Genomic DNA, 72,089 nt, shown 5'->3' on the forward strand with positions numbered 1-72,089 from the left:
ATGCATTTTAGAATAAAGATTCTATCTCCCTATTCCATTCATAGAGGATAAAAATCTCTTGGACTGATGACAGGGAATCTTTATTTAAAATATTAACAAATGATTTGAATGTCACTATCCTGACTTTTCTCCTTGGTTCTTGTCCTCAGACTGACATTTAGGATCACTCTTTAGAACGTTCTATTGCCCATGTTAGACACTGTTCAAAACTCTGATTTCTTGTATCCTACTTTTGATATGTGTAGAAACCACTACTACTTACCCTACTTTTAGTTCCCAAGAGTTTTCATTTTGACTAGGCTCACCAATGCCCATATTTAGCAACTCAAGGAGCTCCATTTCCAGTCTGGTAACCAGAGAGTGCTTATGAATCATATCTGCAATATGTGAAGAATTAGTTCTTCACCCTGTTCAGTATCACAAATACACAAAATGGCACACCTGAAACAAGTTTCATAATATCTTTGATAGTGAGCTCAGGAAAACGCTTGTTCTCCCATAATGAAACCTCAGTAGATGGAATTTAAATCCTACATACTGAAATTCCAGAAGCTGTTTCTTGAGACTGTACTGCTCCCCAACATAATGCAGTCAGCATGGTCAGGGTAGGGAACCCAAACGTCAAGCATTTTGAGGGGATTCCCCTTCCTCACCTGCTTGGGACATAGTGTGGGATGTTTACCCTGTATTGTTATTCCTAAAGTATATGCATCTAATAACTCATACACAATAGCATGATTAGAAAAAGAAAGAATATGTTCCATAGTATTTCATAATTACTATATGACCAGACAGTGAGAATTATCATAATGGGTCATTGTCATGTTTGGTCTTCAAGCATACTATTTTCTAAAACCTTTTGAAGAAGTCTGAAATTCTTAGCTTCTGTCAATAAATATAGAACTCAGAGCTTCACATCAGCTATTTTGAAGAGAAAAAATAATTCCAGCCCTATAACAAAATTTTAGTGAAAAATCGGTATACTTATTGCATTAAAAGAAAAACAAAATTAATTCATTTAAAAAGTCCAGATGTAAGACATCAAGATGTTTGTGATCAATATAGAAAACAAGTGTATTTTTGAACTAAAACTTTCAAGAAACGTGAAGAACTACCACAATATTATTTGGAAGTAAGAGCAATAGCATACAATTTGAGAAGTATATCAAGAATGGGATTCGGGAAGATTAGAAATTGTAGGATACTATGCAGCAAGAGACTGAACAGAGATACATACTGCTTCCTCTTTGTTTTTTTGTTTGTTTGTTTTGTTTTTCTTTTTCAGATAAAATCTCCTCAGTGACTTAGAAACACAATTTCTTGCCCTGGAAACTGTTTTGAATAAATCGTTCTTTATGTTACAAAACTGTAGTTAGTATCCCATCACTTGAATAAATACATGAAAATGTAAGAATGTTATTAGACTATACCTCATGACCTATAAACTACTTTCTTTATTACTATCAAGCACTAAATAAGATGCTGTCACATAACCACATGGAAAGAACTGTTAAAAAGGCTGAATATGGGGTTTTAAATTAGAAATATACATTTTATAAAGCACAAGTAGAGAATACTGGATGAAAGTGTATAAATTCATTTTAGATAGCTAATTGAAACTTTGAAAGAAATATTTGGTAGAATAATTAAACTTCATTCACATGCACTCCAAAATCACAGAGGGTAGATGCTTGTCACATTCACCAATAGTTCAATTCCTGTGATTGGCAGATGCCCTCATGCACATCAACCCAGAGACTCAAGCTCCTCTACCACATAATCCTCCTCCTCTAGGTCCTTGAAGTTCATTTGCTCAGCCGACAAATACATAAAGATCATTTTAAAGGTAAGCTCAATGGGCTACTCTATCAGCTGAACATATAATATTTGTCCAAATTTCATGGAAGCACATAACTTATGGTAGCAGGGAAAAATGTTCTAGCTCTGTGATCAGGAGAAAGAAAAAAAAATTTGATACAAATATATCCAATTAGCCATATAGTAAGAGAGTGAAATTAAAATTTTTTTGTATGGATCTTCATTATATAAATAATTTTATGAGTTAATTTAAAAGTGATATATTGGAAATCATATATACCAAAGATGAATTATCTCATATGCACATGTAATTTAGTTCTGACATATCATTTCCATACCCTAGAATAATCGTTTGTCTAGACCAATAGTTTGCAAACAATATTATTTTCTTCCTTGAATATTTCATTGCTAATAATTCTTACTCTTCATGTGCACGGAAGGTTAACAAATAGAATTCCACTATGTCAATTAAGTTATAGTGCTTTGTGACTTGCCAGAGTGCTCTGATGAATGTTGGGATTAAGGCAAAGGATTTATCTTTCTAATAGTTATTAGAATTACTTTTAAGTAAGAAATATGTTTATACAATATGATGTGACTGAGGACCATGCTATAATGAGAATATTTAACTTAGATTTCATAAGCAGTTTATCCTAACATTCAATTCTCTTCAGCTGGTTAAAGAAGAACACTTATCTTATTATAGTTTGATATAGTAGACAATTGGTTGTCATGGCATAATTCAGAGGGAATCATTTTGGAAAATATTTTTAAAATCCTAGCTCTTGAGTTTTTCTTTTTTGTAATCCAAACAGATAAAAGGGTGAAGTATGGTGAAATGTTTTACTTCACTTTATTTAAAGAATGGATAATTAGGTTATTATTTCCTGAAAGTTTTAATATTTGAAAGGTCCCCAATAAGCACAAAAGCACAAGTCATAAAATACCAGAAATGTGAGTGAAATAAAAAATAAGACAAGATTTAATAGTTAATGTAATTTTGCTCTTACGAGCATGCTTTATTGCTTTATTCTGGTTGTCAGTAAAAATGTTTTTGTTACTATCAATAGTATCCTGTGTGACATTGAAGAAGAATAAAACTATGTGCAGGCTCTGAGAGTTACAGACCCAAGTATGAATCCTTGCTCAGGGTTAGTGAGTTGGAAAGTGACCTTCTTTCTCCAAGCCTCATTTTCTTCATTTATAACACATTAGATGTAGCATTAAGTTCAGAGGGATGCTGAGAGGGTTAATTTGAAAACACATAAATGGATGAGCAAGTGCTTGGAATCAAGTAAATGAAAATCACAGGGGTGAAACAAGTCGGTACTACTTCATGAGATAAGTCTGTGTAACTTTCATGATTTTGCAAATGTATGAAATAGTCTTTGCTCTATTTATCTTACATGTGCAAAATGAAATAATGGTCATAGAAGAATTTTATGGAGGTAAAAGTGCTACCGACTGTCAGATGTTATCAATTGAAAAATCTCAGTTTTTCCTCCAGTGAAACCCAAGATGCCTCATGTCTAGGTCTCCACATGAGTCTTGCTGCTCTTCATGATATCTGTGAACCTTAGTAGAATTCCTGTGCCACACTGAGTCCTACTTGAAATGCTTTCTAATCATCTGGCTCAGCAGAGGGTTAACCAAATTCCAATCCCTGCTTATTTCACGGAATAAAGGAAGGCTTTTTTAAAATGTATTTTTTATAGAGATCAGATGAGTTTTAGCTAGAGTAAGTACAGCAGCAAAGCAATGAATGCTGTTGCTTGGGAAATAAAGAAAAGCGAGAAGTAATCAATTTCTTCCAATCTTTATTTTGCTCACCCACTTGATTTGAAACCACATATTGCTTCTCCCAAAATTAACAGTTAGGCATCTCATTGCAACTCAACAAGCATTACAATGTATGCTCAATTTTGAGTATATTGAAAACCCCATCATACAAGATCTTCTGAGACATCTATATTTAAAATAACAGCATTTTCTAGTTAAGCTAGCAAATTTAAACACATAGAGACAAAGAAGTTTCTTATGAATTAGCTGTATGGTATAAAGCTATGGTTAACTATGTGCATATTTATTCATTTATTTTACACAGTCTGCTCATTTGTTTCAAAAGCAGACAGTCCAGTTTTGGTGTTCATTGTAAGCTCAATTTGATTTTACTTCCATACTATGTTTTCTTGGCATCTGTTTTTATGGAAATATAGCTGGTCATTAACACAGCTTTGCATCCCTTATAACTGTGTTGTTTTTCATGCAAAATAGACATTTGTTAAATAATTACAGATGGGAAATTACGCCCCATGGAATTTTTTCTTCATTACAAAATTATCCTTTTCCGATCATTTTAAATCCACTTCATTATACAGGGAGAACACAGGGAAAATAAAAAATTTATTATGCTAGCAATCTTCAGAGTGCTTGTTCTTACAAAGTGAGGAGTGATGGGTTATATATAAAAGGAATTATTAGAGAAAAATTTTACTTAAGTAAATTATTTCTGATTCCCCTCCTTCACACCACCTTCTCCATTCTATAAAAATAGCCTCTTTCAGTCACATATGAGGCTTCTGTTAAAGCTTCCAGATGTTATAGTCACGGTGGACTTGGCAGCAAATATTCAAAAGAAGAGGACTTGTCAGAAAATATTGTTTATCCATCATTGTAGGCAGTGTTCCCTTCTGTCATTCAGTAGGAGAGCCCTGGGCTGGATGTTCTATGTATGTCACTCCAGAGCTCTTCTTTACCCTTCTCCACTTGGCTCTCTGCCCCAGAAAACTATATAAACTGGATTCCCTTACTTTCTAATTCCCTCTGAGGTTAAGGCATGGGAAGCATTAGCATAAAATTTCAGATCAGGAAAGAAGAGGTCAATGAGGTATCCCCACCATCTCCATCACCCCTCATCTTCAGTGGGCAATGTCTGCAGCCTAATACTGGACCCACCAGCTCCTGCTGGGCAACCTCTCCTGCAGTTTTCCATTTATTGCAGGTGCTGGCAACAGCTCCTTCTCTTTACCTTAGCCTCCACCCTCACTCAAGCCTACAGGTGGTAATGGCTTCAAATTGGAGCTAACTCCAGAGTACATCCTCATCCTTTCTTGGTTTGCTTTGTTCACGTGTTTGAACAAAGTCCCTGCAGGTGGTTTCGCCATGTTTTGGCAGAATACCATTTACTTCCTGATCAATAAAATCTTCTACCCAGGATTAGATTCTATAGAAATGCATATACAGAAGGACTGAGATTTCTTGAGTTACAGAATGATGTACTAGTAGAACTAGAAATAATATTCAGATCCAAAATCATGAAGAAAATGATATCCATAAATATGAAGTATTCTGTCCAGGTCACACAACAAATTAGTCAAGGCAATGATACCATTTTCAAAGAAATCTTTCAACTTCCTGTCAAAGGCCTTTTTGTTTTAACTTTCACAACATCTCTATTTGATCATTCAGATCTAACCACTGAGATAAGTCAACCATACTATGTTTGCTTTTACCGTTTATTTTGTTTTTTATTATATTTTTGGAGGAAGTTTCATGAGAACAGTAGAAATAAGAGAGATACATACAGTATGGATGGAAGAATGACTACAATAGATAAGGAATGTACAGCAGGGATGGTGACACTTGAATGTAGTTTTACTTTGATAATGGGAAATATTTACTCCAGCATCTCCAGTTTATCACCTCAGTTTTTGCTGAGAATAAATATACTCTACACCCAGAGTAAATTCTGTGTCTAAAACACTTAACACACAGCTGCTGATTTCACATTAAAAAGGTGAATCATTTGATGACCTGGGATCAGGTGAAGCTTTAAATCTATACGTCAGTGCTACTAATTTTTATTAGTTTATTAACCTTCCCAGTATGGACACCAACCAAACTAAAACTAACACAAACATAAAAATTTCACTTTTCCTATACATAATCTATCATTGTATGTCTTACAGAAGTCTATACAAATTCCAATCAGAAAAATCTTAAAAGAAACTTTAGACCTTTCCTTTTCCCCTCATATTAAGCTGTTTTAAAGTGGTATATAAAAAGATGTCACCTCACTTCAGTCTGAATGGCTACTATTGAAGAAAAAAACAGGTATTTTCATGGATGTAGAAAAAGTGGAACCCTTGTACATTGTTGATGGGATTGTTAAATGATGTGGCCACTATGAAAAACAATATGCAAATTCCTCAAAATATTAAAAATGGAATTGCCATGTGAACCAGCAATTCTACTTCCAAGTATGCCTGAGAAATTGAAATGGATACTGAAGAAATATCTGAATTTTCTTATTCCTTTCAGTCGTTTTCACAATGGTCAATATATTCAAACAACCAAAAATGTCCATTTCCATTCCTTCCTTTCTTTCTTTTTTCTTCTCTCTTGCTCTTTTCACATCTTTTTACTAAAACATAAACTGTATTAAAGGAAATATTCTTCATTTGGTTGACTTCTATATGCCAAGCACTTCAGGAGAGTGCCTAGCCATGGGTGGTGCTCAATGAATCCTCACCAGATAATGACCAAACAACTCAGTAAGTGAAAAAAATAAAAGAATTCATTTAAAATGGGTCTTAGTTTGTTCATCTCTCATTTGGTAATCTTGCTGCTTTACTTGTAAAGTAGTAAATAGTTATATAATGAATTTATGGAAATATTTATACAAATCAGTAGAAAATAGAATATATTGTCATTCATGCTGAAGGATCATGAAAATAAAAGATATATAAGTAGTATAGCTATATTCAGAAAGTCAGTGAAAATCTCGAAAATGTACTCATAGGCAGATTTTTTTTTTAATTTAAGATATACTTCACTCAGAAGAATATTGGAGATGGCCAAAGTTATTAACCTTGATTTAGAAATTTAATCTCTAGTATACAAAAGGAAAGCTGGAAAATTACTTTGCCTTACTAAGTACCTAGAGTGAATTCAAAACTGTGTTAAGATTTTCACTTAGTATGTATCATGGAGGTAGTATTGTTATTTAAATATATAAATAAACTATTCAACCCGGAGACATTAGCTGTGTATGTTTCCAAATCAAATGCATTTAATGTACATCACCTTTACCTCAACGGTCATGACAGATTTATTTAATATCATGTTTTTGGAAGCCAGTTCTGCCTATACCCTTTACAGAGAAATTCCATTTCCTGACCCTACTGAGAATCAGGTCACATGACCCCTTGTCACCTTAACTGACCTCCTGAGTGTACACATCTGACCCAAGAGGAAACTTGGTTAGTATGGGCTATTTAAAAAAAAAAAAAATGGTGAGTTGGCTAAATTGATTTCATGGGTATTTTGAAGTAAGAAACGACAGGTAAGGGTCACTTATTCTGGAGGTTTTGAAACAGTTAATTCATGAGGAAGATTGTGCAGTCCCTCAAAGGTGAGAAGAGAACCTTTGATTTCCTATTTTTTACTTTCGGACCCTGTAAGACTATGTCTCCAATCTTTGGATAACTATACAATTAACTATTGTATCTTCATTAAAAAAATACACTTCCCCTTTCTTTTTGCTAGCTAGACTGTTCTTGAAACTAAAATAAGCATAACTGAAGCAGATTATATCATCCCCAAAACACATTCTCTTGTGTTGTGTGTGTTTAGAGTAGGTCTGTTTTCACCTCAAGGTATGAGTGTCTGTTTAATTCACACAGTTTTCTCTGCCACCACAGTTGGGGAAAGGAGAATAAGCTTTTTGTGTGTGTGATCTTACTTTTATGAAAGGAAACTTTTCAAAAATAAAATAAAAAATAAGAGGAATCATTCTTATTTGTTGCATCCTTTCAATCTCATTTTTGTAGCCTGAAACCAAAGCTTTACCTAACAAAAATTATGTCCATTCATAGCTAGAACAAGTATTAAAGAAGTTTAGTTTTGTAGGAACAAGAAATTACTAAAAATTAACAGCAAATTAGCATCTCCTAAATATATCTTAAAAGTATATTTCACACCATATCAATTAATACAACTTTTTTGCAACTATTAGTATTTGGCTGATTTAAGCTAGTGTTTTAATTCAAAATGAAAGCTTTCCTGTTGTACATTTGTAACTTATAGTTTTGATAGCTCAACTGAAGTTTGGGCAGAAAATATCTTCATGCAATTGAAAATAATATAAAACTAATATAAACTAACATGAGCTATTGACATTAAATAGAGGACCTAATTACATGCTATGACTCTAAAGGAAAAGGATAAATGTAACTTTAATAAACCCATTTCATTACTTTATAGTCACACCACTATAACTTCAGTTCAAATTGTAAATTGCTGTTACACTAGTGAATAAAAAAATAAGTTTTTTTAAGGGTATGAAGATCTTTAGACGTAAATGTAGAGATGGTAGTAGGGTTTATGAATATGCACAGAGGAAAGCAAATATGTAAAATAGGTTTAAATGTTTAAACATGAAGAGAAAAAAATATAAAATATTAACTCAATCCCCATATAGCCTTAGTGTCACCTAAACAGATGGTTCTTAGAAACAAGTCATCAGTAGTCACCATTTGCCAACTAGATAACCTCATTTCCCTTGTTCAGACTCTCTGTAACTACAAAAAATGGGTTGTGTTCCCAAAGACTCCTCACTCCTGCAGTTCTCCTGTGGTCCCTGACTTTGCTTACTTCTGCTCCATAAATTTCTTCATGAACTTTGATAATACTCTGCCAGTAATTGCCCAGAGGGCACTGCCAATGCAGATGCTAATCCCACCTAAAATTCACACTTTGGGGTTGGAATAGCCTGGAAGCATATGCAGAAGCATGTAGCCCTGTTTTCTCTGCTGCCCCTGCAAAGATCTATTTGCCTCAAATCTTCTTTTTTGAGCCCTTCTCTGTGCCATGGACTGGATCAGCATTATTAGTCCCAGATCTGCTCAGTTAATGGAGACATTGCTGACTTTCTCCCTGGGGCCCACTCAAAGACTAGCACATCCTAATACCAACACTTATATGAACATTCTCCTAAGAGGTCCATTGTTTCTTCTGTCACTTTGACTTTTTCAGGAACCCCTCAATCTCTTAAATTCCAGGGCTTATAATGATGTTCTTGCCATGGGTAGGTTCTATGTCTTTTCTCAAAGGACTAACTGATTCCATACAAATAATAGGACTTATTGAAAGTATACTCTCAAGAATATCATGACTATAACCTGACTATAGGAATGAAAGATATGTGGAAGGGAGGTGAGTTTTATGAAATGGGTGTTGCAAATTTCATGCCTTCTGTATCAAGTTTTCATGTAGGTGAGAGATTGGAATATATGTAAAAAAATGTAGATATAAAACACATTGGTAACTTCCTATCTCTGAGTACGATATTGCCAGTTCTTTTCCTCTGGGATTGATTAAGGGTGAATTTGAATACTTGGAACTTCAAAGTCAAAAACATTTTGGAAACTGATTTATTAAGAATTAAACATGAGATATTTCTTCTTAATTACTTAATTTTTGTTTTCCTCCACTGACACCCTTTGCAAAATCTGTATTTATGATGATGAGATTATTTTGACTCTGATAGAGGACCAGGATTTGCTATGGTAGGTAATTACAATGAGAAATGTATGCAAAAAATAATATTTTTTTTTTCAGGACTTGGATGTTGACATTAAGTAATTTGTGTGTGCCTGTGTAAATATCATTAGAAATATTTTATAGCATTAATAAAATTTAGAAATGAAATAATCTCTCCTAGTGTAAAACACATGAAGAGACAAATGGATTAAATATTTAACTCTAGATTCTTGAATTAGTCGTTTAATGTGTATTTTTAGTATGTTCTTATAATACTGCCTTTCACAGAAGACTTTTTAAAACTGCATCCATTTCCTTCTCTCCCCAGTCTCCCCCATCTCAAGAGTTCCTATTCATCCTTCCTACCATGAGCATCACCAACCTACTTCACATATTCATGTTATATTTGATTGTTCTTTCTTCATATTCACTATGGCTCAAAACTACCTTTAAAATCCACTTTAAAATGCCTTACCCACCCCTGTCTTCATTATCCGTGCTTCCATTTTAATTTTGTCTTATCATTTCCAACTTAGCATGACTAGGACCTGAATATGGGTCCACTATACCACAAGGTGCCACCACCAGCCACACATTATACAATACTTTACCTTCTTTAAAGGACTCATTTCATTTCCATTTTCTTTCTCTCTTCCTCTTTTCCTCCAAATTTAGATTCTCTATATATTATTTCCAGACACTTTTTATTTGTTTGCATTATATTTCTTAAGCAACATTTGGTAGCTTCCCAGAGCCTGTGGAAGTAAATTTAGATTTGTCTGCCAAATCTCCCAGTATTAACAAATGCAGGACCTACCATGCTGGTTGAAACTTATTTTTCACAGCTTCAAAGCATAGACCGTGCCTGAGCCAAGCCAAATTTGACACAGTCTTTTCAACCTGGCATACTTATGCCAGGCTCCATTTTTCTTTATTGTCAAACGTGTTGACCTCTTTGACTTTATCATTCAAGATAACTTCATTTTTCCAAATGCCTGGAATAACACTTCAAATTTTGTTCTATTAGGCACACTTAGTTGTTTTCTACTGTGCCAAAGTTTTGTTTTTTGTTTTTGTTTTGTTTTGTTTTTTCCCAGAAAAATATGAAATGTCCGAATAGTGAGGATTAGGCTGTTAGGCAGACCCTCAGAGCTGGAAACTATACTAGGAGTTGACTAGGTCAACCCCTTCATTTGAAAATAGATAAATCTGAGACTTAGGGTAAATAACTGATTTTCAAAAGACCATTGAGCCCTTAGCAACACTGTTGAGAATAGCATTCAGTTTTATTCTCAGTATATAACATAGGGTGCTTTCCATCACTTAATTAATTCTGGATTTATATTTAGTTAATTCTCAGTGGATAGGAAATCATTTTTATTTTCACATTGTAGTAGTTTTCAAAGACAGATTATTTCAAAATATCCTGTTGTGACAGAAAAATGAAAACAAAATATATTTATTAAGGGAAATTTTTTTTTTTTTTTTACCAATTGCAGCTATTTTCTGAGAATAGAAACTCCAATATCTTTTGTTTACTGAGTAGGATGACATATATGGAATATCAGACTTGAAAACTGGGAGAAATTTATGGAAACAAGAGTTAAACAGAAAGAAAAGATAACTGGAAATTTTGGCGGGAGAAAGGATTTCGGGATTGAGGAGCTATGTGTTAAAATGCCCTTCCTTTCCCCAATCACTCCAGAAAATCTTGCATAAGTTAATTGCACAACATTGAATTTTGAAAGTGTTGATGCACTAGTTTAAGATAGGTAAAAAAGGAGAGAAGAACCAGAGGGTTGCCCAGAACTTCTGTATTACTTGGCAATCACACAATGATCAGCAGCATTTTAAATTCTATAAAGTATTGTCTTTGTTATTGGAAACAAAAAAGCCTAGTTTGATTAAAGTAATATAACTTAAGAAAATTAAATATTTTAGATGATTCATGGAATGTCTTATACAAGAAACATGCTTCAATGATTCAAGAAAATTTCTGATCAAGCTGCAAAAATTGGAATACAAATGACATTTTTTGAATAAATGAAACTGGAAATTTTAAAAATAAAACCTTTGATTTTAGCACAGTGTTTTCACAGATTTTTGTCAATCATCAGATGGCACTGTAGTTGATGAGCACAATTTAGATGTAGTTGAAACATTGGAAAATTTTAATTATGGATGAAAATCTTTAGTTCTGTTAGTTGCAATATATTCCTCACCTAGTAGGTACAAAATGTAAAAGCACCCTGTTATGGTTTGGATGTGGGGTGTGCCCCAGAAGCTCAGGTATGAGACAATGCAAGAAGGTTCAGAGAATAAATGTATGGATTACAAGAGCCTTAACCCAATCAGCAAATTAATCACCTGATGGGATTATTGAGTGGTAAATGAAAGCAAGTGGGATATGACTTGAGGTGGTGGGGCCCTGGGGGTGTGACTTTGAGGTATGTATTTGTATCTGGTGAGTGGAGTCTTTCTCTGCTTCCTGATCTTCCACCACCTCACCCTCAATGGAGCCTGCTGTCTATGGATTGAGACCTCTGAAACCTTGAGCCCCTAAATAAACCTTTCCTCCTCTACAGTTGTTCCGGTTGGGACCTTTCATTACTATGGCAAAAAAGCTGATTCCACATATGCATTGATTCAAAGTTTTTGCTTGATTAGTGATTAATAGAGTTTGTGTAGTTATGCATATTCGGGACTAAAGGGGAATCCCTTTGAAAGATTCAGAAATCTCCCCACGTACCAGAAATGTTTGTAGTGATGTTTTCTCAGGAATAATGTCATTGGTGTTCATCATTTAAGTTTTCATTAATGTTTGCGATCCCAGATAAATTAATGCCATAAAATGTTCTCTTCTGTGAATAGTCCTACCTCCAATTCAGTTGTTTATTTGGAAAAATTAAACTCTTAGAAGTTTGAGTCTTGCTTAAAGTTAGTATTATTTTAGTAAGTATATAAACTAAAGTATATTAGTTCCCTACTGCTGGCTTTAACCAATTACCACAAATATAGTGGTTTAAAACAACTCAAATTTGTTATCTTACAACTTTGGAGATCTGAAATTCAGATTGGGCCTTGCAAGGATAACACTAAAATGTCAGAAGGGCTGAAAACTTGGGAGACTTTTGGGCAGAATCATTTCCCTGTCATTTTCAACTTCTGGAGAATACTGTAATTAACTTGTGGCCCCTTCCACCTTTGCAAAACCAATCTTTTTTCTTCTCCCTTCTCCACTTATAAAGTGACTGTTAACATTGAGAACACTGAACTAATTCAGGATAAAATCAGTTGATTAGCAAACTTAGGTCCTTCTGAAACCTGAATTTCCTTGTTCTGTGTATTCTAACATCATCACAGACTTCAAGGATGAAGACATGGGCATGTTTGGGGTAAAATCTGTAGTCATTAAGTAGCTTGAAATGGTTTCATTTTTTAATCTCTAACTCTCTGATTATCAAGCACTCATAGATTATTTCTAGGCTGTTATCTCACAAGAAACTTCTATACCTAGAGGCATACAGGACAAATTTTCTGTTTGAATATAATTGATTAGTTTTTGGTCAAAAATTCTCCAGTATCTGTCAAAATTCTAGGAAATACTGTATGAAATCCCATATCTTGGATTTGTATGTATTGCTCAGTTTGTGCAGAGTACAAGTGAAAAACTTATTAAACAATCCCACAGCCCTTCAATGCCCAGTAGGGAGACATTCTTCCTACACCCCCAACATCCTGTTAGCTATATAAATTATGTTGTAAATGTCAGAATCTGCTTTCTACAATTCATTTTTTAAAGTTTCCTTTCCATGGTACTGAAATTTAACAACCAGTGAGTCAAACAATAAACCTAAACCTTATAGGGAAAAGTAGCTTTCAAAATAATGGAATTTTGGTATTGACATAATAAAACAGCACTATATTGTATGAAGTTTTTTATGATATCTTTGTAATATGTATTTCATATTTGACATTTACAGCTTATAACTAGAGGAGCAAATTTATTTTAAGTTTCAGCCCACATTGAATTTATATAGTTCAATTATGCCTAAAATCGGACATTACTCTCTAAGCACAACTGACAAAATAACTTTTACAATCATTTATAAAATCTAGAAGGAATACTTTGTAATGAATATTTTATATGCTAATATCCTGAATGTTTCAAGAATGGCTATTTGTGAACAATTGAGATTCAAAATATTTTTTTGAATACTGATTTACCTAAGGGCATATTGATTCTAAGAAGACCAAGAAGGAATATCCTGAGGTCTTCTGATTAATGTACTCCTACAGTAATATGTCAATTATTTGATGTACTTTAAATTTTGAAGTTCTTTCTAGTAGATGAAGGTAACTGAATTGGAGGACACTATAAATATAATAAAAGCTGTTAGTAATTTCTTGCACTTTATAGAACTGGAAAAAATTATGGATGTAGATTCCCAGATCTGCCATTGGTTATATGTGTCACTTTATAACCTAGTTTTCTCATCTGTAACTAATGACCTGTTCAGAGTCATTGAGAATTGACTATAAGTTAAATATGTGTGCTTAGCATTTGCATATGCATTTTTCTTGATTTAATTAACAGTTGCAATTTATGACATTAAAATTTTTACCCCTAAATACTGTTGTTCAGTGGACAGCTGGTAGTCAGTGGTAATGAGTATGAGAAAGACCACATCTGGACTTTCTTATTTTTTTTTATGATACTAAGCTAATCCAGGACTAGTCTGGCCACATGAACAAACAAAACAAGGCAAAAAGAATCTTAAAATTTCATAGAATGTATTTATCTTGTTGGTTTATTTTTAACAATATTTGAAAAATATAGATAAGTTTAACATAAACAAATGGAAAGTAGAGACCCATCCCCTATGCAGAATAATTCTTAATATTGTTAATGTTCTACCTATGAAGTGGTGAAACACAATTTCTGATGCCTTGGGTATGGGCTGCACATAATTACTTCTTTCTACAGAGCATAGTATGGGAAAGGGGGGGATAAATTACAGTGAACAAAAATGACAAACACCACATCCAGTCAGTAATCAAGTTGAAAATCAATTGAGATAAGTCAGGTACTCTTGAAATTGTGTGATGAGAATGGTACTTCATCTCTGAAGGTCATCCTCCCCAAATCCAAACCACTGTGCAATCATGAAAAAATCAGACAAATCTAAATTGAGGGGCAAACAAAAAGTCCTTGACCAATAAGCCTCAAAACTATCAAAGTCATAGAAACAATCATAGCCAAATAACACTTCAGGAGACATAGCTGAACAGGGTAGGTAGGATCCTGGAAGAGAAAAAAATTAATTGAAGAAAAACTAAGAAATTCTGAATAATGTGTGGACTTTATTTTAAAATAATGTATCAACGTAGGCTCACTAATTATAACAAATACAACATACTATGTGAGATCTTGCAATTGTGGAAACTGGGTGTGGAGAATTTAGGAATTCTCTCTATTACCTTCTCAATTCTTCTGCACATCTAAAAGTGTTATAAAATAAAGTTAACTTTAAAAACCTTATATCAGCTTATTTGTAAAACTAATATTTTGTCTTTGAAAATATAATTTGTTATTAATTGTGATTTTAACATTAAATATCCATCTAATTCAAAGTACACAATTGACTTAATGCTTTATCCTTTTTAAGTATGTGATTGATATGACTACATTCAAATGTTATTAAAAATGAATTTTAATTAATTGTATTAAATGTTCCTCACCTGCCTATTCAACAATAATACATATCTCTGTGAACCATGTATTGGGACAAAAAGAGAAGCAAGGGAATTAATGTTTGGCATTACTGGGAAACAATGCTTTATTATGCATGAATCTATTACAGTCATGATAACAGAGAAGAAACATTTGACAAGTTAATATTTCCCTTATGCAAATGCTTGCTCTGCTCACATCCTCCTCATGCTCCAAAGCAGCTATAATGCACAAACTTGTGCAGCATTTAGGTTCATTCACAGTCCCCCTTCCCAGAACTTGAGTCCATAGGTGAGATGAAGCCCTAGTTTCCCTGGAAAATGAGTGATATTTATCATGAATGGAAATTAAAGAGTTATGAATAGCAACATGCCTGTGTTGAGTGCCAGACTGGATACAGAGGTGTCAGTGTGACCTTTAATAAAATTGCCTTAACTTTTTTGTTTTTAATATCTTTAGCTCTCTTAAGTAATGCTACTCAAAATAACTTCTGCACCTCAATGTTGATATATGAACTCTTGGTGACCACACATATAAAAGTGGAGGAATTGAGAATAAGCATCTAAAAATTTTATTGCTTTGAAATTGTCATAATATTGTCATTACACTTTATGAATACATTTATCTACAAAAGTCAAAAGTACAAGTTTAATATGTGATCACAAATATCTTGGGCAACACTGATTTAGAACACAAGGTCTGGGGTAGAAGAACCCCTTACCCTAATATAAAAGTGGCATTGATCATGAGGGGAAAGAAAAATAGCCCCTTGATCTTTTCCATGCTTGTGATGGCATCTGTCTTTAGCTCCTTTAGGGGAGACATTGTTTAGATTCTTCTTTATTTTCCTATGAGCCTTTAATTATTAGTCTTGTGATCACATTCATAAAATTACCACAATTAACTTGAGAAGCATACAGGGTAAGAAACACATTTCATCCTGTGAATGTTGAGGAATGGGAAAAACACTGAAAAAAATAAGAAAGGGCAAGGTGTAATTGTCCCATTCCAAGATCAACCATTCTTCTTTTCCATGGATTGATTTTAGATTATTATATAGGTAAGTGGTGATAACTGAAGAAATGTACTTATGTCTTCATATATAGTGAGAATTAGAACTACAAAAGAAAAATATTATTTCAGACTCCTGTGTATTAGGAATTTAATTATGACATTTTCTTTGGACAATTTGTCTAACTCAGCTATTTGACACCACAGTTGAACTCCTACTATTTTTCTGTACAAGTATGTGTTTAATCTTACTTTTGAAATATGTACCAGGACATGTGGTTGTTATCTTTTTTCTTCTCTCATAGCAAGTTTTCTATTTCCTAATACAAATTGCTAATCAAATATGTATTACATTTATACACACAATTCCATTCCATTGTGATGCTATAGTACTGCCTTGCAAATGGAAAATAGCCATCCGCCTGCTGCTGTGGTTGGGTTATGGTTTTAGTACCACCCAAAGGTTCATGTGTTGAAATTTAATCCCCATAATGAAATATTAAAGGAGAAGAAAATCTAGTTATGCTGTTTAGAAGTAGGGACTCTGGGAAGTGATCAGGATTAGATAGGTCATTATAGTGGAGAGACCTGATGAACACACGTACACATGCACTTCCCTTGTCTTTTACCACGTGATGTTCTGTACCGCTTCAGAACTCTGGCAGCAAGAAGGTCATCACCAGATGCAGCCTTTCAACCTTTCACATTAGAATCATGAGACAATATACAACTTTGTGAGATGGAATCTTAGGGTGGTTTTGATTTGCATTTCTCTTATTACTAGAGATGTTGAGCATTTTTCCATATGTTTGTTGATTGCTTGTAGATCTTCTTCTGTGAAGTGTCTATTCATTTCCTTAGCCCATTTGTTGACTGGATTATTTGAATTCTTGGAGTAGAGTTTTTTGAGTTCTTTATAGATTCTGGAGATTAGTGCTCTATCTGAAGTATGATTGGCAAAGATATTCTCCCACTCTGTAGGCTCTTTCTTCGCATTGCTGATAGTTTCCTTTGCTGAGAGAAAGCTTTTTAGTTTGAATCTATCCCAGTGGTTGATTCTAGCTTTTATTTCTTGTGCTATGGGAGTCCTGTTAAGGAAGTCTGGTCCTAGACCAACAAGGTGAAGATCTGGACCTACTTTTTCTTCTATAATCTGCAGGGTCTCGGGTCTGATTCCGAGGTCCTTAATCCATTTTGAGTTTAGTTTCGTGCATGGTGAGAGATATGGGTTTAGTTTCATTCTGTTGCATATGGATTTCCAATTCTCCCAGCACCATTTGTTGAAGAGGCTATCTTTTCTTCATTGGCTATTTTTGGCACCTTTGTCTAGTATGAGAAAATTGTATTTATTTGGGTTTGTGTCCTTGTCCTCTATTCTGTACCATTGATCTACCTTTCTATTTTGGTACCAATACCATGCCGTTTTTGTTACTATTGCTTTGTAGTAGAATTGAAGATCTGGTATTGCAATACCCCCTGTTTCACTCTTCCTGCTAAGGATTGCTTTAGCTATTCTGGGTTTCTTATTCTTCCAGATGAATTTCATAATTGCTTGCTCTATTTCTGTAAGGTACGTCATTGGGATTTTAATTGGAATTGCATTGAATTTGTATAGCACTTTAGGTAGTATGGCCATTTTGACAATATTAATTCTTCCTATCCAAGAACATGGAAGATCCTTCCATTTTCTAAGGTGTTCTTTAATTTCTTTCTTTAGTGTTGTATAGTTCTCATTGTAGAGGTCTTTCACCTCTTTTGTGAGATTGATTCCCAAGTATTTTATTTTTTTCGAGGCTATTGTGAATGGGGTAGTTTTCCTAATTTCTCTTTCTGAAGATTCATCACTTATGTATAAAAATGCGTTGGATTTATGGGCATTGATCTTGTAACCTGCTACTTTACTGAATTCACTTATGAGTTCTAAGAGTTTTCTGGTGGAATTTCCAGGTTCCTCTAAATATATAATCATGTCATCAGCAAACAGGGATAGTTTGAGTTCTTCTTTTCCAATTCGTATCCCTTTAATTTCTTTGGTTTGTCTAATTGCTCTGGCCAGAGTCTCAAGAACGATGTTGAATAGAAGTGGTGAAAGAGGGCATCCCTGCCTTGTTCCAGTTTTTAGGGGGAATGCTTTCAGTTTTTCACCATTTAGAATGATATTAGCCATGGGCTTAGCATAAATGGCCTTTACAATGTTAAGGAATGTTCCCACTATCCCTATTTTTTCTAGTGTTTTGAGCATGAAGGGGTGCTGTATTTTATCAAATGCTTTTTCTGCATCTATTGAAATAATCATGTGATTCTTGACTTTAAGTCTATTAATATGGTGAATTACGTTTATTGATTTCCTGATGTTGAACCAACCTTGCATCCCTGGGATGAAACCCACTTGATCATGGTGCACTATCTTTTTAATATGTTTTTGTATGCGATTTGCTAAAATTTTGTTGAGAATTTTTGCGTCGATGTTCATTAAGTATATTGGTCTGAAATTTTCTTTCCTCGATGTATCTGTGTCTGGTTTAGGTATCAGGGTGATATTGGCTTCATAGAATGAGTTTGGGAGGGTTCCCTCCTCTTCTATTTTATGGAATACTTTGAGAAGTATTGGAATGAGCTCTTCTTTAAAGGTTTTGTAGAACTCGGCTGAGAACCCATCTGGTCCCGGACTTTTCTTTGTTGGTAGGCTTTTGATGACTTCTTTGATTTCAGTACTTGAAATTGGTCTATTTAAATTGTTTATGTCCTCCTCGTTCAGTTTAGGCAATTCATATGTCTCTAGAAACCTGTTGATGTCTTCGAAATTTTCTATTTTGTTGGAGTATAGATTTTCAAAATAGCTTCTAATTATGTTTTGTATTTCAATCCTGTCTGTTGTCAAGAATACGAGCAACAACAGGTGTTGGCGAGGATGTGGTGAGAAAGGTACACTCATACATTGCTGGTGGGGCTGCAAATTAGTGCAGCCACTCTGGAAAGCAGTGTGGAGATTCCTTAGAAAACTTGGAATGGACCCTCCATTTGACCCAGCTATCCCACTCCTTGGCCTATACCCAAAGGACTTCAAATCAGCATACTACAGAGATACAGCCACATCAATGTTCATAGCTGCTCAATTCACAATAGCCAGACTGTGGAACCAACCTAGATGCCCTTCAATTGATGAGTGGATAAAGAAGCTGTGGTATATATATACAATGGAATATTACTCAGCCATAAAGAATGATAAAATTATGGCATTTGCAGGCAAATGGATGAAATTGGAGAATATCATGCTAAGTGAGATAAGCCAATCTCAAAAAGCCAAAGGACGAATGATATCACTAATAAGTGGAGGATGACACATAATGGGGGGAGGGAAGGGTTAGTGTTAGGGTTAGAGTTAGGGTTAGGGAGGGGGGCAAGTATGGAGGAAGGAAGTACTGTATAGAGGGTAAAGAGGGGTGGGAGGGGTGGGGGGAAGGGAAAAAAATAACAGAATGAATCAAACAACATTACTCTATGTAAAGTTATGATTACACAAATGGTATGCCTTTATGCCATGTACAAACAGAGAAACAACATGTATCCCATTTGTTTACAATAAAAAAAAAAAAAAAAAAAAAAAACCTTTGAGATCATTTAAGTCTAAGGCAAAGATCTTGGAACAGTTCCAGACATATGATAAATGTTCCACAATGTTTGCTATATATAGCCTTATAATACCTTATTTTAGAGATGAGGAACTGGCCCAGGTGGTAATGCAGTTTGCCCAAGGTCACACAGTTGGTTTGCGTCGAAGATGATACTAGACTAGGCATCTTATTTCCAAGTCCAGGGTTATTTTCATCCTGCCAGCAGTCAGCTAGCAGGAGCACCAGATGTGTAGCTGTTTAGATAATTGTTTTCCCACCAATTTGCTCTTTCTAGGCCACAGACTGGGCCGACTATTGTAAAGCCCCCTTTCTTATTATTGGTAAGGTTGTAATATTTCATTAACTCTACAAATGTTTATTGAGCAGGTGCAAGGGCCACAGAAGTGAAAACTCTTTACTGGGTTAGAACTGAAAAGAACTTATAAATCATCTATTTCTTTCATTTTATAAATGAGAGCAGTGATACACAGTCTTCCTCTCATGTTCTTGTGTCAAAAGCATCCCATTTCTGCAAGGAGGTAGCTTTCTGGAGGCTTCACAGAATGGTGTGTGACCTTTCTGGGTCATACTCTCTTCTACTTGGTATCTTTATCTGAACCTCATTCCCATAAATATTTGGTGGACTGCTTAGGACATGTTTTTATGTCCTCATCTTTAATTGTATATACATGCAGCTTCAATATGTATTATATCTTTTTGGTAATTAGTCTTGTATTGGCTCCCCAAACTTTTCTCTTTGATTCTTTCAGATACTTGATAACAAAATCTGATACTATATTTGCATTCACAGGTATTAAAATTTAACCATCTGATATAAGGTATCAGAAATGTACATGAGTTATTTGAATCATACAAAACTTTGATTTTAAAAGATACATATGCCTTTTAATTATGTATTCACAGATAAAAAATAAAGCTAGTAACTGTCAAAAAAAATATACAACTTTGTTCTTTATAATACAATCTGCCTCAGGTATTTTGTTATAGTTTCAAAAACTGGCCTAATACCCCTGCTCTAATACATAACTTAAGTCTCTCAACAAAGTGAATATTAGAATATTTATACATATGTTTTAAGATTATTCTGTCTTGGTTTTCCTTTATTATTCTATACTCAGCCATAGGTCATTGGTTGTAAAGATATGGTCACAGAGGATTTATCAGATAGGATGATTGTAGCTTTGAATCTAACTATCAGTACTTAATGTGGTGATGGTGATCCTCAGTGTTGATAGATCTCAAAATCAAAATCCAAAGGAAAGTTGGTTATAGTATATAGTATTTAATTTGAACTCCTAGCCATGTTGTGAAGGAAATAGAGACAATTTCAAGCAAAAATTGGCTCTGCCTAAAATTGTGCTTAGTTCCCATGTTAACTCTTTTGGGTAACATTTTTGATCATTTGCTGAAAACTTCAGAGAGTTATGCTCTTTATCTTTCTCTTTCTTCTTCCTCATAGCAAGGGCTTCTCTTAGGTCCTTCTCTCTCATTTTTGGTGAGAATGACTGATAAAAATGAAAGTAAGGAATCCACTATTTAACTTGGAAAAAGACACATACACGAACACAGGAATATTAGATTTTATCTTGAATGTTAAATGGTAACTAGTCACGTCTGTGTGGGAGCTATATCCACGTTCCATGGGAGAGCTGTCATCAACTGTTCTCATGGTCCCTAAAATCACATATTGAACCACGGAACTACACTATCCATTAGCAACACAATTTGCCTCAAATTAAGATCACTCTTAAGATGGTATTTTGGTTTTATTGCTTTAAAACATGTAGTAGCAGGACCAAGCTATCCAGGCTTGAGTGTGTTTGAAAAGTGAAAGGGGCTACAGAGCCCAGAGGGGCAGGTGGGCCACTGGCAGGGAGGAGCCCTGTCTGCTCTGCCTCGCATGCCACTTCTTCCTCCCTCACCACACTCCAGGACCACACAGGAATCCTTTTAAATTCTTAAATGTTACAAGCCCTGTCTTGCTTCAGGGGTTTTGTGCATAGTGGTGTCACCTCCAGATAAAGGGATATATAAATCTTGTTTCTATGAAAATTAATCTTTCCTCTAAGACACATAATCTATTCTGCATGAAGAGAACTATTACTTTAATAAGCTTTTTACCCCATTCATTCATTTTTTCTGAACTAAGTCATGCCATAACATTTGCTTTGGTTCTATACCTCATTTCTAGTCTCCAGTACAGCGACTGTCACACAAGGCATAGTCCCAAAATGAGCTTTTGTTGTTGCTCGTGAAGAGACCCCAATATAGCAAGAAAGAAAAAAAAAAAAAAAAACTGGAATTGAATTATTCATATTCAGCCACTGTCTTTTCTGTTGCCAACAAGTTGGAATGTAGCTCCTGGAACAAACTCCGGGGGTACAGGAAGTCCAGGCTAAAAAATCCTCTTTGCAGAGACTGAAGTCCGAAGCTGCAGTTTGCCACAAACAGGAGGGAATATGAAACTACCAGACAAGAAGTGAGCACAGGACTAGGTGAGGTGGAGTGAGGCTGAGAAAGGGCCTCAGAGAACATCAGTGACCAGTGAGGGGAGAGCCAACCAGAGGGGAACGTCCCCACTCCTCTGAGCCTCTCCACTGTGCCACAGAGCAACAGAGGGTGCTGGTGCCAGTGGGTGCAGCAACATTAGTATTTACTGAGAGAGGCTTTTAGTTAAAGGGATATTCTCAAAATACCTTAAATCCTTCCATCTGTGCAAAAGCCTGATTCTAACCTAATTTTCAGCATTAATGATGAAGAGCTGTATGAACGATAGAAGACCCCGTCTGTGTTCTCCCAGAGGATAAGAATCAGTTAGGACTTACATCAAACAATGAAGACATATTTCTGTCATTTATTGTTTTAGTGATAAGAGTTAAAGCCAACCTCAGCTGTTCAGAAACACCCAAGGGCTGCAGGGAATTGTTAGATGGCCCAGCAGCAGCTGAGTTGGGATGAATCTGGGAAGACGCCCTGTGGGTAATTCCCTGAGTGATTTATCCTCCCCTTGAAACAACCTTGAGTTTCCTTCCTCCATGTTGAAATTTAGTCTGTGACTTGATTCCCCTGAGTTCTCTAAATCTCTCTCTCTCACACACACACACACTGCTGAGGGCAAGTTGTCACGGAAAAACTTTGGAAAAATTCTAAACAATGTTTAAAGGGGGAAAAAAACCCAATTTATCTCAAGTCGTTAGAGATTTCAATTATTTTGTCTTATTTTCCTGATTCACGGAGGTTAGCCCAATTTACTGATTACTCCTTTTCTGTTTGTCTTTAAAATTGGAGTTGGGCCTATTTGAATGTCAGTGATCTAGGGAAGGAAAGTACTTTCTGAAGGAGAATAAAGCCAGGAAGATTGAGCACTAAATCTCAAGTTTAGGGGTTGCCATGGCAACACCCATGGCTTGGTTCTGAGTGTGCCTATGAAAGAAATCCTGAGGGCATCAGAAAGAGTGGGGAATAAGAACTGTGTGGGAGAGAAAAGAGGAAAGGAAAGACAATGCCAGGTTTTGTGGGTGGGGCGGTAAGCAAGAAGCTCCTATTCTACCATTATTGTCAAGTCTGACCTTTAAAGGACGAAGATAAACCATCCCTTGGTATTTATTCAGCATGGACTCAATGAAAAAAATTCACTCTCTTCCATTTGCTAGACACAAAACTAAGTCTGAGAATACAAAAATATTTTCAAGGCATGTTTTCCTTTCAAAGCAGTAATAAACAATAAATAGGATATTTCTATAACAAAAGGCTATCAACAAGCTGTCAACTTCAGCTCCTGTCTTACAGGCATCTTTCTCTTAAGTCGCTGCCTATTCCTATTAACTGACTTCTCTGTGGCATTAATTTGCCCAACCTGCGTTACTATCATAGCCATCCATTTATTCACGAGTGCATGAGTTATTGTCACCTATGTATTAGCCCGCGCAGAATCCACACTGAATAAGATAGACATCGTCTCCATACCATTTTACATGATCCCCATTAATTCCCATCACAAGGCTAAAACTAGGTAGAAAAATCATTAAAAAAAAAATGACCGCATAAATAATGATGCAATCTACCAAAGCCATCAAGGCTACTGTGCACTTCTTCTTTCTCAAGATGAACATTACCCTCTGGGATAGTGGTGGCAGTGTTGTGTACAGTGTTTGTGTGTATGTGCTTGTGTGTTGTGTATTTTCAGGCACATGATAGGGCTTAGGAGCGTAACATCCATGAGAGAGAGGTCCCTCTCAAGAACTTTTGGTGGAAAAGTGGTATATGTTCCATGCCATCCAATATTCCCTGAGTGTTTTACAATCTGTCTTAAGCATTTCCTTCTTTCTGTCCCCAAATGATATAATTCAGACATGACTCCATTCCAGTAACTTCAAAATTGTTTCATGTCGGTCACTTCTATATTCACTCTTCCAGTCAATATGCATTGAGTGCCTGCTCTCTATAACCATAAAACTTATCCTAGGTGTTTGGAGAGAGCAATAATCAATGTGGAGTGAGCTTTCGCAATCTAGAACTTGTATTATTAAAAAAAGAAAAAGGAATGAGACACTAAATTATTGATAACTATCATTTATTTAAGTAAAGTTGTGAGAAACAGTATAAGGAAAAATGCAGAAGACCAATTGAGATTACAACAGGGAGAACAGAATTAGTCTGGAAAGGAGAGTAAAGTGATCTTGCTTGAGAAAGTGACCCCTAAGTAAGGACTCTAAAGTAGTTAAGTAAAGAGGTAGGAAGCAAAGACAGGATCCAAGCTTTAAGATAGAAAGAAGCAATTGAGGTACATAGAAAGATTATGCTATAAATTCATATGAGGAAAAGAATCACTTTATATTCCTCATTAAAACAAACAAAATGATATCTGAAATTATATGTGGAATTGAGCACCACCTCAAATCCAAGTCTCTATCAGCATTTTGCAGTATAACTAAATCAACCTGTTCTGTGTGTATGGTACAAATGCTTAGATTATTTACCCTCTGCTTGCCAGCATTAGCTATAAAATGACAAAATCATTTTGTATTTAATGCTGATTTTTCCAGTCCATTATGCATCCATGAGTTTCTTGGTCCTCTCTTTGCACTGGGGAAAGCATCCAGCTCCACAGAGTTCAATCTGGTGAACTTCCTGGGCCAGAGTTGTCAAGAGTGCAGGCATAATTTGGATGTGGAAAGCTGAAGCCAGAATTCTGATGCCAGGTGAAGTCACAGACGTTCATCATAATCATAGGACCCAAGCCCGAAGACAGATTTTAGGGATTGGAATGCACACTTTTCTGTGTTTCTTGACGAGCAGGTGTTTATCCAACCAGGTCTAGGCTTTCCTGGTTAAAGCTTTCCTGGTTCCTTTCCATGACAATTCAGACAGAAGACACAGTGAATTGTCTCCTGGGACAAGTGGTCCTTGGATGGAGATGTTTCTCTCCAGGCCTGGGCCAATTGGGCTAAGAGACAGTAAAGCTCTGCTTCGTCCATCGAGGATATGTCCACAGGGAGCCCAGACTGGTGGAATAGCTGGATTCATCCTCTTCAGCTGCCCCAGGGGTACTAACGTGCAGCTTTTCCTGGCTGTGGTTCAGTTTCAAGTTCATAAAGAACACTCTTCTTCCTTGACTCACTTGAACCCAAAATGTCGCCCCTCACGGAGGTCAGCTCTTTCTGATCCCACGTGCACCACTAGCTGAATATATTCTGACCTCTGCATGGATCAGAACTGGCCTGGAATCTGCCTATTATAGTGCCAGCACCACTTTAAAAAGTCTTCTGTTGGGGTAATCAATGCTATCAAAGAAAGGAACAGGTTTTTCTCTTAAATCCTCTGCAAACTAAGGCTTTTATAGTCAACTTCTCACCCGCACATTGCATTTTTCTTTTTAATAGAAAATATGCACTACCCAAATTAAATTAAACTTTTGCCCTGTTCTATACAAAGAAACAGCTGAGCTTTCTCTTGCCAAATACTTTTAAGAACATTTATTGAAACGAATAAATGTATATTTGTCTCTATCTGGCAAAATGACACTTAAATTACAGAAGCCGGTTAAAGGGGCAATGATTTGGATACGGAAAAGAAGGTAGCTTCTGAATTGATTTATTGACCCTCCTCCCATAGACTGGCTAAATTCCAAAGAGAGTATTTTCAAATGAAATGTATGAAAGAATAATGTACTTCAAGCAAGTGTAATTATTTTAAGTAATGTAAGAAAGGTCCAGTAGCACCCCATATTATGATATTTTCTTTACTGAAATTTCTATTAGACACTAAATTCTTTGATGATGGTTGCCTTCTCTGTCTTGTTCTCTATTATATTTCCAGGGCTCATCAACAATGTATGGAATATAGTGACCACTCCGATATCTGTTGTAAATTTGAAGGAGAGAAAATTAAAAGACCATCCAAGACATTACACTTGAGATAGTGTTTTTGTCAGCTCTCACTCTAACAAATACCTGAGATAATCAACAGTCAGTGTTTGGATATGAGGAGTCCCCCAGAAGCTCCTGTGAATGCAGATGTCTGTGAAGGAGCAAAATGCTAATCCAAAACAATCAGTGCAAAGACCCTGAGGTTAGAGCATGCTCAGGAAATCCCAAATAGGAAGTGCAGTTGGATCCCAGAGAACAGGAGGATAAAATCCAGTATGATGGGACATGGTGTAAATTTAGTTTGGTCTCCAGATTTCCTCCCTTCCTTTTTCTGTTCCATTGGATTTGAAATGTACTGATTTTTTTATTTTTTACTACCTGACAGCCTTCCTTACCTCCTGGCCTTCATTTTGGTTGAATTGACAAAAGACAGGAGGACGGGGAGGGGAGAGTATTCTTTTCACTTCAGCTCACTCCCTTTTAGGCTGATAGTGCACAAGGCTATGTTCCTCTGCCAAAGGCTATTCTTTCTCAACTGCTGCTTTGTCTTGTGTTTCCAGTTAATTTTCTAGTATCTGGTAATTGAAATCTCTCCTAGCTTCCTCAACCATGGAGCTGTTAATGGCTCCCCTCTTAATAGTTCTTAACACTTCACTGATCTCTCAAAACCAGATGCTTGTGTCAAAAGACTAAATAAGATAATAAATTTGATGTGTTTATCACGGTACCTGTCAAATGAAAATAATCCTTACATATTGTGTAAACTATTATATCATACCTGTCATAAGAAACATGCCATTTATCTCATAAAGTACTGTATTAGTAATATTAACATTTACATTGTTGACCTTAACATTAGTGACATAAAGTTACAAAAATATATGTATGTATAAATACCACACACATGAATATATGCATGTGTCTTTAACACTTGATTCCCGGAAGTTAGAGTAATAGATGTCTAGTTTATTCACTAGTTGGAAAATACTTTAAAGTTAATATGAATCAGAAAAAATCTAATTATTAGAAGGTCATTCATATATTGAAATCCTAACTCCCAATGTGGTAGAATTTCAAGAAGAGGCTTTGAGAGGTGATTAGTTCATGGGGGAAGAGCCCACAGAAATGGAATTTGAGCCCTATAAAAGAGACCCTGAGTGCTCCCTTGTCCTCTTCCAGGTAAAGTTATAGCAAGATGCTGTTTATAAGCCAGGAAACAGAGTCTTCCCAGACATCAACTCTTCCAGCCCCTTGAACTTGGACTTGTCAGTTTCTAGAATAGTGGGAAATAGGTTGGTGGCTCACATGCCGTTCACTGAAGGAAGTGGGAAGGATCTCATCAGTCATTGTTCTGGATGTTACAGTTCAACATTCTGATTATTTGGTAGGCAATGAGAAATTAAAGGGCTTTTGTTGATTCTCCTTTCTAAGATGCGTAAAAACATGTATCAATGTTTTTTTCATCATGACCCAGGGATAGGGGAAGAACCTGTCATAGAGAACATGACATATCAACACCAGGACTTGCCTAATGTTTAGAGCAACTGGTCTTGATAGTTTTTGCTCTAAAATATTTTAATTTCACACAGACTTACATCCAAATGTATCTGACAGAGAGAAAAGGGAGCACACGATTCAAGGAAGCTGACAAGAGAGACATTGATGGGTTAAACTGGAGCTCTGTGGTTTGGCTGATGGATGTGATTCAGAGACTGAGTCGCTAAGCACTAGGGCACCAAGGCTTGCTTTATATGGGGAATTATGCTGATGTTAGTGAGAGGAAGACCTAACCAGGGATACAATCTTGAAGCACCCGAAGCTAAGGTACCCATGCAGTATCTACTTGGCTACTTATGAAGGTTGGCACAGTGACAAATCGATGCTCATTCAATATTTATATAACAGATGTTTTAATCTTCTACTCATATTTCTAGAATAGACTGAATGCCTAATATAAACCAGACATAGAATTAGAGATCAAATTTAGGACAGTAAGAACAGATTAAGAGGTAGTAACATTTGAATAGTCTCAGTCAAGCAACTAGCATGATGGTTTTACTCAGAATGAATTGAATTTTTGCTAGAATTGTTATAATTTTATTATACTTTCTACTTTATGAGAATGAATGAGTTCCTAAATTATACATGGTATTTTAATTAAAAGCATTTCCAATCATGTTTTGACTAATCTTTTAGTAAATATGATTCAGGTTTAATGAGAAGCTGAGGCCCAGTTTCACTCTCTAATGCTTCCTTTATCAGAAACTTGAAAGTAATTTATAATGATAGCTAAGTGCCCCTAAAAATTTTCTTCACAGTAAAACCACAGAAGGTGTAAATTTTTAAAGTAAGGATTACAAAGCCATGTGAACACAAGGCCTATCCTTACTTCCTAAGAAATTGAATTCCATTATCTTAGATAAAAATCAGCACTCTTTCCTTTTGAAAGAGTTTCTCTGCACTAGATTGCAGAAGGAACTTGAAAGATGAAGAATTGAAGAAAAAATACACAGGAACACAGGGGCTAAAGCCACATTCTTCTTTGAAAGCACTGCCACTTAAGCCATACACTGCAGCATGGTACAAAAGGGTGACCTGGGAAAGATGTGACTTCTCAATCACATTCCTCCCTTGAGATCTATTTGTCACAATAATGAGGACTCTCATACATCCTCGATCTCTACTGGCATGCATTTTGGACTGGAAAAGAAGTAGTACTCCAGGAAGTTATGGTCACCTTCCCAGGTCATCTGACATAGGCTAATAACAAGCCAAAGCTGGAGAAACAGCAGCCACACTGACTACTCTACAAGATAAAATGCGTATCTGCAATGCTGGAAAGATCCAGAAGACAGGGGCAGCTACAACAGCTGCCCCATACAGAAATACCTCCAAAATCTTCATGCCAAGGATATTAAGACTAAATTCTTTGCCTAGGCAACACCAGTAGAGTTTTTTTAAAAGCATTATATTACCTTTATAGTTCCCTTTAATTCTTTCTGCCATTATCTTTTTCACATCATATAAAAAACGAAAATCATTGAATGTTCCAAAGTGAATGTTTAGGTAAAAAAACAAGCTTAGGGGTGGAGTTGTGGCTCAGCAGTAGAGTGCTCTCTTAACATGTGTGAAGTACTAGATGTCATCCTCAGCACCATATTTAAATAAATAAAATGAAGGTGTTGTGTTCACCTACAACTAAAAACAATATATATAAAACCTAGCTTAATAGTTAAAAAAACAAACAAAAGAGTTCATTAAGTGCTTTATATGTCTGAGTTATTCAAATATGACCAATGACCAGGTTCTGAGATTTTGCTCGTCTTGGGGGAACATTACTTAAGCAAACATCAAACATGGCAAGTTTCATGTTTAGTCAAGGAGACTTCATTTGTCCTATGATTAAATAGGCTCTGATTATGAGAAAATGAGTTTGAAAATTTACATATACCTGTCAATGGTTTAGCACTCACAATTTATTTTCTCATAGGAAATCTTGCCTTCTTGAGTGATACCATGACATTTATTCAACTCAAAACATAACCGACTATATGGAACATTGACTCAGACAATGTTAGGCCCCCATAACACATTTCAGCAGTACATTTACACAGTCTTTTTTGTTAGAATTATTACATTTGTAATTTAGTGAAAACTGGCGATACCAATATAACTGATGTTCAAAAGATGTGGTTATATTTAGTGAAATTAATTAAATGAAGAAAGAAAGGTATGCATCTAGCTAGACATAAGTTCTGTGGTACTGCCATTTAAATAGTATGGTGAAGATTATGGATCTTGTGGCTGTTTATGACTTCTAAGACAATAGCTATGATTTTAGTGATTCTCTTGTTAACTGATTCTTCTTTTATTGGTCAGGTATGAGGAAAAAGTTGAGCTGGGAAATACTGGGAATCCAAGACACCCACCTGCACAGTATTTCCTTCTTTTTGAGTTGGGGTGATTTATTTCCCTACACAACTGTGCCATCCCTCCAAATCCTCTATCCTATCTATTCCTACCCTCCTTTGAAAAGCAGGTGGCCATTAAAAAATTTGGCAGGGGGCATAGACTTACTGCTTTTAATACTCTTTGTTTTAATCAGTTATTTATTTATTTTTGACAGCTGTGAACAAAAGATCTGACAAGAATAATTTTAGGAGGAAAAGTTTATTTGGGGGCTGGTAGTTTCAGAGATCTCAGTTCAAAGACAGTCAACTCCATTCCTTGGGACCCAAGGTGAGGCAAAATATCATTATGGAAGAATGGGTGAAGGAAAGCAGCTGAGAACATGGCACCAGGAAGCAGAGAGAAAGAGAGAGAGAGAGAGAGAGAGCACTTTGCTCAACAAGGACAAAATATAACCCCCAGAGACCCATCTCCTCCAGTCACACCCTACTGACCTAGTTATGACCAAGTCAGTGCCTGTCAGGGGATTAATGCACTGATTTGGTTAAAACTCTTACATCCCAATTATTTCATCTCTAAACTTTCTTGCATTTTTTCACACATAGATTTTGGGGGACACCTAATCTAAACCATGATACCCCTTTTATTAAAAAAATTAAGATCCTTAAATGTAAATATACTTTAGTGATTGTGATACACTATACACTTCATTGACTCTTGTGATGAAAGCAGTAATGCACCTTTATCCTGTGGGAGGTCAGGCTGGTGAAGAGTCACTTAAAAAGAACAAGTGGTAACATGAAAATGGAACTTAAATTACTTCCCCAAGACTCAGCATGGGAATAGGAAGAAGCCAGAAAACCAATTCCCTTGCAGTGAAAAAGTAAACACTTCCAGGAAAATGGAGAAAAAGTCAAACAGACTCTGATGGTTCCTTGCTTCTCCAAAGTTTCCTTGTTGCTCAATCATTTCCCAACCATCCTTTTCTTGTCCTTATTTCAGGCCTCTCTGCCATTACACATGGCTTAGAGCTAATGATTATTTTCCCTTACACTTCAGGTAGTTTCAGGAAAAGTAAAAGAGAGGGAAACATTCCCTAGAAAGCCTGTGTTGGAACATCAGCGTGTATGAATGTATGGCCCTGTGGGAGAAGCCAAGAGAGGGTGGCAGGAGGTGAGAGAAGTCTGAATACAAGAGAACTGAGAATTTAAAAACTTTCTCCATTCATTAGAACGTGTTTGGATGACTAAGGCATGCTGGGTTCTCCGCTAGTTTCAAATGACTCATTAAGATATGAGAAAGAGATCTGGATCTCAGGGGTTTTATGTTTGAGCCTCAAATCAGATAGTTAACAAATATGGTAAAATTTGGAAATAATTTGCTTTACAATACAGTCATAAATTAAATCAAAATTAACATGAAAGATGACTAGCTTCTGCTAATTTTCATCCTGGTGACCTCCATATAGATGCTAACAATACCTCATTCCTCTCTGTATACAAGACTTAAGTAAAATCTACCCTGCATCAAAGAAATGTCTGGATTCAGACTCCTCCTGATTCTGAAACTTTCATGTCAGAAACTAGAGCCACAGGGGAGATTTGGGGTGAGAAACATGAGCATTGGGGAGTATCAGAATTAGAATCAGGCCAGAGATACCTGAAAAGATGACAGACAGGAGAGCCCTCCTGAGGGAAGGGAGGGAAGCCATTTCAGGTGTGTTTACATTTGCATCCAACTTCCCAGTCTGCCCTGCCTCTGCTTCTGCTGTTCACTCCAGCCCCTGACAACACCAGAGATTCCTCTACACAGATGAAATCTTGAGCACAGGAGACCAAATGACTGAACAGACAGCTCTCAAAGCAATTAGCCAAGGAAAAGTTTGGAATATTCTGAGTATGTATTGGTCTTTCTAAAGTAATTCTCAATAAGAGCTAATACCAAAATTAAATAAGACTTTTAAGCAGTTCAGTCTGCTCTGTGGAATTTGGGGACCTAAAAAATAAGAAATTAAGGCTCTGTCCACATGAAAATATATGTGTCAAACATTACAAGACTGTAATGTAGACTACAAAATTTATTTTTTTCAAAATCTGAGCAGTCTTATATTAATTAAAACTAATTTACAGACAATAATCTCCAAAAACCTAATGCTGCTATTTTTAACTATCTGACCATTCAATTATTTCTGAGAATGTATGAAGGTTGTTGTGACTAAGTACAAAATGTTAATAATACCTTTGAGGAGTTCAAAGAACTTCCCAAATGTTATTTCATTAATTCTCAATATCCATGAGTGATGGAAGGAAAGTAGTATTATTAGCTTTAATTTATAGAGGTAGAAACTAAAGCACATGCTGCTTAATCAGTTTTTCTAAGGTCAACACTCACAGGTGTGCTTACAACCCTGGAGACTCAGGGAGCTGTGAGCCCCTCAAAATTACACCAGTCTCAGTCAGCCCATCTAATCCATCATTCTTGAAGCAAAAGAACACTTTGTGTTATGTACAGGAGTAAAACTGTGTGTGTGTGTGCGTGTGCGTGTGTGTGTAAATATATGCATGTATATACATATATATATACACACATACCACATATTTAATTCTATTCCTAAATTGTTCTTGGGAAACATCCAGTTGCTTATCAAACATGCTACCCATCCAACTGTAGCATAATTCTAGTTAATTAAATGGAAATAGAAATAATTTTGAGTACAAATAGTAAAATGAGTAACATCACGAAGATGACACATATGTGTACAAGAGATGTGCAGCTGGCGGCTAAAATCTGTTAAAGAGAAACTATGCACAAACACATGTAAATAGTATCATGTTAACTTAGTCACTCTCTACTGTCCTAAAAGGAGACTTTGAGTTTAATTTAGCCATTAATTTTTCAGCTTTTTATTCACTTCTCCACTCAACAAATTAAATACCACTTTTAGAGGATGATGACTCCCTAAAGAGAAAAATGGAGGAACAATTAAAAAAGAACAATTTCAAAAATTATGTTAGCACAGTCTAATGAGTTTATTGACTTTAACTATTAAGATATATATGAAGTCAAAAAAGGTATTATCAATATATAATTCTGTCTATGACTTTGCAAACTGATCTCAACAGAATACCCAATGGAATAATGATATAACAATCCACTGACACAGAAGTTTGAAGAAAAATGAGTCATACATTTTTTATCACTGAAGAAAAAATACTAACGTAAGTAACAGAGAATATAATCCTGCTCCACAAAACTGCCTCAAATCATATTTTAATTCCGACAACTGCAGGAAGTCTTTTAATGATTATCCTCTCACAGATATTTATTATGAACTCTGGTATCTACATATACACATACAGTTGTCTTTGTAGAGAAACTATGTATTATGTATTACATATTATATATTTCATATATATAAAATTTGGCCAGAATTCATAATTGATATCTTCATATTATCTCTACATATAAATAGATCTATTTATAATTATTTCACATTTTAAAGGGGGACTGTTTTACTCAGCTTTTTCATCTCAGTGACTAGAAGGCCTGGCGAGAATAATTAGAGGAGAAAAAGTTTATTTGGCTCGCAGGTTCAGAGGTCTCAATCCATAGATAGCCAACACCATTGCTCTGTGCTCAAGGCAAGGCAAAAGTGACAAGGAAAGCAGCTCAGGGCGTGGTGACAAGGAGGCAGAGAGAGTGCATGGCAAAAATCACCAAGTACAAAATATAAACACCAAAGGCATGCCCCCAGTGACCTACCTCCTCCAGCCACACTCTCTCTGCCAGCAGTAACTACCCAGTTAATCCATAACAGTAGTTTAGTTCACTGATTAAGTCAAGACTTTCATAAGTCAATAATTTAACCTCTGAAAATTCTTGCATTGTATAATACATGGGTTTTTTGGGAACACCTCATATCTAAAATAATGGCGATTAAGTATCAGAAAGAATGGCAGGAGATATTTTACCTTTGAAAGAAAAGGATCCTTGAAAGAACAGTGAGAAATGTGTTTATGTATCTGTTCTCCTGAGGTCTTCCTAAAATGACCTCTGACATTCCATGACTCCTGGTATTTACACCGTTGTGTAATCCCATCCCCTTGAATATGGCCTGGAATTAGTGACACTGCATTCTAACAAACTTTGAGAAAGCAAGAGGGTGTCAATTCTAAGATTAGTTGACAGAAATTTTGGCTTCCTGCTTCCTTACTCTTCCTGCAGCCTGAGTTTAGAGGAAGGAAGAAAGGTACCATGTTGTGAATGACCTTAGGGAGAGGTCCTGTGGCAAGGCACTACATCTCCAGCCAAATCAGTAAGCACTTAAGGTTTGCCAACTTCTGAATGAACAAACTTCAAAATACGGTCATCCCTCAGTATCCACAAGAGACTGGTTCAAGGATCCCGTGTTTGTATCCAAATCTGTACATGCTTAATTCCTCATATTAAATCACAAATTACTGGCATATAAATGCATACATACCCTTCCACGTAATTAAATCATCTCCAGTTACTTATAATACCTAATACAATATAAATGCTTGCAAATAGTTGTTTTACTCAATTATTGTTTAGAGACTAATGAAAATGAAAAACAGTATATACATGTTGAGTATATACTACAAATATTTTCAGATCCTCACTTGGTTGAAACCACAGATGAGGAAGCCACAGGACAGAGAGCCAACCGTAGGTCACGTGAGGTCCACCAACATGCTTGTAAATAAGCTCCCAAGCAGATCTCCTCCCAGCAGTACTGCACTTTGACCATCCCTTTGTCGTAGCCTTCTGAGAGACCATGAGCCAGAAGTCCCTGCTGAATTACATTTGGACTTCCATACTAAATATTTCTTGTTTTAAGCCACCAAGTTTTAGAGGGTTTTGTGATGAAGCAATAGAGAACTAATACACATTCAAGATAAGAAACAGAATTCTAATCATCTAGACATTTCTCAAAAGAGGCTCTAGATTCTGGAAATTGAAGAAAAGTTCTTATTGACCAACTGTCCCACAGATATTAATTATAAACTTTAATCAAAATAGATGGTTTTAAGAAACTGTTGAATTTTGGAAAGAGCCATCAAAGTGGGAAGAGCCTAGCGGATTTAATTCTTAGAAGATAGGAACTCTTAAAATAAGGTGATGTTTTTAGTTTTATGACTCTTTCTCTGTTAGTCCTCTTTGTTCACATGGAAGAGTGTAGCTGAGCTCAATGAAAAGTGTCAATCTTATTAGTATTGAATGATAAAGGATAGATATCTAGGCTGCAAGAATGGCTATAAATCAAAGGAAGGAATGCAGAGAGGAGGAAGTCGCAAAGGAGTGTGTTTTCAATGTGATTATTAATGTTTCTCAATTACTTTTCTGATCCATGAACTTCACATGTGTGGGATAGAATCAGACAATGGAGAAGACTAACTAACACCTGAGCATAGATGACGTTGCTGTGCACAGTGTGGAACATGGAGTTTAGTGTATAAATCCTACTTAGAAAGTATTGGTAAACAAACTTTAAATTTCCAGCAGGTTCATGTTATTTGATAATATAAGTATTTTATATTAAAAGTAAGGAATCCCCTCAGATTAGGTAATGAATCATATCAGCAATAACCAAAATTTAAACCAACATTCTGCTAGTTCAGGTAATATTTTCTGTGTGAACTAGTACCAGATAGCAAATGTCATAAATGTTCAGAAGTGATTATAGAAACCAGATTTTATTCATGATATCACAAAAAATTCTTGATGTGCAATAAAACAAATACAAAATTTTTTTCTAATTTAGTAATTTAGTACAGCCTAAAAATATAGGCAGATGAAAGATGACCCAATTAAGAAAAGTGGACCTCAAAATGATTCAGCATTTGGAAAGAGCAGGAAAAAAATTACTTTTTTAAATGTTAGAAATATATTCAATGACACAAAACTAAAGATGACTCTAGTGAGTGAATAGGTGAAAAATTTAGAATATTTTTAAAAAATGGAATTCCTAGATGGGAGTAATAAATATCTGAATTTAGAAATACACCTGAAATATGTAATAGTAAATTAAATAAAAGGAAAACATAAGATCAGGATGGGAATATAGCTCAGTGATAGATCACTTGTTTAGCATGCAAGGCCCTAGATTCAATCACCACCACTGTGGGAAAAAGACAAATAAAAAAGAAAAGATCAGAATAATTGTAGAAAGATAAGCAAAATTTGTCCATTCGGAAAAATTTTTAAAAAAGAGTAAAAAATGAAAAAAAAATTGCATAAGGAATCCATGGGAAAATATTAAGTAGTCTAATCAATATAACATTGGAATGACAAAAAAGGAGACCTAAAAGGAATGAAATAAAAGTATAAAATAGTAATGGCAAAAGAAATGCCACAACATGTAAAAAATTAACATACTGACTAAAGAATCCCAATTCTTTCAAGAGGGTAAATACAAAGAAAACCACAGAGGTGTATCGTAATCAAACTGATGAAAAATAAAAATTAAGAAAAACTTAAAAATACCCAACAGGTATAAAAAGGCACAAACTATTGATATAGAATTCTATATCTTGAAACATATTCGGAAACAAAAACAAAATGCAAGCATTCTTCTAATAAAATTTGGAGACTTGTGAAAATATAGTTACTAAGGGAGTCTAACACAGAGGTCTAATACAGAGACAGATCAAATACAATATTAAGTCCAGAAAGAAACTGACACACATATGATCACTTGATTTTCCACAACATTGCCAAGGTAAGTCATTAAGAAAGCAATAGTACCTTCAACAAATATTTCTGGAACATTTGGATACCTGTGCCTAAAAAATGAAAGAACCTAAACTCTTACATACAGCCATACAGAAAAATTGAAGTGACAGGGTCAGAAACCTAAATGCAAATGTGAAAACCATGAATTTCTAGAAGAACATATATTTTAAAATTTAAAACCTTATTTTAAACAAAAATACATTAACATCATAAGGCACTAACCCTAAATGAACATATAAATATTTATGAGTTTTGCTTTGACAAAATTTAAAATTTGGTCTTCAAATGACAATATTATAAAAGTAAAGAGACAAGCCAGGTAGCAGGAGTAAATAATGCACTACACACAGATGCTCAGTGACTTTTTCAGTTGGACTGTGTGATAAGCAACTCAATTTTAACAAAATCCAGATTGGAAAAGATGCTTCATCAAAACTGTACAGATAACCAGCAAGAACTAAGCAAACACACAAAAGAAGATTTTCTACATACCATTAGTCATTAGGAAAATTCAAGTTAACAGACAGTGAAAGAGCACCTTGTTAGAACAGCTAAAATTGTAACCAGTGAACAATACTGTTAAAAAGATAAAACAGATGAACAGCAAATAGAAATCTTTCACATTTTGACAAAAGTTCAAAATGGTATCATTATTTTGGAAAGACTTGTCAGTTTTGTGTAAAATTGAATATGTTTACCCTAAGATCTAAAAAGTAATCCCTCTACCAGGTATTTACCCAAAGCAAATAAAAACTCATGTCCACACAAAGACCAATGTGTGTGTGGTTTTTTTGTTTTTTGTTTTTTGTTTTTGTTTATGCTTTTTGATTCTGGAGATTTATCCCAAATGCATTTTACTATGGAGCTATATTTCCAGCCTTTTTTAAATTTTATTGTTATTATTTTTTTTATTTTGAGGAAAGGTCTCAGTGAGTTGCTTAGGGCCTCGCTGGTTGGTCTAGAACTTTTGATCCTCCTGTCTCAGCCTCCAGAGCCACTGAGATTACAGGTGTATGCAATCACTTCTGGCCTGTATATGTATTTTCATAACAACTTTACCTATAACATTCAGAGAAAAAAAAAAAGTTCACATGTCCAAAACATAGAGATTGCACATAAAAATGATTTTTAAGAATTCTGCATTACCACAGAATCTTGATGGGTAGATGGGTTGCTTTCTGCAAAGAAAAAATAGACATTTTGTATCCTGTTGATGAAATAAGCTTTGTCTTGATTGATATGTTGATTGCACAACTGAGATCTTTGTTAAAAATCCATTGCACTGTATTTTCTAAGTGAGTAGATTTTACCATATGCAAATTATACTACAGTAAACCTGATTTTGAAAATGGAGGCCCTTTAACTCATTAAGTAATTTAATGAGCATTTGATTGAAATAAGTTAAGATATATAGCTTAGAAAAGAGATTTGAGGATTTACTTGCCTTTAAATAATTAGATGATATCTTGGGGAAATTGAACACTGTTACTACTTCAACTCATTTGAATAAATTAAAACCAATAGCAGCAGTTGTAAAAGGACAGATTTCATCTTTTTTAAAGGAAAAAGTTTCACCAGAAACCAAAATAGCCTATTCTATAAGCCAGTGAATGCCCTATCATTCAATGGAGGAGACCACGAAGCCTGACCTATTTGAGATGTTGTAAACAAGTTTATTACATTATTTGGTTAGGTTTTGTTGAGGGATCATTCAAATGTTAAGGGTTTCAGAATTTTTGTTAGAAATCTAAAAGACAGGAATATAAAATGTAAGAGGTGGTATGTGAGTTTTTGTGAAGGACAACAGAAATGTAATCATAATAGTTTTGTCTCCATCATGTATTTCTGGGTGCTTGGCATTTTGATATCATACCAACTAAATTTTCTTTACAATACATACAAAAAGAGTAGGTCGGCAAGCTATTTAATACAACCTTAATACTACTACAAATTATAACATATATTAGTTCTATAAAATCTGTCAATGTTTTGCTTTTTTTCATTAATATGTGAAATATTTGAGCGTCACACTAATATGACACTAATGTGTGACCCTCAAATAAATGAATCTGTGTGTTCATTTAAGAAAAGTGAATTCTTTGCAACAGCTGTATATACTGTTGATATTATGTAGAAATTTTACTTGCTTCTCTGAAGTATGGTAATTACAGGTTTTTGAATTGATGCATTTTTACATTAACATACTTTAACATTCTCAGTTGTGCATATTCTTTTGTCGTTTGTATTTTAATAATGGTATAGTAATATTCCATAGTCATTTTTGTCAAAGTTAAATTGTGACACTTACCATAATCATTATGAGAGTCTTCTTTTTGGATTTAGAAGATAAACAATATAAACTGCTGTTTGCTTAGAAAATACTAGCAGTTATATGTTAAAGAGTTTATTTATTGAACTGATGGAATTACAAAATTATTTAGAAAGCTAACTAATAAAAAGTTTTCAGTTAAAAAAATACTATTTCTAAAAGCAAATGAAGATTTTGATATAGAAACTATTCAAAACTAAAGTTGTGTTAGTGAAAATAAACATATAGTCAGTGGCCAAATGAGAAAGCACTATCCTGTTCAATTTCTATCAACATTCAAAGTTTCAAATTATAAGTATGCTAATTTTTTAATTCATTATAATACATGTTATTGAGTTTAAAAAAAAAAATTGTACTCAGACACCTCAAAAAATATGGTGTTTTTCAGAAGCAGTGATCAAGGAGCTTGAGTTAACCAAAAGCAAGAAATGAAAGATATATTTAAGCTATAAAAATAAGGAGTAGGGAAACAAAGTTCATAACAGAGAAAAGCAAAATAAAGCACTCTTTGAAGACTCAGAAAGTGAAAGTGGCCATTGCTCATGTCTGAAAAAGAAGTGAACTAATGAAAACCAATGGGTTGAAGATGCAGAAAAGGCTCTTTGCTCTGGAGATGAATAGGCATGGAGGTGAGGAAAGAGGAGACAAATGAATGATAATGTGTGAATAGGTAGCATGTCGATTGCTGAACTAGTTCATAGCACTACAGATAAAAGCCAAGTGCATTAAATCATTTAATAGCTTGCTATGAATTATGGACAAAGACCCATTACCGTCCAATGTTGTTATATAAAACGACATGTTCCAGAAAAGACATACATGGCCTTCTGCAGCTTTCCCCAGGGATTTCTTTATCAATTTAGAATTCTCTCATGTGAACCAGATCAAATATTAAGTGTCTCTCAGAGGAGTGACAAATCTTGTGTCTTCAGAATGGTGCAATATAATTTAGACACTCATAGACATATTGATTAATCACTGAATCTCTAAACAAAAAATCAAATTTGTAAGATGCACATATAAATAACATAGACTTTTTTCCCCTCAAAATAAAAAAGGAACGGCCATGAAGAATTAACATAAATGCTGAATTGAGAAAAGAATGTTTTCAAAACAAACTTCATATGCCTAATATCTAATATAAAGCACATGCAATAGGAATTGTACCTTTCAATTTTTGAAACAGACTTTCAAACTAAAGTGTATTGAATAGCAATAAATATCAACAAAATTTATGCACAAGAAATAGAAACGAATTAGTTACATATTGATTATGCATTGGTATCATGGAGACTTAACTGAAATAGCACCATACCATAGATTTAAGATTTTAATTTAAATTTGGTGATGTCGAGCTAAAGAGAAAGTCATATTTTATTTACTTGACACCAAGAAGAGCAAATTAAATTTTGATAAACATCATCATTATTGCCTACCTATTAGAAACAAATTAGTGTGACTTTTTAAAAAATGGGATTTGGTTTCATACTGATAAACATAGGATTAATCACTGAAATTAAACTGTAGACATTGGATCACATGTCACCTTATTTTTCCAAATTAATTGGTAAATCAACAAATGTTGATGGAGTAATAATAAGTTTTCTAGGAGTGAACTAGACAATGAAAGAGAAACAAAAGAATGAAACTGTGTAATATATAGATCATCAAAACCTCAATTGCTCAGTGACCACAATGACCTATTTATGATTTTTAAAATTCATCAGAAATGAGAATTTGAACTGCAATATAGTTGAGTTGGGTGGATTTTTCTTCTCAACAAAATAAAATAGCTAGTATTTATTTGTAAAAGTAATTTTTAATAATCAGGATATAAACTTAAATATTATCAGTTTTGGGTAAAAATGATTTAAAAATGCCTATCACTGCTATTGTATATTTTATAGGAAAAACCATTGCATTGGGATACTGGATATTTCATTGAGTTGGTTAAATTTTGCATAAAGTCATTTGCATTCATAAAACCATAGGGAGGTTTCCAAGTGAAACTCCAGCCATTAATTTATTATACTTCAAAACATCTTAGGCAAAGCTATTAAACCAAGGGAAGAAATGAAATGGGACCCTGATAATTATATTCTTGATAAAATTCTGAAATGACTACATGAATGCTTTAAAAAAGACTTTTCATTCCACTGATGCCTTCTGTTTTCATGGGAATAAAATCTTTTTTTAAGAACCCATGTAGCCATTTCAAAAATGTAAATCTGTGCTATTTAACGCACACATATTCATGTACATATACATGTTTTTAAACATTTTATGACTTTTAAAGTAACACATACATGGTATGTTTGGCATTCCAGATAAGCTATTCTTAGATATTTTTATCATATTGTTTTAAGATATTTGGGCCACATATGTGCTTATAATTAACTCTTTCCCCAAGTTTCATGCCTACTGTGGTTTGCACATGGTTTGAGTAGGTCACCCCAAAACTTCATTTGCTGGAAACTTGGTCTGTGGTGTAGTGATCTTAGAATGTGGTAACCCTTTAAGGAGATTTCAAACCTAAAGCAAGGTAATTAGGTGACTGCTTGCACCACTCTCAGAAGGGACCGAAGTAGTACCTGTGATGTCTGAGTTAGTTTCTAAGAGAGCAGGTCACTGTAAAAACAAGTCTGATGCCTAAATTATTCCAACATCCTGTCCTACCTCTCTCACATGTACTTCCACAATGATGCCATCTACCACATTGTGATGGACCCAGAAAGCCCTTATCAGAACCAAGTAAATGCTGGTGCCATCCTAAATCTCCAGAATTTTGAGCTAACTAAACCTGTTTTTTTAAAATAAAGTATTCCGACTTGGGTATTTGATTATAGCAACAGAAAATGAGTTATTTCAATACAATCTCAAAGACAAACATAATAAAAAAACACGATATTTAATAAATAATAATTTGGCCACACCAAATTCATATTTTAAAAAATCAAGAATCACTGAATTATTTAAGCCTTCATTAAATTCTCCCCAACATAATTTTTCTTTCTTTCTGTTCCTTTCATCAGAGTAAAGCAGTAATGGTTTGAGATGTATCATTGAATAATGTACTCTAAATATATATTAATAGCTCACAAATAATTTTAAATTCCTGTGACAATATTTATAAGTCTAGAGACAATTTTAAATCCTATCTCTTTTATTTTAGGAAATTTAAAAAGGTAATTTTTTTCTTTAAAAATATTTTCCTTAAAAATTTCTAAGTTCAAAATAATTTTCCACGTGGATATAGTTGTCAAGAAAACTAGTTCTGTGACTTTCAGGCCAAAGGAATTAATCTTTAAGTATATATGTTAAGATAAAATACACGAATTTTCTAAACAGGTAAAACAATGATTTCAGTGATGGTACTGTAATAGTAGAAAGCAGAATTCTATTCTTCTTAAAAAATTAACCATTTAATTTAAAAATGCAGAGAAATTATTTCAATCTAATCTTTTTAATGTTTTGATTTCCCTTAAGACAATGTTCCTCCTGCACTCTCTTATATGTAGTATTTCTGTGTACAGGTTAGGTGTGACCTTCGATAATAGAGCTGCTTAAATAGAAAGAAAAGAGGATTTTGCTCTGCCCCAAGGTTTAGTATTAGAAAAGAAATAACACTAATATTTATCTTCCTACCCAAAACAATAACAGCAAAAGGCACTCAGAAAGAAATAGGTAACATGGAGATTTACATAATTATTAAAGAAAATGAATTTGTTATTTTAAAACTTTTCTGTAAAGAAATTCCAGCTCCACATAACTTTAATGGTAAATTACATAAACCTTTAAAAAAATAATAATATAAATTCTACAAAAATTTTTATGAATAATTGAAGAGGAAGGGTTATTTCCTAATTCTAAGATATTGGAATTACTCTAGTCATTATAAGAAAACTACAAATACTTTACATACATATGAAAAATTTCCAAGACAAATATTAACAAATCAAATGCATAAGTATATATATATATATACATATATATATATAATAATGGTATATTATTACTCAATGGTGTTTCTGGTAAAACAAGATTGATTAAATATTTGAGTATCACTCAATCTAATTCACCAAAATTTAAAAAGAAAAAAATATCATGTGGTACTCTCCAAAATAGAAAAAAATAAATCCATCCCATATTATACGACAAAGCAAAAAAAAGTCAACAGAAACAATAGAATAAATATCTCAGCAAACAGGAATATTCCCTAAACTGGATAGGGAAATTTAAGAGAAGCTTAACAGCTAATCTCACACTTGTGAAAACCAAATGCTTTCCCCCTGAAATCAGAAATATGACATCACCATTTATAATCAACATTGAACTGAAGGTCCAACCAGATCAAGGACAAGAAGAAGTAGGACACTAAGGACATGATCGCTATGCACACTATCAGATGGAAGCTACAAAAAACCACTAGAATGGACATGAGTTTTATCCAGGATGTAGAATATAAGATTTGCACATAAAAACTAGTTATTTTTTTATATACTAGCAACATTCAGAAATTGATAATTTAATAAAAAAAGCCATTAGTGATAGAAATAAAATATAAAATATTTAGGGAAAACATCACAAAAATAAATGCAGGAACAACATACTGAATATTACAATATTGCTGACAGACAACAAAGATCTAAAATAGAGAATATGCTACACTTTGGCTGATAAAAACACTCAACATTTTAAGACGCATATTCTCTCAAACTGATTTATAGGTGGCACATAATCTCAAAAATCCCAGCATACTATCGTAGAAATTGGCAAACTTATTCTAAAATTGTGGAAGGGATTTAGAATAGCCAAAATCACTTTGGGAAAGGACAAAGTTGAAGAACTAACAGTGCATGACTTCAGTAATATTGTAAAACTACAGTCATCAGGACATTGTGGTTATTGGTATAAAAAGAGACATCTGCATTAAGAAAATATGATACAGGGTCCAGAAATAGATCCATACACATACATACAGCTAATTTTTAACACAGACTTGAAGGCAATTCAGAAAAGAAAGGATGACCATTTCCACAAATGGCGACAGAATAATCGGGCACTCATGGGCTGAAAATGTGAAAGAAAAGAAGCGACGGAGGATAGAGGACAAAGAAAGGAATCTCCACCTCAAATTAATTCCAAAGGCATCACAGACCTAAATATAAACCCCAAAGCTACAAAACGTCTGGAAGAAATGTAGGAAAAATTACAGTGACCTCAAATTAGGCAAAGATTTCCTAGATGTGACACTGAAAGCATGTTCCATAAAAATAAATAAATTGTGCCTCATCACAATAAAATACCTTTTCAAAAGACACTGTAAAATAAGGATAACAAATCAAATACTGGGAGAAAATATCTTCAAATTAAATATATGATAATTATTTAATTTGTGTATTTGGAATGTACAAAGAACTGACAGGCCCAATGCATACACCTGTAATCCCAGCAACTCAGGAGGCTGAGGTAGGAGGATTACAAGTTCAAAGCCAGCCTCAGCAACTTACTGAGGCCCTAAGCAACTTAGCATGAACTGGTCCCAAAATAAAAATTTAAAAAGGGTTGGGGATGTGGCCCAGTGGTAAAGCACCCTTGGGTTCAATCCCAAAAATAAAAAAAGAAAAAGAAAAAGAATATATAGAGACCTTTTACAATTTTTTCTTAGAAAATATCCTAAGCCTAAAAACGACATAGTAAAAACAAATAAATGATAAGCATTAGCTTTCATTTTGCTTTGCCATAGAAATATTCTGATGGGAAAGAAGCACATGAAAAGATGTTTAACATCATTAAGTATTAGGGAAATGCAAACTAATCCCTAGTGACAGGAAGCAGATGAGTCTTTCTCTGGTTACAGGAGTTGTGGTGGGGATGGCTGAGCTGGAGGGATGCTGAAGAACTTACAGAGATGAAGGCTATGTCCCTTAGGTTTATTGTGAGAACAGTTTCATGAGCATACCTATATATCACTCCGTATCAAACTGCAATTTATACATATGCAGATATTACTTATAATGCAATGAAGCCATTAAAAAGTGCAAGACTTCATCTGTTTCCACCAGTTTGAAACTTTCAGTTTTTTAATATCCCATATTGTAAAGTATTTTTAAAACTTTGTTTTGTGTAGTCTGAATATCTTTCTTCCAAGTAATAAAATGTCATATTACTTGGAGGAAAATATTATGACTACATAAAAATATTTTATGCCACATGATCATAATTGCTGTGGACTGTTTTGATATTTCCTCTTAGTTTTTACCATATCATTTTAAAATTTCAGTCCAAATTTGAATGGAGAGTTGGAAGTTTATCTTGAAAACATCCAGTGCTTCACATTTTATTTACATTCAGTGACTATATGCTATCACTTCTGCCAAAGTCAAAAGAAATTTTAACCACATAGATAATTATTTCATTCCATTAAAACTGTGTTTTCTATGATAAGGTTAATAGGAACAAATCTTTAAGCTGCTTTCCACTTAGATATTCTTGTTGCTCTACAAGATACATTCACCACTTCCTTTTCCTGCTATTAATATTAGAGAGAGAAAGAGAGAGAGACAGAGACAGAGACAGAGAAAGAGAGAGAAGGGTCTTTCTCTTGACTGAGAAAAATTAAACACATAAAATTGTTTATAAGTGAAGCTCATGTCAATATCAGAACACTTGCCACGATATATAAATAACATTGCCAAAAAGGTCCATTTAGCTTCTTAATGGAGTCATACCTAATTCCTCCATTGTTCACTAGTTTAACTGTTCCTTTGTATTTGACCCTGGATGATTTGGCAAAGGTAGCTACTGCTAACCTTCTTACCATCATCATCTTGATCTGTGAGGCATGCTCTGTGAACAACAGGACAAAAGTCATGTTTTGGGGGCACAATTTCTCCACTCTCCATTTAGTGGTCTTTCTAGTGTCACAATTATGGCAAAGATTATTGTGAAAATAAAAACAAATAACTGGCAAGAGGCTGAAAGAAGACTGACATCTCTTCGAGTGAGAGTTTACAATGGAAAATTTTCTAGAGTAATGTTGTGAAAGAAGAGAGTCAAGGCTCTATCCAAAGGGGCAGGATAAGGGCAACCTAAAAGGAAAACTTTAACAAAAACTGTTTCACACCAGCTAAAGACCTCAGGAGAAGCTGCCCCCTCTTCAGCCACAGGGTGAAGCATGGTATAAACTGTCACCTCCAGCTAGTAGCTGTGAGTGGTAACTTTCTGTAAGCCTGCCATTTCTTCAAACTTGAAGAAACACTAACTCTCAGAACTGAGGGTCAGGGGAAGAACCAGTTGCAAAAGTGAATGGGAAGCCTCAGGTGTAGGTGATGGAATGGTCTTTGTTTTGACTGTGTAGCAATGACACTGGGGTATGCATTCACCAAAATTCATCAACAGGTGTATTTAAAATGGGTACATAAGTCCATTTAAATGCCAAAAACAATTTCACAGTCAACAATGGGGAAAAACAAAGAAATTTTTCCTTCAAAAAAAAAAAATCACACTTTTTCTATTAAATAAGGAATTAAAAATGGTATTTAACTAAACCATACAATATTTCTTAGTAATTTTTTAAATTTAGGTACTGGTTCTGCATAATATTTTTGACCAAATTTTATGATTTGTGACAGGGTATTCTTTATATCATGTTGGATTGGAAGATTTAAAGATATTTTTAACAAAATAACAATATTCCTATGAAATTCTCAGAATAATTGGAAATTAATTCTCATCAACATGTTCTTTCATTAGCCTTATAGATTTTTCTAGATTATTCTTTCTTTTGCAGGTGTCAACTCTAAGAAGCCAGATCTTGACATGGCTTTATTTAAAAAATATGATATTCTAATATGCTCTTTGACATTACCAAATCCTTCCCTTGATTCCCCTCAGAATTTGAAGTAATTGTATGTATCTATTTTTATTGTAGGGTTAACAGATTAAGAGATAGACAAGGTGGTTTACATGGTGCACAGGAATAAAATCTTGTTTTAAGTAGGTTTTATAGTAGTTAGTTGATTAGTGAATATTTCTACCTTGGATAAGTTTTTCTTTTCTAGGCAATGTCATAACTACAGAGATATAAATTCTGAGAAAACCGAATTCTGTGTGGGTGATCGCCTAGTGTTGAGGAATTGCAATTGTTAGGATTCAAAATAGGTTCTAGCAGTAATGATGATTGGGACATGACCTTAGACAAGTAAATACAGTTGAAATGGGTTCCAATGTTCTTTACTCACAGATGCATATATACAAGTAGTGTCTCCTTCAGGAGATGGAATGTAAGAATTATGGATCCATTATGAGCATTTTACAGTTTAAAGAATATTTCTCTACTGTTATCTTTTTCACCTATTATACCAAAAAGAAGGAGAAGGAGAAGGAAAAGAAGAAGGGGAAAGGGAAGGGGAAGGAGAGGAGGAAGAGGTGGAGGAAGGAAGGAAGAAAGGAAAAAAGGAAGAAGGAGGAAGGAAGGAAGGAAGGAAGGAAGGAAGAAGGAGGAAAGAAGGAAGGAAGGAAGGAAGGAAGGAAGGAAAGAAGGAGGGAAGGAAGGAGGGAAGGAAGGAAGGAAGGAAGGAAGGAAGGAAGGAAGGAAGGAAGGAGGGAAGAAGGAGGAAGGGAGGAAGGAAAGAAGGAGGGAGGGAGGGAGGGAGGAAGGGAAGGAAGGAAGGAAGGAAGGAAGGAAGGAAGGAAGGAAGGAAGGAAGGAAGGAAGGAAGGAAGGAAGGAAGGAGGGAAGGAGGGAGGGAAGGAGGGAAGGAAGGAAGGAAGGAAGAAGGAGGAAGGAAGGAAGGAAGGAATGAAGGAAGGAAGGAAGGAAGGAAGGAGGGAAGGAAGAAGGGAGGGAAGGAAGGAATGAAGGAAGGAAGGAAGGAAGGAAGGAAGGAAGGAAGGAGGGAAGGAAGAAGGGAGGGAAGGAAGGAAGGAAGGAAGGAAGGAAGGAAGGAAGGAAGGAAGGAAGAAGGGAGGGAAGGAGGGAAGGAAGGAACAAAGGAGGGAAGGAAGGAAGGAAGGAAGGAAGGAAGGAAGGAAGGAAGGAAGGAAGGAAGGAAGGAGGGAAGGAAGAAGGGAGGAAGGAAGGAAGGAATGAAGGAGGGAAGGAGGGAAGAAAGGAAGGAAGGAAGGAGGGAAGGAAGAAGGGAGGGAAGGAAGGAAGGAAAGAAGGAAAGAAGGAAGGAAGGAAGGAAGGAAGGAAGGAAGGAAGGAAGGAGGGAAGGAAGAAGGGAGGAAGGAAGGAAGGAATGAAGGAGGGAAGGAGGGAAGGAAGGAAGGAAGGAAGGAGGGAAGGAAGAAGGGAGGGAAGGAAGGAAGGAAAGAAGGAAAGAAGGAAGGAAGGAAGGAAGGAAGGAAGGAAGGAAGGAGGGAAGGAAGGAAGGAAGGAGGGAAGGAAGGAAGGAAGGAAGGAAGAAAGGAGGGAAGGAAGAAGGGAGGGAAGGAGGGAAGGAAGGAAGGAAGGAGGGAAGGAGGGAAGGAAGGAAGGAAGGAAGGAGGGAAGGAAGGAAGGAAGGAAGGAAGGAAGGAAGGAAGGAAGGAAGGAAGGAAGGAAGGAAGGAAGGAGGGAAGGAAAAGTAAGTATGCCTTGGGTTCATCTGCTCTGACTTCCTTTTATACTATAGTCTTTCCATGATACTGAAAAATTTGTTGTGAACTCACTGATAAAAAGAATGATAACTGGTACACAGGCTAGCACTAACACAGTTATACAGGTACTAACAGTGATGTATGTGTGTGTGTGTGTGTGTGTGTGTGTGTGTGTGTGATATGGACATTAATGAAATCACTGCAGGGCTGGGGAGATAGCTCAGTCGGTAGAGTGCTTCCCTTGAATACACAAGGCCCTGGGTTCGATCCCCAGCACTGCAAAAAAAAAAAAAAAAAAAAAAAAAAAAAAAAAAAAATTTCACTGCAAAGACGGTAAACCATGTTTCAAGTAGTGCATATTTTAAAGTTCAATTTGTAGATTCAGTTTTATTTGCCAAAACAAGCAAAAAACACCCACAATTTGCAGTCCATTTGAATTGGGATGAATATAACTAAACAAACAAGCAGAGAAAACAAATAGGCATTCAACTGGGACATCTGCTCAGTAGATATCAAGACATGGAATTTGGCCATATCATGCCATTTAGGTCCTAGATCCAAAGACATCATGGAGAGTAAGGAAGCGTGTGAAAAGCTCGGAATTTCCAAAGGTTTTGCCAGCCCTATAACTGACAGTAAGCATATACCGTAGAACAGAGGAAAGTGAATGAAGTTGGAAGGCCAGGTGAGAAGCCCTCTTTCGCTCCAGAAGCAGTAGTTCTTCATGTCCTCATGAGAGTTCGGTTTCCTCTGGAGGAGAGAAGATCTGGGAAAAATAAAATGCAATTTAATTTAATACATACTATAAGCATCTTAGTCAAGAAAGCAGTTACGCATGTTACTTCAAATAAGAAGGGCTTCCAGGTTTGCTAGCTAGAAGCAAAAGAAAGAAGTGGAATTGTGGTTTTGCTGCCTTATGACAAATTTCATTAGTATGCTAGGAATTATTCTGTCAGCCGTTTTAGGTAGACATTTAATTAGATTTGTCTTAAAAAACCTTAAGTGACAGGAAGACAGCTGCATACTTACCTTGAAAATGACATTCTGCGTTTCCCTGTAAGCTGAACTGCTGCAGCTGTCTGATAATTTTCACTCTTTTAAGGAACTGATTTGTAAGAACTAGACAAGTGATCAGCTTTGAGCTTATACTGACTTTAACAGGATTTTGGAAAGACTGGGCAAAAGAACAAAGGGGAATTTATAGCGATGCTGAAAATTGGCCATGAGCTTGTGATTTCTGCTGGTCTGTTTGAACTTCTTCATTATGATATTAATATGTCTTTTTCCAATAGAGAAATAAGATGAGTTAAATTTCAAACGACTGATATTACAAAGAAATAGCTTCAACCTGCTTGTGTGGTTGTTTAAAATTGACACACAATGTTTGTGACTTTTTATTCCTTTCCAGTACTGTTTACTCATTGAAGCCTATGAATTACTCTGGAAGCGCTAGAAAATTCATTTATTTATTCCTGGTTACATTTGTACAGTCTGTTATTTTAGAGGAAATGCGCTGATGCTCTTGGAAATAAATTGCTAGAGAGAGATAGATAGTAACAGAGAAATGAATACCTCAAAAATTCTAGTGGTAAATAAAAATGTTATTATTGGCTAAGTTGTTTTGGTGTTGAATGTTCTAGTATTAAGCCTAGGAATTTTATCCAAAATATTTCTATTATATGCATAATTGTTCACACCATGACCTCTGGTATGTTCCTAGGGAGCTTGTGTTACCAGCTGCCTTGGAAGCATGGTATGTGTGGGGATGATGATTTAGAAGAATCCCATGGTAGATTTAAACATAAAGGCTTTGATTTGATTTGCTGAGACCATATAGCAGAGGTGAAGGTCAAAGTTTACCAATATTCCAAATTAAACACAGGAGAAAAGTCCACTCTGATGTAAAGAGTTAAAAAACAAAACAAAAAACAAAAACAGGCATTTGTGTCTCAGTTCGTGAGAGCCCCAGACAGCCTATCAAACAGCTTATGTTTGGTAGCATTTGTAACCATTCTCCCCTGCCCCTTGGTGATAGTGACTGCTTCTATTAGTCCCAAGCCAGAACAATCCCTTTGTTGCTGAATTGCCTGCTATTATTCAGCGAATTCCAAGGACTAGCAACTAAACATCCCTAGGGATGTTTTAAAACTTCATGTTTTAAACACATTCTTATTTGCAGTCCATTGTGCTTCTTATAACTTCCTCTCTGAATTCAAAGCAGTTTAAACAGCTGCTTAAACATCAGACAAAAGGAAGCTGCCTCAGTGAGCTTACCACATGGATGGATGGACAGAGAACCAGCAATCTCAGGAAAGCAGGATCAAGAAATGAAGCCAATCCAAGCCTGTTGCTTCCCAGTTAAATTATCAGTCCTTCTTTATCTTTAGAAATTAATCCTATTTAGGAGGTCTTGGGCACAGAAGTGGAGATGCCAATGGCAAGGTAAACAAGTGCCCATTCTTTCCCTCTCTGCAGATGAGTTAAAGGACTCCTCCCTTCAACTGTCGCCATCTTGGTCCTTAACCTACTGCCTGTAATACTTAGCCCAGTAGTCCTAAGATTCAAGGTTCTAAAACGTATTCCAGGCAAAAATACCCACACCCTAGTTAGTTCTTTTGTATCAAATATTTTCAGACACAGGTTCTGAGATGACTAATGGATATTATGTTACGAAACAAAATGACAATAGAAAATTACTTCAGCTTGTTAAATGTCAGCATTATTATGACATACTAAATTTAAATGGTATCATTGTTCCCTCATAGTATAACATCCCAGATTGAAGCTGCAGTCTATAAATCAGACAACTTACTTTTTTTAAATAAAAGTGTAAAGAAATCAAAGGCTATAATGAAGTCTGAAGGTGTTCAAACCTAAACAAATTATATTGCTAGGTTTCAAATAATGTTCAGTCTTAAATCAATTTCATTCTGATGCCTGAATATTGCTGACTTTCACCTACTACAGCCTAGGCCCTGATCTAGTGGAATTCGTATCACCAACACTAGAAATTGAGTTATTTTAATAAAAGTCCCCTCACATAGCTTAGCCAAAAGACTCAAAATTTTGCCTACTATTTCAATATTCAAGCTAGTACTTCAGATAATTTTTCAAAGTTTCTGAGTAACAAAATAATGTATTGGGACTTTATGGGTTTATTCCAACTTAAATTAAACAAAAACTGGAGATGGAGTACATGCATATTATTGATAAAAACTGGATTTGAGGATGCAGCTTAATTTGAAGTCTAGTGTATATCTGTTATCTTCCCACTTTGTTGAATTTAAAAAGAAAAAAAAAAAAAAAAAAAACCACTAAACTACTGAATCCAGTAGGCTTGCTACAGGGAAAATAAGAATTCAAAATCTGCCAAGTTTTGGCATCTTCAAAGAACAAAGGGCAGAGCTGTGCAGAACATGAGCTATTTTCCCGTCCTACCAAATGAATGAGTGAACTCTCTCTCAAAGATATTCTTCTTCTCTTTTTCCTTTCTGATAAACAAAGTGGAGCATTCCTTCCTTCTATGGAAATTTGAATATGGTAATACTTCTTCTTCAGTTATAATGGGAACATCAAAAAAATCTAAATAGAGGAAAGATGAGCTCATATTAATACATTTTTTAAAGACATAACTTTTCAAGGGTAAAATACTTTGCATGACAGAGTTTACCCCTTTAAATAAACATACAACTTTTGTCATATACACATGTAGAGTTTACCTTGTAATACTCTTCTTTTCTTGTTAAAGAAACAATGTTCTCCTTTGATTCATCTGGGCCTAACTCTTACATGTCAGCCCCAAATAAGGTCAGCAGGTAAAATAGGTTCAATAGGTCCAATCTTACAACCTTGGACACTAGCCTGAAAAATTAAATCAGAACAATCAGAATTCTCTCTGCAATTTTCCTGCTTGATTTTTTTTATAGAAGCTTTTATTCATAAAACTCCCAAAGGGGAAGCAGTTCAAAGTGTCCATTAGTAAGAGAATATACAAGAAACTGCCATATGTTCTTACTATGAAATATGATTAATAGGACTAAATTTTGTTTTTTTCATTTTCATTCAGTGTATTCTTTTTTTTTTAAACAAATGGGATACATGTTGTTTCTTTGTTTGTACATGGAGTCAAGGCATACCACTTGTGTAATCATAAATTTACACAGTGTAATGTTTGATTCACTCTGTTATTTTTTCCCTTCCCCCTACCACTCCCACCCCTCTTTTACAGTCCTTCCTTCCTCCATTCTTGCCCCCTTCCCTAACCCTAACCCTAAACCTAACCCTAACACTAACCCCTCCCACACCCCCATTATGTTTCATCATCCGCTTATCAGCGAGATCATTCGTCCTTTGGTTTTTTGAGATTGATTTATCTCACTTAGCATGATATTCTCCAATTTCATCAATTTGCCTACAAATGCCATGGTTTTATCATTCTTTATGGCTGACTAATATTCCATTGTATATATATATATATGCATCAATTGAAGGACATCTAGGTTGGTTCCACAATATGGTTATTGTGAATTGAGCAGCTATGAACATTGATGTGCCTGTATCTCTGTAGTAAGCTGATTTTAAGTCCTTTGTGTATAGGCCAACGAGTGGGATAGCTGGGTCAAATGGTGGTTCCATTCCAAGCTTTCTGAGGAATCTCCATACTGCTTTCCAGAGTGACTGCACTAATTGGCAACCCCACCAGCAATGTATGAGTGTGCCTTTTTCCCCACATCCTCACCAACACCTATTGTTGCTGTGTCCTTTATAATCGCCATTCTAATTGGGGTAAAATGGAATCTTAGGGTAGTTTTGATTTGCATTTCTCTTCTTACTAGAGATGTTGAACATTTTTTCATATATCTGTTGATTGCTTGTACATCTTCTTCTGTGAAGTGTCTGTTCATTTCCTTAGCTAGCCCATTTGTGGATTGGATTATTTGTATTCTTCGTGTAGAGTTTTTTGACTTCTTTATAGATTCTGGAAATTAGCACTCTAATGAAGTATGAGTGGCAAAGATTTTCTCCCACTCTGTAGGCTCTCTCTTCACATTACTGATAGTTTCCTTTGCTGAGAGAAAGTTTTTTAGTTTGAATCTATCCCAGTTGTTGATTCTTGCTTTTATTTCTTGTGCTATGGGAGTCCTGTTAAGGAAGTCTGATCCTAGGCCGACATGTTGAAGATTTGGACCTACTTTTTCTTCTAAAAGATGAAGGGTCTCTGGTCCATGATCCTACTTGAGTTGAGTTTTGTGCAGAGTGAGAGGCGTTTAATTTCATTCTGTTGCCTGTGGATTTCCAGTTTTCCCAGGATCATTTGTTGAAGAGGCTATCTTTTCTCCATTGCATATTTTTGGTCCCTTTGTCTAGTATGAGAAAATTGTATTTATTTAGGTTTGTGTCCGTGTCCTCTATTCTGTACCATTGATCTACCTGTCTATTTTGGTACCAATACCATGCCGTTTTTGTTACTATTGCTTTGTAGTAGAGTTGAAGATCTGGTATTGCAATACCCCCTGCTTTACTCTTTCTGCTAAGGATTGTTTAGCTATTCTGGGTTTCTTATTCTTCCAGATGAATTTCATAATTGCTTGCTTTATTTCTGTAAGGTTTATGTCATTGGGATTTTAATTGGAAATGCATTGAATCTGTATAGCACTTTTAGTAGTATGGCCATTTTGACGATATTAATTCTGCCTATCCAAGAACATGGGAGATCTTTCCATCTTCTAAGGTTTTCTTTCTTTAGTGTTCTGTAGTTCTCATTGTAGAGGTCTTTCACCTCTTTTGTTAGATTGATCCCCAAGTATATTATTTTTTTCGAGGCTATTGTGAATGGGGTAGTTTCCCTAATTTCTCTTTCTAAAGATTCATTACTTATAGATGAAAATGCATTGGATTTATGAGCATTGATCTTGTAACCTGCTACTTTACTGAATTGACTTATGAGTTCTAAAAGTTTTCTAGTGGAATTTCTGGGTTCCTCTAAATATATAATCATGTCATCAGCGAACAGGGATAGTTTGAGTTCTTTTCCTATTCAGATCCCTTTAATTTCTTTGGTTTGTCTAATTGCTCTGGCTAGAGTTTCAAGGACAATGTTGAATAGAAGTGGTAAAAGAGGGCATTCCTGCCTTTTTCCAGTTTTTAGGGGGAATGCTTTCAGTTTTTTACCATTTAGAATGATATTGGCCATGGGCTTAGCGTAGATGGCCTTTACAATGTTAAGGAATGTTCCCACTACCCCTATTTTTTCTAATGTTTTGAGCACGAAGGGATGCTGTATTTTATCGAATGCTTTTTCTGCATCTGTCAAAATAATCATGTGATTTTTGACTTTAAGTACGTTGATATGGTGAGTAACATTTATTGATTTCTGAATGTTGAACCAACCTTGCATCCCTGGGATAAAACCCACTTGATAGTGGTGCACTATCTTTTTAATATATTTTTGTATGCAATTTGCTAAAATTTTGTTGAGAATTTTTGTGTTGATGTTCATTAAGGATATTGGTCTGAAATTTTCTTCTGTCAATGTGTCTCTGTCTGGTTTAGGTATCAGGGTGATATTGGCTTCATAGAATGAGTTTGGGAGGGTCCCTCCTCTTCTATTTCACACAATACTTTGAGAAGTATTGGAATGAGCTCTTCTTTAAAGGTTTTGTGGAACTCAGCTGAGAACCCATCTGGTCCCGGACTTTTCTTTGTTGGTAGGCTTTTGATGACCTCTTCTATTTCATTGCTTGAAATTGATTTATTTAAGTTGTGTATGTCTTCCTGGTTCAGTTTAGGTAATTCATATGTCTCTAGAAACTTGTTGATGTCTTCGAGGTTTTCTGTTTTGTTGGAATATAGATTTTCAAAATAGCTTCTAATTATGTTTTGTATTTCACTTGTGTCTGTCATGATATTTCCTTGTTCATTCCGATTTTAGTAATTTCAATTTTCTCTCTCTGTTAGTGTGGCTAAGGGTTTATCAATTTTGTTTATTTTTTCAAATAACCAACAATATATTTTGTTAATTTTTTTTGATTGTTTCTTTTTTTCAATATCATTGATTTCAACTCTGATTTTAACTATTTCCTGTCTTCCACTACGTTTGGTGTTGGTCTGCTCTTGTTTTTCTAGGGTTTGAGCTGTAGTGTTAAGTCATTTATTTGTTGATTTTTACTTCTTTTGTTGAATGCACTCCATGAAATAAATCTTCCTCTACGTACTGCTTTCATAGTGTCCCAGAGATTTTGATATGATGTGTCATTGTTGTCGTTTACTTCTAAGAATTTTTTTATTTCCCTCCTGAGTTCTTCTGTTATCCATTCATCATATAATAGAGTATTATTTAATCTCCAGGTATTGGAGAAGTCTCTTTTTTTTATTCTGTCATTTATTTCTAATTTCAATCCATTATGATCTGATAGAATACAAGGTAGTATCTCTATTTTCTTGTATTTGCTAACAGTAGTTTTGTGGCATAAAATATGGTCTATTTAAGAGAAGGATCCATGTGCTGCTTAGAAGAAAGTGTATTCGTTCTTTGTTGGATGGTATGTTCTATATATGTCCGTTAAGTCTAAATTGTTGATTGTGTTATTGAGATCTATGGTTTCTTTATTCAATTTTTGTTTGGAAGATCTATCCAGCGGTGAGAGAGGTGTGTTAAAATTGCCTAGTATTATTGTGTTGTGGTGTCTTTGATTTCTGGAATTGAGAAGAATTTGTTTGACGTACATGGATGAGCCAGTGTTCGGAGCATAGATATTTATGATTATTATGTCTTCCTGATTTATGCTTCCCTTCAGCAGTATTTAATGTCGTTCTTTATCCCTTCTGACTAGTTTTGGCTTGAAGTCCACATTATCTGAAATGAGGATGGATACTCCAGTTTTTTTGCTGTGTCCATGTGCATGGTATGTTTTTTCCCATCCTTTCACCTTTAGTCTATGGGTATCTCTTTCTATGAGATGAGTCTCTTCCAGGCATCAAATTGTTGGATTTTTCTTTTTAATCCAATCTGCCAGTCTATGTCTTTTGATTGATGAGTTCAGGCCATTAACATTCAGGGTTATTATTGTGATATGATTTGTATTCCCAGTCATTTGACTCATTTTTGTTTTTTGACATGATTTGGTTTCTCCTTTATTTGGCTATTACTTTAGGCTAGTTCCTCCCGTTGGTGATATGCATCGTTGTTTTTCATCTCTTCCTCATGGAATATTTTGCTGAGAATATTCTATAATGCCAGCTTTTTTTGTAAATTCTTTTAGCTTTTGTTTATCATGGAAGGATTTTATTTCATCAACAAATCTGAATGTAAGTTTTGCTGGGTATAAGATTCTTGGTTGCCATCCGTTTTCCTTCAGGGCTTGTTAGATGTTGTTCCAGGCCCTTCTAGCTTTTAGGGTCTGAATTGAAAAATCTGCTGATATTCTTATTGGTTTCCCCCTAAATGTGATTTGATTCTTTTCTCTTGCAGCCTTTAAAATTCTGTCTTTATTTTGTATGTTAGGTCTTTTCATAATAATGTGCCTTTGTGTCAGTCTGTTGTAATTTTGTATATTTGGAGTCCTATAAGCCTTTTGTACCTGGTTTTCCATTTCATTCTTCAGATCTGGGAAATTTTCTGATATTATTTCATTGAATAGATTGTTCATTCCTTTGGTTTGTTTCTCTAAGCCTTCCTCAATCCCAATAATTCTTAAATTTGGCCTTTCCATGATATCCCAGAATTCTTGTAGATTCTGTTCATGATTTCTTATCATCTTCTCTGTTTGGTCAGTTTTGTTTTCAAGATTAAATATTTTGTCTTCAGTGTCTGAGGTTCTGTCTTCCAGGTGTTCTATCCTATTGGTTATGCTTTCTATGGAGTTTTTAACTTGGTTTGTTTCCTTCATTTCAAGGATTTCTGTTTGTTTTTTTTCAGTATCTCCAACTCTTTATTGAAATGATCTTTTGCTTCCCATATTTGCTCTTTTAACTGTTGATTGTTGTGATCATTTAGTGTCTGCATTTGCTCTATCATCTCCTCCTTCAATTCCTGCATTTGCTCTTTCATCTCCTCATTTCCTTCCCTGATTGTTTTAATTATGTACATTCTGAACTCCCTTTCTGACATTTCTTCTGCTGTGCTGTCATCAGGTTTTATTGCTATATTATCTAGATTTGTTTGGGACATTTTCTTCCCTTGTTTTCTCATATTGTTCAGATATCAGTGGGACTCTGAGATATTGCAGATTTCCTCTATCGACTTATCGTGTCCCTGTAGATTTCCAGTATATCACCTCCCAGCCTTCAGTAGCCTGAAGTCTTGGAGTAACTTGCTAATGCAGTGCTTCGAAAGAAATCTGCCCCTAGCCTGCTACTGGGTCCGGGCTGGGGGCTGGTTCTGCGTGGACATCCTCTCACTGGGCAGTCCTTCTCCTAGAAGCTGGCTATAAACAGGGCCTTCCCCTGCCTGAGGGAGCCAGGCTGCTCAGGGAAAGCCTCTTGCTGCCCTTCCCTGGTCCCAGAAGTCCCCTGCGGACCGTCCGGGCCCCCACTGGTTCTGGGGTTTGGGGTTTGCTCTGTGTGGAAAAGCTCTCGCTGGGCGGGCCTGCTCTGAGAACCTGGCTGTGGACTGGGCCTGCTGTGGGAGGGAGCAAGGCTGCTTGCAGACGTGTCTCACTGCCCTGCACTGCCCTGAGAAGCTGTCCACTGACTGGGCCTGCCACCCTGCCCGAGCTTCACCCGGTGGGAGAGACTCACTCCGCAGCTCTATGTTGGTCCGACTCTCTCAATACCTCCCCTTCTTGAGTCCTGTGTTCTGGAGCGATGGGAGATGCAGTCACCCTCTAGTCTGCCATCTTGGATCCTCCCTTGGTTTTTTTTTTAAATAATCTGTATTTCCAATTGGAATTACCTAGTAGGATGACACACAAGTTTCCAGCTAATGTCAATTCACTCACTACATGGAGACTATTTATGCAAAAGGTAAAGACACATTTAATTACCTAATGGAGTTATAACTCAAATCAGAAATACAGAATTTGTAATTACATTATCCAATTACTTCTCCCTTTGTCAATTGAACTGAATTTTCATCTCATATAACAATTCAAAGCTGATATGACCTTTATACTAGCAGAATATTCAGTAAAAGTTGGCTAACATACATATCAAAAGATTATCACAGCAAATGTGCAAAACACCAAACTTCTGAGATAAATTCAGATAAATTAATGTAATGGACAACTGTGGTTAGAAATGAAAAAAAAATTAATTCAGAATATTATATGAAAAAAATACTAAAGAATATGTATAAAATAATTAACGTGTAAATTTAAAGGTGTATAATCATGAATGTGTTAGCATAAAATATTAATTCTGAAATTGCAAATACAATTTTTTTATAAATAGTTACATTTGTGTAGAAGTAAAGGTGAAAGATGGCACAGAGCTACTATGTGTGATAATATGTATGATCTCAGTAAGATAGTGGTTTCTTAAAAGGAAGGATCAAGGAGAGATCCTTGATGATAGCATATAATAAAGTATTGTTAAATCAATTTGATATAGAATGAACAATACAGTTGATGAGATGTATTTGTTGACAAGTTCTTCAATCTGCCTCCTCTAGAAAAGCAGTTATGTCTATTTGAAAACATAATAGTTGTCCTTAAAATCATCCACTAATTTACAAAATTGAACACAATAATCAGTTGATCTATGGCATGGTGAACTTCACCCAGAAAATTGAACTTGAAAGTAACAGTAATTGTGTGATTTTTGCAAATTGTCAAAGACTTCTCCTTTTATACTTGTTTTTTGATGAATAAATTTTTTAGGCTTTTGGATAAATTACAAAGTATTTCCTACCATGAACATTCAGTATATTTTCAATTTCTTCAAGGAAAGACATGGTATGTTGCTTAAATAGTCTGTGTAGTCACATATGAATATGAGGAACATAACTTCAATTGCAAATCTAGAATTCTACTATATTGCTGCATCTGTAGACAATGAATAATGTAAATGAAAATTTCAAAATTGTCTTTATAGAACATGCATTTTTATCTCTACTCTTATATTTATGAATATCTACTCCAGCTTGTGGCTTGGTATCACTGCAATTAAAAATTAAAGGTAATTGTAATGTGGTTATAAAATATACCATAATAAGATTTTAGATGATTCTCCATTTTAAAGATAAAAGTAATGTTCTTTAGTTCCCCAAGGCTTATTAAGGTTCAGTTTTTCCTTAAGCAGTATAATTGATATGTAATTTAATAACAATGTTAGTGGAATGATTCATCATTACTATGTAATACTAAGCATAAAATTGCATTAAACACCTATTTACTCATATGATAAATGTGACTTGCAATATCACCAGGTTCATCCTGGTATATTCAGGCAAGTCACTATCAAAAAAAAAAAAATACCGGATTTAGAGTTACACCAAGAACAATATCTAGCCTATTTCTCAGTGGCCTGTTGAGAATTTTATCATCTTAATGGTAATTCTTGCATACCACAGAAATTATTGCATTTGGGCTCAACTCCTTATGGTGTAGACAAGAAATATTTTATAATAACAAAATAAAAATCCATACTTTAGGGCACCATCCTTTACTTATACTCCTTAAATTTGCCCCTATTCATTTGAAATCTTGTGTGCTATTGTGCTTAAATACATTTGTATGCCACAATAATTCATTAGTACTTTGAAAGAAAATCCCAAATATAAGTGACTAATTTTATGCCAATAGTTATTTTAATATATTTAAATATGAGTTTCCTATAATTTTAAAATTTAATGGCTCAGGTGATTTTTTATTATTTCTTTATGTTTATACATCTTGTCTAGGTTCCTTTTGACATAATTATACATACAAGGAATTTGATTTAAATCCTAATTCCTTCTCTCCTTTCCTTCCCTCCTCCCTTCCCTTTTTTCTCTCCTCCAGTCTAGTGATCTTTCTTTCACTCCTTTATTTACTTTCGATTGGTGTTTTCTACATATACTTAAAGGATACATAAAGGAGATATTCTTTTTGGTATATTTATATATGTATGTAATATGGTTCTCTTAAATTCTTAAGTGCTTTTAAGGCAACTTTTCAAAACTAGTAGAAATAGATAACTTTTAGACAGGTATCTAAAATTGGTCTAAGATTTTGCCAGGAATATATTGAAACAAAAGTTCAAGTGATTTCAGGTAGAGCTACTATTTTTTTTTCTTTCTTTTTTTTCTGATCACTTTTTTTTCCACATTATTTTTATTGGTGCATTATTAGTTCTACATAATGATCAGATCTGTTGTTACATATTTGTACACACACACACTATATGACAAAATAATTTGACCAATGGCAGTCCCCATCACTTCCCTCCCTTCCTCCCTGGCTTCTACTCCTTGGTTCCTTTTCTCAACTCATGTCTCTTTGATTTGGAGGAGATCCACTCCCACCTTGCATTTCCTTTTCCCTCTCTAGCTTCAACATATGAGAGAAAACATTACCTTTGACTCTCTGGGTATGACTTATTTCACTTAACATAATGGTTGTCTTGTTCCATCCCTTTTCCTGCAAATGCCATAATTTAATTTTATTTTTCTTTACAACTGAATAAAATTCCACTGTGATATATATATATATATATTCCACTATGATATATATCTATATCTATATATATATAGAGAGAGAGATATGTGATATATATATATATCTATATATATATATATATATATAAGTTTCTTTACCCATTTACCCATCATTGATAGACACCTAGTCTGGTTTCACAGTTCTGTTATTGTGAATTGTGCTGCTATTAATATGGATATGCATGTATCACTATAGTAAAATGACTTTAATTCTGCAGGATAAATTCTGAAGAGTGGCACAGCTGGGTCCTATGGTGGTTCTATGCATAGTCTTTTGAGGAACCCCCATACTGATTTCCTTAATGGTTGTACTAATTTACCATCCCACCAACAGTGTAAAAGTGTTCTTTTTTCTCTACATCCTCTCCAACGTTTATTATTATTTATATTCTTAACTGCCATTCTGACTGGTTTGAAATCTCAGTGTAGTTTGATTTGCATTTCCCTAATTATTAGTGATGTGAAATTTTTTTCATATATTTGTTGGCCATTTGTATTTCTTCTTTTGAGAAGTGTCTGTTTAGTTTTTTGAACATTTATTAATGGTTGGTTGATTTTTTTTAAGTTTTTTGAGCTTTTTATATATTCCAGATATTACTCCTCTGTCAGAAGAGTAACTGGCAAAGATTTCTCCCATTCTGTGGGTTTTCTCTTCACATTTCCTAATCATTTCTTTTTTTAATTTGATACCATTCTAACTTTTGGCATTATTTCCTAAGCTTTTCTGCCTCTATTGAGAAAGTCATTGCCTAGAACTGGACTATTGATGCTATGAGGAGTTGCACAGTTTCTGGTCTATTTATGAGGCCTTTGTCCACTTTGAATTGATTATTATGCAGGGTGATAGATGAATGGCTAGTTTCATTCTTCTGCATATGGATGACCACTTTTCCCAGCACCATTTATTTGAAAAATTCTCTTTTCTTAAGTGTATGTTTTTGGCACCTTGTTAGGGATCAGATGACTGTAGATGTGTGTTAGTTTGTCACTATGTGTTCTATTCTATACTGTTGGTTAATGTGTCTGCTTTTATGCAGATATCATGCAGTTTTTGTTACTATACTTCTGTAGTATAATTTGAAGTCAGGTATTGTAATGCCTCCAAGATTGCTTTTTGGTTTAAAATTGCTTTGATTATTCTGTGTCTTTTCTTCTAAATTGATTTTTTAAGACTGTTTTTCTAGTTCTGTGAAGAATGTCATAGGTATTTTGATAGGAATTGCATTGAATTTGTATATTGTTATGGAAACATGGCCATTTTATTGCTAATTCTGCCTATTCATGAACACGGGAGTTCTTTGCATCTTCTTCTGTGTTCTTCAATTTCTCTCTCTAATGTTCCATGATTCTCATTGTGGAGATCTTTCACTTTCTTGGTTAAATTTATTTCTATTTTTTTTTTTTTTCTTTATTGAGGCTATTGCGAAAGGCAATGTTTTCCTGATTTCTTTCTCAGTAAATTTGTTGCTGGTATACAGGAAAGCAATGATTTTTGTTGATTTCATAAACTGCTACCTTGCCAAATTTGTTAATTAGCTCTAGAAGCCTTTTCATGTAACTTTTTTTCCTCTTAGGTATAGGAACATATCACCTGCAAACAGTGATAATTTCACTTACTTTACTATTTTTATTCGTTCATGTTCTTCTCTTGTTTAATTGCTCTGACTAGAATTTCTAGCACTACATTAAATAGAAGTGGTGAGAGTAAACATTCTTGTCTTGTCCCAGATTGTAAATGTAAGGAAAAATGCAGCTCAGCTCAGGACCATGGTAGTTCCAGCCCCTCCGATGGAACTGGCGCTCCGTGTGCCCAGTCTCAGTTGCAGCTCAACAGTAGCTCCCAGAAATCCATGACGGACACAGGGCCTCACGCGAGAGACTTTATTATGTGGATGACTAGTGCATCTGCTCCAGGGTTGAAAGGAGGGGAAAAGAGAAAGATGGCTTGGAAGCTTCTCCCAGATATTGGAATCTCCTGGGCTGGAAGGAACCAATAGCGGAGGAGAATACTAGCAAGCTGACTGATGAACCAATAGCTAGCTAGCATGTTCAGGGTGACAAGCTAGGACATAACGTGGGAAGCAGGAAAATGGCTGTAGTGTAGGCCGGAAATTCCTGTAACGTAAGAGGCAGGGAGAGCACAGATTGACAAGTGGTTGGGAGGCGGGGAAAATTGCTGCACCTGAAAGGGCGGGGTATCGGCTTTGTATTACAGTAAAGAAACTTCTTTCAGTTTTTCCCTATTTTATTAAGGCTATCTATGAAATAGATTACCTCACTGATAAAGATGCCCTCACAGCAGTCTTTTCCATATTTAGTCTTAATTGGGTGAGATAGATTTGTTCTATCCCTAAGTTCTTTAGTGTTTTTATCATGAATGGGTGCTGAATTTTATTGAAGACCTTCTCTTTATCTATTGAGATTCCTAGGTAATTTTTGTCCTTATTTCTGTTAGTGTGATGAATTACAATTATTGATTTGCATATATTAAATAATTCTTACATCTCTGAATAAAACCAACTTGTTTTGGTGTACAATATTTTCCACATGTTCTTTTTATTTTTTTATTTTTATAGACTACATTTTGATTCATTGTACACAAAAAGAGTACAACTTTTCATTTCTATTGGTTTTACATGGTGTAGATTCACACCATTCATGTAATCATAAATGTGCATAGGGTAATGATATTTGTCTGATTCCACTATCTTTTATACCCCCACCCTCTCCTCCCTCTTATTTCCCTCTTTGTAATTCAAATTTCCTCCATTCTTCTCTTACTCCCGACCATCCCCCTTACCACCATTATGTATTATCATCATCCACTTATCAGGGAAAACATTCGGCCTTGTTTTTTTTTGGGATTGACTTATTTCACTTAGCATGATATTCTCCAATTCCATCCATTTATTTGCAAATGCCATAATTTTATTCTTCTTTATGGGTGAATAATATTCCATTGTGTATACATACCACAGTTTCTTTATCCATTCATCAATTGAAGGGCATCTAGGTTGGTTCCACAATGTAGCTGTTGTGAATTGAGCTGCTATAAACATTGATGTAGCTGTGTTACCGTAATATGCTGCTTTTAAGTCCTTTGGGAATAAACTAAGGAATGGGATAACTGGGTCAAACATTATTGAATAAAATTTGCTAATATTTTATGAAATATTTTTGTATCTAAATTCATCACGGATAGTGATCTGAAGTTTTCTTCCTTTGATGTGTCCTTATCTGATTTGGTATGCATGTGATACAGTTTTTTTTTTGTTTTTTGTTTTTTTATGTTCTAATGGTTTATTCTTGAGAATTCTGCCAAAAAACAGGAAGTAGTTTCGACACCTCATTTCTTGACCAAGTAGTTTTCTTTTATTTTATTTTTATTGTAAACAAATGGGATACATGTTTTTTCTCTGTTTGTACATGGAGTAAAGGCATACCAGTTGTGTAATCGTACATTTACATAGGGTAATGGTGTTTGATTCATTCTGTTATTTCCCCCCCCCACCTGTCCCACCCCTCTTAGGAGGGACTGTATAGAGGGAAAAGAGGGGTGATACAGTTTTAATAGAATGTATTTCAAAGTGTTCCATTCCTATTTCATGGAATATGTACAGGAGTATTGACATTAATTTTTCTTTAAAGGTTTGGTAGAATTCAGTTGAGAATTCATCTGATCCTGGACTTTTCTTTGTTAGAAGGCTTTTTATTACAGTTTGTATCTCATTACTTATTATTGATCTTTTTAGGTTTTCTATGTACTCTTGATTCAGTTTTGGCAGATTGTATTTATCTAGACATGTATCCATTTCTTCCAGGTTTTACACTTTTATTAAGTTTTTAAAATAGTTCCTAATGTTCCACTGGATTTCTGTGATGTCTATGGTGATTTCTCCTTTTTCATCTCTAATTTTATCAATTTGGGTTTTCTCTTTTTCTTTTGGTTATTATGGCAAAGGGCTTATCAATTTTATCTTTTCAAATGACCAACTCTGTTTCATCTATCATTTGTATTGTATTTTTATTTTCAAGTTTATTGATTTTGGCTCTGATTTTAAACATTTTCTTCCTTCTTCTGGTTTTGGAATTGGTTTGCTCTTTTCAAGAGCCTCGAGTTGCATCATTAAGTTTATTTGGTATCCTTCTGGTTTTCTTATGTTGCACTCATAGCTGTAAACTCTCCTCTTAGATCTGCCTTCCTAGGTGTCACAGAGGTGCTGGGATGTTGTGTCACTATTCTATTTTGCATCTAAGGATTTTTTAATTTCTCCCTTGATTACTTTTATGACCCATTCATCACTCAAAGTGTATTATTCAACGTCCGTGTGGTTATATAGTTTCTGTAGTGTTTTGCCTTGTTGATTTCAAATTTCATTCCATTATAATCTGATAAGATGCAAGAAATTACATTGAATTTTTTGTATTTGCTAAGAGTTGTTTTTGGCCTGAAATATGGTCTATTTTGCAGAAGGTTTCATGAGCCACTGAGAAAAAAGTATGTTCGGTTTTTGTTGGATGACATATTCTATAGGTGTCATTTGATTTATATTTTTCAGGTCCAAAGAGCCTTCACCAAGTTTATGTCTGGATGATATATCTAATCATGAGGAAGCATGTTGAAATCCCCACTATTATTATTATTGGGTCTACCTGAAGCTTCAATTTGAGTAGTGTCTTTTATATGTAATATTAGTTGCATACTTGTTTGGGACATAAATATTTATTATCATTACATCTTCTTGTTGAATGTTACCTTTACCCATATGAAGTGACTTTGTCTCTTTTGATTAATTTGGTGTGACATCTGTTTTGTCAGATATGAGAGTAGATATTCCTGCCTGTTTGGGGCTCAATTGTATGGTATATCAATTTCCATCCTTTTGCTTTTAGCCTGTGGCTTTCTTTGCCTGTAAGATGCATCACTTGCAAACAACATAGAGTTGGGTATTATTTTTTTTAAACCAGTCTGCCATCCTATGACTTCTAATTGGAGAGTTGAGACAATTTACATTCAATTTTATTATAGAGAGATGTTTATTAATTGCTGCCATTTTTATTTCTTTGTCATGTTTAACTTGGTCCTGTTTCTCATTTGCTTAGCTACTCTTCAAATGAGATTTGTTCTTATGTGAGCTCTAAGGGGTTTTCTTTTTTTTTTTTTTTTTTTTTTTTTTTTGGTACCAGAGACTGACCTAGGGATATTTAACCTCTGAGCCACATCCCCAGATCTTTTCTGTTTTTTTTTTCTTTTCTCTCTCTCTCTTTCTTCTTTCTTTTTTCTTTCTTTCTTTTTCTTTCTTTTTTTTCTGAGATAGGGTCTTGCTAAGTTGCTTAGGACTTCACCAAGTTGCTGAGGCTGGCTTTGAATTTGCAATCCTCCTACTTCAGCCTCCCAAGCTGCTAGGATTGCAAGTGTGCACCACCACATCTGGCTTGAGGCTTCTTTTTTATATTTTTCTTCGTGCAAGTATTTATTCAAGTTCTGTAGTGCCAGTTTAATAGTCAGGAATTCTTTTAATTTATGCTCATCTTGGAAGGTTTTAATTTCATCTTTGATTTTGAATGGTAGCTTTGCTGTATATAGCAGTCTTGATTGACAGTTATTTCCTTTCAGGACTTGGAACACATCATTCCAAGCCCTCCTGACTTGTACAGTTTGTGCTGAGAAATCAAAAGTGATTATGACTGACTTGCTTCTAAATGTGACCTGACATTTTTCTCCTGAAGCTTTTAAAATTCTATTCTTGTTCTGTATGTTAGGCATTTTAATTTTAATGTGCTGTGGAGAGGTTCTTTTATCATCTTGTCTATTTGGGGTTCAGAATGCATCCTGTATCTGGATGTGCATCTCATTCTGAAGGTTCGGAAAATTTTCTGTTATTATTTTCATGAAGAATTTATACATCCTATTATACCCCATCTTACAGCACTCCAGTGATTCTTAAATTTGGTATCTTTATGTTGTCCCATATATTCTGATCATGGTTATTTGTTTTTTCTTTAATACTGTCTGAATGTTCAAAGTTGGTCACTTTGTCTTCCATCTCTGAGAGTCTGTCTTCAGCATAGTCTACTCTATTAGAGTTTCAAAACTAAACATTATGTTTGATTTATTGTGTCTTTCATTTCCAAGATTTCCATTTTATTCTTTCTAAATGTTTTCATTAATTTCTCATTAATATTCTGTACTGATTTACTTAATTTATTCAGTTGGTTTTCTGTGTTTCCTTGGAATTCATTGATCATTCTCCTCAATATTTTGGGGGTCATTATAAACTTTAGGAGGTGTTGTTTTAGCTTGTTTTTCATATTTCTTATATTACCTGTGTTGGGTTTTATGCATTTGTTGAAAGGAACTTCTTTTCCACTCTTATGTATGGGCCTTTTCAGGGCACAGTCTTCACTCACCAAAGTGTCCTAGAGTGATCTGGATTGAGACCTACCCCAAATAGCTGTGGTATCTGCAGCCTATGTGCTATATCTCTCTGTTTTTGCTATAGCAATGGATGTCCATAGGTGGGACCTGGGAGCCTAACCCTAGCCATTTCTACTTGTGGCCTGGTCACTAGTTTGGGTTTTTGTCTCTTCTATTCTTTGTATTGAAGTATAGTTGAAGATTGAGTGTCATTAATTTGTGTGTGAACCAAGCTGCACTCTCTTTTGGTTGAATTTATTTCAGCAGCAGAGTTTTTATCCTGAGAACTTGTAGTGCCCCTGTAGTTTTCTAGCACCTTACAGAATATGGAGAAACAAGAAATAGCAGCAACAAATGCAAATAATATGCATCATTAAACTAAATACCTGATTTATACTATAATATCTACAATGTTAATTGCCACAAAAATAAAAAAAGAAAGAAAAAGAAAGAAGGAAGAAAGCAAAACATAAATGATAGGGTCAGCAATTGCCACTAGCAAAAACAATAAGTAACCATGAACTATATCTGACATTAAAGCAAACAACAGACGTCAACTACATCATCCACAGCAGTAATAACTGCAACAGCATTAATGATGGGGGAGGAGTTATATAAACCAATTAGTGCTAAAAGATGGTAGGAGTACAGTTAATTAAGAGAAAAGAAAATGTTGATAGGAAGGTAGAAAAGAGTTCATAATTTCAAAAAGTGAGCAGAGACTGCAGAAACATCATGTGATGGCAACAAGGAAGGAGGGAAAAATAGAAGTAAAAAAGCAAAGGGAGAGTGAAAGAGAAGAACAATAGAATTTGGCTGTTAGCAGGAAAATAAAACAGAAAGCGAAATAAAAGAAACAGACAAATGAAAACAGTATAAAACAAAATCAAAATATACTAATAAAAATTCCTAATCCTACAAAAACAAAGCAAGGAAAATTAACTACCTCTTTAAAAATACTAAAAATGAGGAACAAAAGAAATATGTGTATGTATATACATCCATGAACCATTAAGCAAAGGGAAAACACACACACAAAAAGAAATAGGATAGGACTGGATGTATTGTTAGTTGGAGTTTTATCTGCACAGAACAGATAGGTAGGGGACCCATCTTTTGCCACTCTGCTGCTCACAAACACAGCCTTTCCAGGCTTCCCAGGCTTAGTTTCTAAGTGTATTCACACTGACCTGTCAGATTCCTGGTCCACTTCAGCTGATCACATGAACCACCAGACACACACACAAAGGAGGAAGCAATTGGTTTCTCCTTCACTTTTCAGACTTGAATCCCCCTTAAAATATTCTCTGTATGTTTTGCGTCTCTTCTGCTAGATACAGCCTAGACCATACAGTGAGTGCTTCCTGGGACAGTGTGGCAGCATTTACTATGATCTGCCTTCACCATGGCTACAGCCTCAGCTCATCACAGCCAGTTGGAAAACACGGGGCAACTTCTTAAACACAGTACAGCTTCTGAATCAGCTAAGGGTGGGCCGATTTTCTGATCTCAGGGTTTTCTGTTCGAAATCTATCTGCTGTGTTTCTCTCCAATCTCCCTGCCTCTGTGCTGAACCACCACTATTGCCACAACTGGCTTAGCCCCAATGCAGTCTTTATTCTTTGTTTAGTATGCTCAAATTCCTCAGTCTCTAAGTCACTCCAGTTGTCCAACATTGAGTTTTAGCGAAACCCCTCTTTCACCCCCTTAGCAGAGAAGCATTTTTCCTGTTGCTTGAATTCTGAGCCATGGAGCAAGGAGGAATGCAGTCTTCTTCTAGCTAGTCCACCATTTTGAACCTCAAAGCTACTATTTTTTAAAGGAGTTTTCGAAACAAACAAATGTTGTAGATTACGGAGCAGCAAAATATCTGGACAAATAAATAAATAGGTTTCACTTGTCACTTAGTTACAAACAAAAAAATATTTAATTGGTTTTAAATTTTAAAAGATTAGTATATGTAGAGTTTTCTTACAATTTTAAGTTTTTAAATTTTTAGAAGTTTCATTGATAGAAGTATATTGGACTCATTTATAACATCAGGTAAACATCTCTATATTTTGTGTATTTTACTTCTCTACATTTCTTAATAATCTCTTAGCCCAAGGATTGACTTTATTGTTTCCAGAGCAAAAGAAACCTCATGATGAACCTGAATAATATTTTAATGCCCTTTTAAAATGGCAATTCAAAGCAGCACTTGATTTGGATAAATTAGTTATCACTTAAATTGAACCCTTATTGTAAAAACCACCTTAAAAAGCATTACAAAGCTCAAAGTCCATTCTATGGGGAATAAAATTTTGGAGTCTCAGAGCTTAAATGATACAGTGTTTATAGATGCCTTTATATATTTATACATGTGCACATATATTTACCAATATGTTATATATATATTATATATTATACATGTATATATATATGAATTCATGAATTCATGGTTGTGCTTAAAAAATATATAACTTTTAGAAGTATTGCATATATTATACACAAATAAAATAAATACACAATGAATATATATATATTATATGTTAGTGTTTATAGTTGAATTTATAGAACGAAGTTCAAACAGTCATATGTGGAAATGGGATTTATCTCAGGGTTTAGTAAATTGGCACTATCAATGTTTGGCTCATATATATCTGAAACTTGTGGAAAATTTATAAGAAGCCTATATTTTCTGGATTATGCAATATTTTTAAAAAATAATAAAATTTAATGAGATTGAAAATCCTGACAACTTTTTGGTAGCTCATTCTGTTCTAGTATTCTGGAAGTCTGGATCATGTCACCTGAAATTTTCCAATGGCAACATTTATTCTTCACAGAATATCTTCTGGAGGATTTTTGTTGTAAGATTTGTCATGAATTTATAATTTCTTAATACAAAGATTGACTAATAGAGATTTTCACAAGCAGTGGGTGCACATGGATTTCTTTTGGCTCAAAACCTGTGCACTGGTTCAATAAATTATACTCATGGTTCTTTACATATGACCCTTTTAATTATCCCCAGAGTCACAAAGGTAAGAGAACATAAACAATCTGGCTGAAGCATATACACAAAATTTTGCATATATTTATATATGTACAGATACAATTTTATGAATTATTTTATAATATGTAATTATTTCATAGCCATAGTATTGAATTTGTTAATTAGCTAGATTTCACCCTTCCATAATGTACATACTTCAAAATATCATGTTATATACAATAAATACAATTTTGTGTCAACTTTAAATAAATTTGAAAAAAATATTTAATTTATCTTATTCATAACATGAAAGAAAAGATAAATAACTTCTCAGCTTATAAAAATCTAAATTGCTAGCTTGACAATAAATTAATTTTTGTCTCAATCAAAGCAAAGTAAAGGTGGTGTGATCAACTGAGCATCCCAGCAATGGTAAGGACATTTAAAATACTCTAAATTTTAGAACACTATATGAATAGAGAATTTTATTCTGGAAAAAAAATACTACGTTCTGCTATGTTAATATTTTCAAAAGATATTAATTTTTTTCATCAGAAAAATTCAAATTGAAGCTATAATTAAATATCATTCAATACCCACAACAGAGCTAGATATTTAAAATAAGAAAGAAGATGTAAAACATCAGGAATTCTTGAGCATGGCTGATGGGTACAAACTGGTTCAACTACGTCAGAAAAGTCTGTAAAATAATCTAAACATGAAAGAGTAAGTATGCACATTTCACTTAAATTAAGTTGGAAACAAGTATATCTTATTTATAATTTGGGGACATTTCTTATATCCAAAGTAAGGAGAAAATGCTGGTACAAAGCTGGTTTTCTGCTCATCAACCCACGTGTTGGATTATACACACTTAAGTTATACATTCATATATCACACATCAATAAAAAAACTTACTTGGAAAACATCTAATAATGCTCAAATTCATCATAAGTTAAAAAAAAAATGCTGGCCTCATTTCCTAACCATTTAAATGTCAATTAAATTTGAAACAGATATGGCCGAACTATTAGCAATGACAAGGTTGTTTATCTCTCAAGTTGGTATTTTTGCTGTTTATTTTCCAAGGTCTCAGCTCAAAGGCCTGTCACTCTGTAGCTGTTAAGGATTCATCTGTAATGACAGCCCCAAGGAAGTCTAGCTGGCTACCTGGGCTTTGCTGTCACCATCAGTATCTATGAGTTTCCTTTAGCAACACTATGATAACCCTCTCTTTCTAAATCATGATAAGAACTACCTCCGGGTCCCAAAACTTATGAACTATTTTTAGAAGAGTTGAAAGAGTAAGAGGTTAGAAGTCAGGGAAAATTCCAACTCTTTTAAACACATATAAAGTCTGATAGTGTCAGTTTA

Source organism: Sciurus vulgaris (assembly GCF_902686455.1).
Source record: "Sciurus vulgaris genome assembly, chromosome: 8".
NCBI lineage: Eukaryota > Metazoa > Chordata > Mammalia > Rodentia > Sciuridae > Sciurus > Sciurus vulgaris.